The sequence below is a fragment of the Symphalangus syndactylus genome, chromosome 22 (genome assembly GCF_028878055.3).
Source record: "Symphalangus syndactylus isolate Jambi chromosome 22, NHGRI_mSymSyn1-v2.1_pri, whole genome shotgun sequence".
Classification (NCBI taxonomy): Eukaryota; Metazoa; Chordata; class Mammalia; order Primates; family Hylobatidae; genus Symphalangus; species Symphalangus syndactylus.
The window spans coordinates 51744506-51815182 of NC_072444.2; the positions used below are offsets into that span (position 1 = coordinate 51744506).

Genomic DNA, 70677 nt, shown 5'->3' on the forward strand with positions numbered 1-70677 from the left:
ATTGTAGGTCATCTATAATTTTTCTCTGACTGCTTTTAAGAGCTGCTTAGTGTGGCTAACTCTAGCTTTACTTTTAAAGTAAATTTTTTTTTTTTACTTTAAGTTTTTTTTTTACTTTAAGTTTTTTTTTTACTTTAAATTTTTTACTGAATTAAAAAAAATTTGCTTTGAAGTAAAGCAATTTTTAAATTTGCTTTCCTGCCTGATGGTATACATTGCACTTTCAGCATTTTTGGATACCAGTATTTCACTAGTTTTAGAAAATCCTTGGTCTTTATCTCTTTAAAATTTGCCTCTTCACCATTCTTTCCTTTTGGAACTCCAATTATTTGTATGTTATAGTTGTTCATTTTAACCTTTATCTCTGTTAATGACTCTTTTATATTTTCTATCCATTTGTCTCTCTTTTGCATTCTAGGTAATTTTTTTAGCTTTTAAAATTCACTAATTTTCTCCAATCTGCTGTTAAACTCACCAAATTAAGTTTGTTTCTGACAACTTTTTATTTCTGAAAATTCCATTTTTCATCATGCCTGTGCCTTTATAGTATATTATTGCTTATTTATCTTTTGCAACTCTATTTTTTAATTCTTCAGATACTTAATATATCATTATCCTATGTTTGACAATTCTGTTCTTCGAAGTCCTTCAGGTTTTGTTTCTACTGATTCTCACCTATGGTTTATTAATTGTAAATATTCAGCTTCTTATTTGGTTGATCTGAACTGAGGTTGCTTTTCTTCAGAAAGGACTTGCATTTGCTTCTGCCAGGAGCCAAGGAGAGCTTTTTGTTTGTTGGTTTGTTTGTTTGTTTTTGATTTTTGTGTGTGTTCCCATTTATTTTCTGTCCTGATGATTTCCCTTACTTCCTGCGAATTCAGTATTGCCTTAAAAAGTATGTCTTTTGTTTAGGAACTATTGTGTTTTAAGCAGGAAGACCCTTCAGGAAGTTAAAAGCCCGAATGAATTCTGTGGTTGCAGAAGTTTTAAATGTTGGCTAAAATTAGATTTTTAAGAATAGACTCTTCATATATGAGAATTATAGATATAAGTTAGGTTTCTGGTCCAATAAATGCAATCAACACTCAATAAGCAAGAGTGTTGATTATTCACTTTATGGGACGATTGGCAGTGGAGGTTTTTGGTTACCTAGTGCATCAAAGTTCCATTTGTGACTGTTCATTTCTGAACAGAGAAAACAAAAATGAAGCCAAGGCATTTTTGAGTGACTATTAGAGATGACACAACTAAGACAAACTACCTAGAATTATTCAAGAAACTGGTGAGGGAAAACGGGATTTAGCTAAACAAAAATCTACTTTGCACACTTCCCAGGAAACACAATTTGGTACATTTCACTCTGGATAAAAAATGGTTATAATCAAATTTTGATTTTGTTTTTTAAACTGTATCAGTTTTTCTGGTCTGCTCCCTTTACATTTTCTCCAACAATTATTTTCAACCGTTTTGTCCCTCTTCAACCCTCAGAGCCAAACCTTCCTCCTCCCCTGTTGTTCTTAGCAGAAGGGATTGACTGTTTTTTAAAAAGAACAGACAACATCAGAAGGGAACTGTCACATGCTGTGTCATCACAACTAGCCCCTCCCCTCAATACTCAGCCGCTTCTTTTCCCCTTCTCTCCTAGTTGTAAAGGACAAGCTCCTCTTCTAAAGCCACCTGTACTCTGCACTCCATCTCTTCCCATGTCCTCCAGGACATGTGATTCTCTATCATTCTCTCTCTCATCTTCCATCATTCCTTTTCACCTTGTTTATTCCCAAGAAGCATTTAAAACATGTTTAGGTCAGAACCATGGAAAAAAATAACCAGCCCTCCTTCAACCCCCGCATACCCCTCCCGTTACCCATCCTTTCTATTTCCCTTGCTTTACAGCCAAATCTCAGAAGAGTTGTCCAGAATTACTGTTTCCATTTCCTTCTTATTTATACTCAATCTGGATTTTACCCTCAACATCCCACTGAAATTCTCACCGTTAGGTTTCCATGTTTCCAAATCTAGTTGACATTTATTGGTCTTCACCCTATGTGATTTTTTCATAGCATTCAACACAATTTCAAACACAGTGCACACAGTACACACACATACACACACACACCTTTATCGTAAAATGTCAGCTACAAGTGAGCCAACAATGTTTAGTTGAATACACTGTATTTAAAAACCAATTTATTTATTGTAAGACTATTAATATAATAATTATTCATTATTACTGTTATATATGTGTTAGTATAAATTATTTCTACTTTATGTTTCAATTTAGACCTTACATTGATTTTTTAAATTATATGCATAGGTAGGTGATATTATTTCTGAATTTCATTTCAGAAATTAGTAAAGAGATTTTCAGAAGATTCGTTAGAAGAAGTCAGTGATTGTGGATGGGACTGAGAATTTCTGCTCTAGTGGAGCCAACTCTCTCTTGGTTGAGACCAGGGAAGTGGCCCAGCATAAGAGAGCTTCTGCACTCCAAGAGCCAGCTTCATTGCTTTTGGAAAAGATTCAATGTGTCAAACAGCTGAATGATAACTTTCTCTCCTGAACTGATGTGCGTGATTTTGGTGGTTCCTTAGTTCTTACCTGGGCTACCTTGGTAGTGGGTGTTTTTCATCTATTTGATTACTTCTTTGTAAAGTTAACTCTCCCAGCTTTATGCACGGGAGGACACAGAGGAGTAAAGTAAACCTCCAAGTGCAAGATGCTTTTCACCTTGAAAATTGTTTGTCATGAATTATTTCCTGGCCATGGTTCTTTCTTTGGAAAATCCTTATCATGAACTCAAAATGGCAGGGCTGTATTTTGGTTATTGTTCCCAGAAATGGTTTTTAGCCACTAGACCACTTTCTTCCCTGGGTTTCTTGTCCCCTCGCCCTGTACCGTAAGGCAGTCTGGTTGCTTCGGCAGGAAGGCTTGGCTGCATGATAGTTGGGTGGTCTCTGAAGAGAGCTCCTTTTGTTTTCCTGATGGACCTAGGGCCAACGTGCCGCAGCTCTTGTGAAGCACAAAGTGTGAGGCTGTGGCTCCAGGATGGAGTGTTTCTCCCTCTGCCTTTAAGAGAACACAAGGGTCATAGCATTGTGCAGACGTGTACCTTGCTGGGGCTGCCAGGGGAATGCAGGCTCATGGGGAGGATTGAGGGGACAGAGATGTGTGTGTACTGATTAGTGTGCCATAGACTACAGCATAGCAGAGGCAAAGAATGCCATCTAAGCTCTTGTTGCTCGGAGTGTCCGAGGATCATCACCATCCAGGTCACCCAGGAGCTTATTAGAAATGCACAACCTCATGCCTCACCCCAGACCACAAATCAGAACCTGCATTTGAACCACATTCCTAGGTGACTCCCAGGCACATTAGAATTCAAGAAGCTCTGCTGCTTTTACCTGCACTCGAGGCCTCAGCCTTCAGACCACTCCAGGAAAACTTCTTTTCACATCCTGACGCCCCCACCCGACACTCTGTCACCTGGATCTTGCCCATTTCCTCCCTGGCATGTCCCTTAGTCCCTTAGGTCTGCACATCTGCGCTTCCTCATTGGCCAGCTCTAGCACAGATCACTGTATTCATCTTGGCAGTCCCAAGTCCTTGCACACTGCCTCCCTGAGAGGAGGCTCCAAGCTGAAGGCTTCTTGAGTCAGTAGACGAATGGATACATGATCTACATGGCAGAAATAAAAGCCTGAAGTTTGCAGAAGGTTAGGTGTTTATTTGCACTACTTTTTAGACCATCTACCAGGTTAAAAAAAAATACACAGACTCTTTTGAAGGCATAGATTTTAGATATCAACCTCAGACTGTGGTATTTGGGATTTCCAGAGCATGTCGTTGAGGCACTTTTGTACCCAGAGGCACATGGAATTTACCAGGCTGTGGGGATGATGTGCTCTTGGGTTGCTGCTGCCAGTAGCCTGGTGAGGTAGGGAAGACAGCAGTGGATGCAGTCAGGGCCCAGTACACAGCCTGCCTGCCTTTCGTGTGCTGATTGTCCAGCAGGTGGCACCTGTTCCCTCCTGCCACCCACCTTAGAATTGCTTCCCTCTTGATAAGCACCTTCAGCCAGAGGTGGGTGGGAAGGGGAGGACGTGCACTGGGTTCTGCTCTGTGCCAGCATCTTTGGTATAAGGGGCCATTCCCTGGCCCAGGGCAGGCAGCCAGTACCCACTGGGGTTGGGGATCATTGGTGGGTCTCCATTGCCCATGCTTTCCCTGCCTCTCATTAGTAGGGAATCGATAGGTCCTTGTTATGCCAAGGCAATGCTAAAATATCTGCTTTACCTGCCTCCTTCTCAGCAAGGCTGTCTGTGGGCCACAGCTGATGCTCCATCAGTGCCAATTTATGAGACAAGTTTCTGCTGCTCAGCCTTGGCACGGCAGATGGAAAATACCTGCAGGAAGAGCTTCCCCGGCATGGCCTTCCCTGCATCAATCATGTGCCTAATGAGCTATCCTTGCAGTGGGCTTTTCTCCCTCTTTTCACTGAAGAACCCTCATGTGCTGCATAGACATGAGCTCATGAACCTCCCTGGGGGGCAGGGGCAGCCTCATCTGTGACACTCTCTCTGGGCAGCCTTCACCAGCCTACTCTCTTCCTTCCATCAGAAGATGCCTTCGGGCCTAGGAGACTCATCAAGACCTCACCCTCTTTGTCTTCAAAGATGCTTTTTTAGTAGCAGAACACCCTGGTTCTGCAGAGGGTTGGGGGCTCAGCCAAGAACACCTGTTTCTTCACAGGGGAAGTAAGCTAGAGTCAGGAGGAAGCAGCAAGGATGGTCTGTGACTGGAGGACAGATGTCCTGTGGCCCCGGCGGTGCTCTTCCCTCTTGTGCTTTGGGGCAGCAGCATTTTAGGTTTGTAGCTTTGGTGGAAAAGTCGCTCCCCACTGTTTTGAAGTGTAATGCTCCATGAGGAGGAAGTTGGAGCCGGTGTGATTTTCTGGGTCCTCTGCCAGAGGACATTTGGAGTCCCCAATATTTTTCCTCAGGACTGACTTAATGAAGACAGTCCTTCAGCCCAGGCAGGGCTCCACTCTGACGCCCACAGAGCTTTACTCCCTAGAGTGTTTTCTCTCGCCGTCCCCCTTGGGCTGATTTCTAAAGGGTCTGCTGTAGGCCTTCCTGGGAGTCGTTCAAGCTAAAGGTGGAAAGGGTGAGAAGGCACAGTGGTTTAAAGGATGCTCATCACCAGGTTAAAGGAGGGAAGGAAATTACACTTGTTCTCAAGCCAGGTTCACTAATGGCTCTGGTAAGGAGGTGACTTCACTCTCCCAGGAGGATCCATTTGCAGGCTCCATGGTGACTTCTGACTTTCAGGGAAAATGTCTCCCCAACTCAGCAAGGATGAGGTGGAGCAACTTCAGCCCAATCCCTCCATCCTCCCACCATCGGGCGAAGGACCAGGCACAGACTCCAGGCCAACTGCCTGATTCTGCTCCTCCCCAGGCCTCCTGCTGCTGCCCCAGGTGGAGGGAAGAGACCAGCCCCTGCTCACATGCTCCGGGGCTGGCTCTGGGCAGAGCTGTTGCCTTCCCTCCCCCTTAGAGCCCCAGCTCTGCAAGAGCCTTGGGGAAGTAGCAAAAGGGAAGTTGTGGGGATGGGGTGGGCAGGGATAAATCGAACCCACCACAGCACAAGCCTCTTCTGTACAAAAAGTGTGTGTATATCTCTGCAAATGTCACAATAGCATGATCTGCTCTTCTCTTAACATACGGCACTTGCTTTTAAATCTACAAGTTGAAATCTCAGAGACCCAACTTTTTAGCTAGCTATGTATAATTGCAAATCCTGTTATATATGTGGAATATATGTAAATACATATACACATATGTGTGTATATCATTCTGAATAGTACTGCATACATTTGAGTCCCAGGAATTTGGACTTCAAACCTCCTATTTGCACACAGTTATACCGCTCTGCACCACCAAGAAAAGAAAACCTAACAGGCTCAGGGCACCTTCCCTCGTGTGCCTGGTGTCCAGAGCCCAGGGCAGGCACCTCATACGTGGCTCGTCTTCTCGGCCAGGGAGTGGTCTGTGGGCAGCGTGAACCTGATGGCACCGTCCCTCTCCCAGCCTCTCCGGATCCTGGCGAGTCTGCGGCTGATGCAGGGCAGGAGAAACAGGGTTTTGGCCAGGATGACGACGCAGGGCACCAGCAGCGTGAGCGTGAAGGTGGGAGGCAGGTAGAACTTGTAGCGGCTCTCCTCGAAGGCGCGGGTCCAGCCATAGGTGAGCGTGTGCAGTGTGCTCAGCACCAGGGCCACAAAGCCCAGCGAGGACTGTGGAGGGAAAAAAAGGCTGGAGTGAGGGCGAGGGGATGACAGATGCAGTGATCCTGCCAACGACTCATCTGCTGGCCTGGGAGAGGGGAAGGAGGGAGGCTTTAGTACTCACCGCTATGGGTTGGAACCTCAGTCCTATCACTCTCTTAGTGTGATCTTAGGATAACTCTCAACTTTCTGTGCCTCAGCTTCCGCAACAGGAAAATGGGAATAATGCTTCTATGCTGAAGGTGTCTAAGGACTGACCAATTCACACGGATTCCGTACAGTAACTATATTACCATGCTTTTTCCTTAACTTTGTTATTTGTTATCTCTGGAGGCTGCTGGATGATTTCAGATGGAATTAAGTTCAAAGAAGTTTAAAAAGCATTTAAGGCCTGCTGCAGTGGCTCTTACCTGTAATCCCAACACTTTGGGAGGCCTAAGTGGGTGGACTGCTTGAGCCCAGGGGTTCGAGACCAGCCTGGGCAACATAGTGAGACCCTATTTCTACAAAAAATACAAAAAAATTAGCCAGGCTGTGGCAGTATGTGCTTGTTGTCCCAGCTACTTGGGAGGCTGAGATGGGAGGATCACTTGAGCCCAAGAGGTCAAGGCTGCAGTGAGCCAAGATTGTGCCACTGCACTACTGCACTCCAGCCTGGGTGACAGAGCAAGACCCTGTCTCTAAATATATATAAACATATACATGTATGTGTGTGTGTGTATATATATATATATATAAATTTTACTAGTTATGTGTGTATTTTAATGTATATTAGAGGAACAAGTGTCTGCTTGCATACCAAAATCATAATTTCACAGATAACATTTGGCCTAAGTTAAGACAAAAAGTGGATTGATTTTAAATTAGCTTGAAGATAAATGGAGAGTAAATAATTTACAGATGGCATGTGGATTTGGCACCAGTAGTGAAGGGGACTCATGGAGCCTGTGGTCTGGGTGACCTGGCACCATATAGAAAGCCCCAGAACACAACACAGATGCCCTGTGTGCATGCCAGACCTTCACCTCCCACCCCACACTGGGTTATAAACACCCCGGGTGGAAACCCCGCTGGGCCTACTCTTCCATCTGGAGGAGATTAGTGACTATGGGGAGAAGAGACCACCCAACTCCAAATGGAAATGGTCCCAGCCATTTTACAATGGAGCTTCGCACCCCTTGAACCATGTGTGGGCTTTTGTGGGTCACTTCCAGCCAAGAGTGGCTGATCCCCCACCCAAAGCATGACTTTCTGTAGGAGCTGCAATGTGAAAATGGCTGGGAAGTGCTGCTCTATGACTCCAGCCTCTTGGCATGTACGAGTTCTCATGGACACGAAGGAAGAGATCTACTGTTGGTGCTGGTTCAACTGATATGAACCCTGGGCAGGCCACTTAATCAACTTCAGTGGGAGATAAGTAATTTCCAAAGCCAAAGTCAGAGGGGGAAGCGCTGAGTAGGTGCAGTAGCCTCCATCTAGTCCCCTAGACAGGGCAGGCAGTGACACAGCAGAGGGCCCGAGAGCAAGGGAGTAGTGGCACAGGGGTGCTCTGACTGAATTCTGCGAGCACTGGGGAGCCACTGAGAGCTTTGGAGCAGGAGAGACCTCCCATGTCTATTACACAGGGATGGAAATGGCAGTGACCCATCAAGCAATGAACACATACGCATTTTCTCCAAGGAGACATTGCGAGGGTGTAATTTAAGAGTGGCGGCACACTCAGACCTCTGGGTGGTCTGCATGGACTAGGCCTCCTGGATTCCCTTCTAGCCCAGCTTGTTGGCTTCAATCCAGAGCCTCAGCTGACAGACGCTTCTCATTTGCACTCCCCTCAGAAGTGTTTCTAAGTGGGTCTGATTCCATATTGGGCCCCGTTCTTGCTACTCCCTGGTGTGTGTGTGTGTGTGTGTGTGTGTCCCTTCGTTTGCACCTGCTTCAGGACAGACACCAGGACAGTGAACATCAGTGAGTGAAAGAACATGGTGTGGGAGAATTGCTTGTAATGCTTTTGCTAAAGATAATAATAAACATTTTCCAGTGGCTGCACACTACAATTTCACACACAGGTTCTCACGTTCAACATTCTTGGGCCCAAGTAAAATAACCAAATAAAACCTTCTCTGCCCTTCCTTACCCTCTCTGGTTCTTCTTGGCTTTGTGTCCACTTCCGGAATCTTCTTGGCCCGGTCTTTAACAACTTCTGGCTCACCACGAAGAGTGAGGATGCCACGATTGGCTTTGTGCTGTCACCCACAGTGAATTCCTATCATTTTAATGTGGTCACCTCCCAAAGAGAAGCCTCCTTGACTGTCATGTCAGTTGCATGTAAGCAAATCCTTGCCGCTTCCAGAAGTGTCTGTCAAGAATTCCAAATTCCCTGCAACTTCTGAGCCACCCCAACTTTTCTAAATTCTAATCTCTTGGTGTGGAAGACTGTGGTTAAAAAGATCCCCAGCACTGACCATCAAGAATAAGTCTTGGCTGGGTGCGGTGGCTCATGCCTGTAATCCCAGCACTTTGGGAGGCTGAGGCGGGCGGATCACCTGAGATTGGGAGTTCAAGACCAGCCTGACCAACAGGGAGAAACCCTGTCTCTACTAAAAATACAAAATTAGCCAGGTGTGGTGGCGCATGCCTGTAATCCCAGCTACTCTCTTGAACCCAGGAGGTGGATGTTGCAGTGAGCCAAAATCACGCCGTTGGCACTCCAGCCTGGGCAACAAGAGTGAAATTCCGTCTCAAAAAAAAAAGAGTAAGTCTTGAAGTCAATCACCCTGATGTTCCCCAGCCAGGTGCCCAGCCCAAACTAACTGTGGGCCCTCCCACCCCTCCTCATTGTGGACTCATTGGTGTTGCCAAGATGGCTGGGTGATGCCCTTTATCCCCAAGAGTTTATCAGTCTGTGGCTATCAGACTGTGGTTTTCAAACCTTGCCACACATTAGAATCACCCGGGGAGCTGGGTAAAATACTAGTGCCCAAACACCACTTCCAGAAATTCAGATTAAATTGGTTTGGGGCGGGACGTGGGCATCTGTTGTTTTTTAAGGTTTGGCAGATGAGGCTGATCGGCAGCCAGGACTAAGCCACTCATTTAGGAGACGGTCATCACCACACCCTTCTAGCTTCAGGGTGAAAAGTCCACACGGGCCCCTCTGCTCAGGTCACTTGACTGGGAAAGACCTGGACCTATCTGTTCCTTAGACAAAGCCCCACTGAGAGCCTTTTGGCACCCACCTCTGTGTCGTGGGCTTTCCCAGAAGGTGCAGCAATGGGAGCCCATCCAGGCCTGGAAAGCCAGCCTTAGTAGCCCCAGTGAGGTCTTTGCATCTCCCTCAGGCGACATGCCCTGTAGCTCCAGTGTTTGGTTTCTGTGGGCCACTGTCCTCAGCCCCTGATTTGGAGAGTGATGAATTTTGCTGGGCATTCTGGGCTCTGCACAGGGACAGTGTGGAGACACTGCTCCCAGGCCCACCAGCGGCAGTCAGCTCCTCCTGTTCATATATCCTCATGCTTGTGCCATTCAAAATCCCATGGTGCAGACAGCAGGAAGCTGCAGCCTCAGGCTAGTGGTTCATACCAAGGGCTGACAGCCAAAGGCCAGCCAATAACAAAGGACCTTTGACTTTTCTGTCCCAGTGGGAAGCTTGCATGATTCCAGGGAGTTTGTTTCCCAAAAACTCTCCTTGGGAACAATTTAAAAATCCCAGAACCCAAAGAAGCCCAAAAGGAGAGGGATTGTCATGAAGCAATCAATAAGATCCCCAAGCTAGGGTCATTTTTATTATACATAAGCTTGTTAGCAAAAAAGAAACAGCCAGGTCGTTGCAGCTCCTGCTGGTACTCAATTACTATGGCACGAAGGGCCTTTGGACAATCGCTCACGAAGCTGGGGTCAGGCTGGTCTTGTCATTATTTCAGGCAGGTGGCTGGAGCGGGCAAGGTCACAGGCAGTTCCTCTAACTCTGGGAGAGAACTTAGGTTCTAAAAGCTGAACCCTCATTTTTCTGTGCAGGTGAGCTGCTCTGACTGGAGTATTTTGCAGTCTAATATCTAACAATGTTTAACTGGCTGAATTGAAACAGTTAGCACAACCCAAACCAAACCAAAACAATAACAAAAAAATACCCAAAGGAAGGCTGGGTGCAGTGGCTCAGGCCTGTAATCCCAGCACTTTGGAAGGCCAAGGTGGGCAGATCATGAGGTCAGGAGATCGAGGCCATCCTGCCTAACACAGTGAAACTCAGTCTCTACTAAAAATACATTAAAAAAAAAAATTAGCCAGGCATGGTGGTGGGCGCCTGTAGTCCCTCCCAGCTACTCGGGAGGCTGAGGCAGGAGAATGGCATGAACCCAGGAGGCAGAGCTTGCAGTGAGCCGAGATCGCGCCACTGCACTCCAGCCTGGGCGACAGAGCAAGATTCCGTCTCAAAAAAAAAAAAAAAAAAAAAAAAAAATTACCCAGAGGAACAGAAAACAAAATGTAAAACTTTGAAAACAGCTTTGGGAACAAAAGGATAAATGCGAGCACAAGTCACCTCTTTGTGGAATCAACACACTGTTTCAATGGTTTTTAGCTAAACAAAGTGTCTGAGGTGTTCAAATGAGAGCGACTTCACGTTGAATGGGGGGCTGGGTAAAATAAGGCTGAGACCTACTGGGCTGCATTCCCAGGAGGTTAAACGTTGCTAGTCATGGGATGACATAGGAGGTCGGCTCAAGATACAGGTCATAAATACCTTGCTGATAAAACAGGTTGTGGTAAAGAAGCCAGCCAAAAGCACCAAAACCAACATGGCAACGAGAGTGACCTCTGGTCATCCTCATTGCTCATTATACACTAATTATAATGCATTCGCATGTTAAAAGACACTCCCACTAGCGCCATGACAGTTTACAAATGCCATGGCAATGTCAGGAAGTTACCCTATATGGTCTAAAAAGGTAAGGAACCCTTAGTTCTGGGAATTGTCATCCCTTTCCTGGAAAACTCATGAATAATCCACCCCTCGTTCAGCATATAATCAAGAAGTAACAATAAGTATAAGCAGTTGAGTAGCCATGCCGCTGCTCTGACTATGGAATAGCCATTCTTTTATTCCTTTGCTTTCTTAATAAACTTGCTTTCACTTTATGGACAGGCCCTGAATTCTTTCTCGCATGAGGTCCAATAACCCTCTCTTGGGGTCTGGATCGGGACCCTTTTCTGGTAACAAAAGCATTACAGATCTAGGGGTCAGCCAAGGCCCCTCAAGAACCACGGCTGTCCCCATAGCCTGGTGTCTGCTGCCTAGGGGAGGGTGATGGGGCTCAGGTAACTTCTCACTAGCCGTGCTAACTTTAAAGGAGAAGATTGCAGCTGACCTCAAAAGCCAGCATGCCACTGTTGGCTGCACGCATCCTGCATTTAACATGACCAGCTCAAATCCTCTTGATGACCATATGGGGTGGACACAGGCACAAGTGAGCAGCAGAAGCTCTGAGAGCCTAGAAAACTTGTCTGATGATGCAGGGCAGGTAAGTGGGGGTCTTGGGACTGAAATTCATGTCTTCTGTTTCCACTGCCTGTGTTCCCTGCACTGGAAGTTGCCACACACTGCAGCGTGCACACCTATCAGTCACTCAGGGACCTGCAAAAATAGACTGCCAGAGCCATCCCTCTGCATCTGAGTCCATGGATGGGAGGCAGCCCTGGGTTATCTCTATTTCTCCAAGAGTGCTCTGGCTTCAACCTATTTGACAGGGACTCACAGTAAGAATCATGTTTTACTCTACTGTCCGGTAGACAACGAGGTATGCTACATCTGCAAATGTAACTAGCAAATCCATATAATTGAAAAAGTATCCCGACACCATGCAAAACACTCCACTGTTTTCTTTGTCATTCTATTTTATTTCATTTTTAAAATGCTGCTTGTGATCCGTGGAATCAATTGCGTGACCCACTGGTGAGTGTCCGCCAGTTTGCAAACACTGACTTGGACCACTTTTAGGTCCAGGGTTGGGGTTCCTTGGCCTCTATCTCACTGTCTCCTACTGAACTCAGAAATGGATGGTTGGTAGCTTAGTCAGGGATAATGGAAATGTGGCCAGATACCCTAAGAATAATAGCAAAATGCTTTTTATTTTTCTTTCACACATAGTCTCTTACTGTGGCTCATAAAATCCCTGTAGGGCATTAACTCCATTTTTCAGGGGTGTAAACTGAGGCTCTTGGAGCAGACATGCTCTGCCCACAGTTACAGAGCAGGGTTGTGGGGAGGGAAAGCTGGAACCCAGGCTTCCCTGGCGGCGCTGACATGTGCCTCGTCTATATTGACATCTGCTTTTTGTGGATGGAAGGCAGGCATTGATTTCCACAAGTAAAATCCTGCCTTTCTACCCACCTAACCCCCCCTGCTCTTGCAGTGGCAAAAGGACTGTCCTATTTGTATTTCCACTCTTTAATATGTAAAGTAGAACGCAGCTGCTAGGGTCTCAGTCAGCTCTTGCTAACAAAATCAAATCCACCGGCTTTCTCTGGCAGCCACAGCCAGGGCGTGTAATCTATGGCTGCTTAAGGGAGCAGCTTTCTGGTGAGGGGAGCAGCCTGCAGTCCGTTTTAATTGTGGATAAACCATGCACGCTGGATACTCCAGGTGGGAAGAGGAAAATCCTAGATTTGGGTATGAGACCCATGGGGATTAGTGGCAGATAAATAAAATTCTTCCCCTTCTCGTATGCTAACATGTGTCAGCCATGAGCCCTCCTCCAGGGACCTTCTGAGATGAGCAGAGCCAGGGAGATTCAGAGGCAGACACACTTTAAAAAACACACGGCTACAACTCTGTGTTGTTCCAATGGATGTGAAGCATCCCTGGTCAGGAGCAATTAATTTGGATTACATAAGAGCATTACGCTGTCACTGTCCCTGAGTCCTGTACCACATCCTCCCTGCACAGATTTCTGTTGATAGTGGGGGTGGATAGGATGGCTGTTCTCTGCCCTGATACAATGGCAGGATACAGCATTAGTCAGCTCCCACTCATGGGAGGGGAGGAGTTAATCCGCCAACACTGACCGCAGATTCTGTGTGGAGAACAGTGGGAGATGCCAAAGAAATGTAAACAATGTCCCTGCCTCCGTTTCCTTTATCACGGAAAGATGGCTCTGCCTGTCTTGTTCTCTATTGCATCACAGGCCTAGCAGGATGCCTGGCCTGCAGTAAGTGCTCAATAAATGTTTGTTGAATGAACAAATGCAAAAAGAAACTTTTGCCACTAGCAGCATTTCCCAGAGTATGTTCTGTGGAGTATTTTTTTTTTTTTTTAAAGAGACGAGGTCTTGCTATGATGTCCAGGCTGGGCACTTGAACTTCTAACTCCTGGAAGGATCACTCAAGCTCAAGTGATTCTCCCACCTCAGCCTCTGTTAGTAGCTGGGATCCCAGCCACATGCCACAGCGCCCAGCTTGTGGAGTGCTGATAGCTGTTATTTGGAATAAAGGAGGGGGAGGGTGCTAACGCTCCAATAAGTCTGATTGACAAAGGTTTGTTTGTTGTAGATGTTATTAGAATCTTTGATGTGCCAAAGCGCATTGTGATCTCTTGGGGGAAGTAAATCTTTACTCAAATTCATTTCATGACAGACCTCCTTTTTCTGGATTTTTTCATAGGAATGGCATCCTTGGGAAAAAGCTGTGTCCCATCCCCTATAAACTGGGGTCCTAATGCTTGTCTCCCATCCACGCTGCATGAATCAAGGGGTTAAAGGGTAACAACAGAGCCAGGCTGAGATGAGGGGTGGAGGGTGGTGGGCTAGGCTTGCTCACTCCCTAGCCCACTGACTCCTGCCTAGACCAGCAAAATGTCCAATGACTTCATGTCATTCAATTTTGTTTGGAAAGCTCAAGAATTCTAGAAGCTGAGAACGGTGGACCCAGGGCTCAGTGTCCTGGTCTGTAATTTTTTCACATGCCTGTGTCTGGCTTCCTCATGTGCTGGGAGGTTAAGCTTGCAGCAGGCAGCCCCTATCAAGAGGCTCGGATGGGCCCTCTGGGTCAGGAAGGCCTGGCATCTCACTGAGTGGTCCTGCTGTGCAGATGATCAGAGCCCAGGCAGTTCTCGAAGGGAGAGCACTTACTCATGAGAGGTGGGCCAGGGCCACGCTGAAGCTGGCTGGCAAACGAGAGACTACTTTACCTGAACGAAGCTGAACTCCCTCCAGTTGAGCGAGTTTGCAATGGATGGCAGTGAGGTCACGGCCAGCAGGGACAGCGTGCCGAGGGCCAGCACTCCCAGGGAGAGGTAGATCTCCATCCGCCAGACCTCCTCCTCCACCCAGAGGTGGCTCTTGTTGGCCAAGACCTGACATGGATGGAAGGAAAACCATGAACACTGTGGCAAAGGCTGGTGCCCTGGGAGGGCAATGATGAAGGACACAAGAAAGACATACGGCGGGCGCTCACACTGCACCTGACATTACCTGGTTCTGTGATAAGCGTTTCTCAGGCATTAATTCGTCGAATCCTCAAAACCACCCCACCAAGTAGAGATCACTATTATCCCATTTTAGGGATGGAGGAAATGAGGCGCAAAGATCAAATCACTTTCCCAAGGTCACATGTAGCTAACAGATGCAGAGCTGGGATCAGAACCCACACAGTCTGGTGCCAACGACCGGGGCTCCTGGGGCTTTCACACATCTGCCCTGGGGCAGCCAATCAGAACAGTCACATCAGCAGAGTAAGGAGTCAAACCAGAAATACAGCCCTTAAGCATGGCTCCGTCTCATGGTTTTCTGGCTCCAGAATCCCAGGACAGGAGAGAGGAGCTCTCCTGGCTCTGAATCCCCTCAGCCAATGAGCTCACACCTTACTGGCTGCTTCCCTTCCCAGCCTGTCTCACCCTGAGCCCTCTGTCTTCCTGGACCCCCACACTGCCCCCATCACTGGCTCACACTCGGGACATACAAAGACACATGCAGACACTGAGCCCCCAACACTTCCTGACCCAAAGCTCTCAGCCTCCCCTCTTCCTACCCAGTTCTCTACTTCTGCCTGAGGCACACAGCCTTGGCTCAACTTTGCCAGGCAAGAGAGACGGACGGCCATTCACCAAGCAGTTCAGTGACCACTTACGAAGCACCTACTGTGTGCCAGGCCCTGGGCTACAGAAAATAAAGATACCTGCCCTCACAGAGATCTGGCCCCCACCACCAAGTTCCAGGACATATAAATTGGGGAGCCCCTATGAACCTGGAGGTTTCTGACCCTTCTCTCCCCACCTTGCCACTGAGCCCCCTCCTAGCCCAGCCAACACTCACATAGTGCCCTCATGAGGAAGAACTTTTATCAAGGTGCAACTAGACCAGGTAGCAGAGTTCCTGGAAGTCAAGGTGCTCTCTGTGAAACACTGCGAAATGCCGGTACTTTTATTCTATAATATCAGCAGAACAAGGAACAGCATTTCTATTAGAAGATGTGACTACACTTTAATAGGCAGCCTCTCAAAACAGAATGACTCATACAGGTTTTTTGAGAAACAATTTCAGCAGAAAAAAAAATAACATGAGCTCAGTTACCAGATAAAATATTAAAAGTGAATCCACTGGGCTGAGCAAAATGGTTGTACAGCTTATAAGAGAAAGTTTAAAGAAACAGAGAAAGTGCCATCCATTGAGCACTTTTCCTGCAATTTGTGAAAAATGATCGCCTCTGTTCTATTTCAGGACAGGCCTGGTTCACTTTGGTGACTTTAAGCCACTAAGGGACCAGGAGTCTGGGGACTCAGCCTCTTGTCCTGACCACCAGTGGCATGTGACTCTGGCAAGTCTGTCTCTGGGCCTCAATTTCTCTACCTAGGAGGTTTGGATGAGGTCATATCTGCAATTCTCTTATTTTGCTTGTGTGCCTGCTGTGGTTCAAGTTGCCATTAGCTGGAAAGGCGTGCAGAGGGCAGAGAGGTCTCCTCCGTACCTCTGCCCAGAGAAGTCTTACTCACACCTCACAGCATGAATTGGGTAAGTCATCTCCTCGCTGGAAGTTGTTTGTTCTTTAACCCTGCTTCATTAGTCATTCCTCTCTGTGTCTCAGGAAGATCAGGCAGTTAATGTCACCAGTCAGAGTTTGGATGATTACACACACATATACCACATTGGCTTGCAAAATGTCTTGTTTTTTTCCTGTAACATTTCCAGTCTGCAGTGACGCTGGGAAGGGAGGGATGAGGTGGGTAAGGGAGCAGTGGATGGCGAAGACCCGCATGAGGACTGAACCTAAGCCAGCCTTAGGAGTCCGTGAGATTCTCAGCCAGCCTATTAAACCACAGTGCTGTGCTCAGAGCTGCCTGGTGACCAGTGGCACACATGGCTAACTGGAACACAGGTGTAACAGCTCCCCTAGTAAGTCTCTAGGTTTAGAGATGATCAAGTTCGCCACCTTGAGAAGGCCAAGGAGAGTGGTCATCAACAAGAGATGGAAAGACAGCATTCAGGTGTGGGATTTCCCTCTAGTCGCAGGTCAGATGCTGAAGGACCAGTGAGGCTGCAGCATTAGCCCCTCTCCATGTCTTCACAGTGATTGATGGATGGGAAGAGAGTGGTACCAACCCACTGCCTGCCAGACTCAGAGGAGGAGGGGGTGGCAGGGTGTGGAAGGGCAACCTTGGGGCATAGAGACCACAGGCTTGAATTCTGACGCCGACTCTGCCACTGGTGGGCAGTCATGAGACCCTGGACAGTCCTTTTCCTGGCTCATAGCATCATTGTATCTTGCTGTGTTACTGCAGGACTAAAAGCATTACGTTTGTGGAATGAGTAGCATGAGACAGGCACACAGTGGGCGCTTAATGTAATAAATGGCTGTTGTTCTTAGTGGCAACAAGGCAGTTAGACTAGTTCTTGCTCCAAGCTGTATGCGCACTCCTCTTAAGATGCCTGATACTTGCTTTGTGGTGGCCAATTTAAAAATCAGTCACTCAGTGAGCGTGCACTGTGAACCTGTGTTAGGAACCATGGACACCAAGGTGTGGAAGACCCAGTCATGGACTTCTAAGTCGGGTATGAAGTAGTGTGTAAGAAAAATAATAGAAGTATTTACAAAATACAACAGATTACAGAGGCAGGTATGGGGAAGTAAGGGGATAGTCTGGGGGAGCTTAACAGAGGTAGGGTTTTGAAGGAGGAATAGGAGTTTGCAAGCTGTCAAGGTGTCCCGGGGTAGGCATTCCAAGCCAAGTGGAATGAGCTCTGCCCATTTAGAGGACAGTGTGGGACCCAAGTGTTGACACGTCACAGGAGAAGGGGAGATGAGGCTGCGGAGGGAGTCTAGCTGCTTAGTGAGGGTTCTACCATTATCCCAAGGACATTGGAGTCACTGAACCTTTTCAGCAGTGACATGGTCAGATGAGAGTTTCAGACCATCCTATGCCAGCCATGTGCAGATGTAGCTTGGGGTGAAGGTAATAGGAGAACAGTGTGCAGGTTAAACATTTCTTTGATCTTGATCTTTGATTTTGATCTTGAAATGTGTATTTCCAGGGAAATACACAAGCAAATGCAAATGCCCTGTACTAATATCAGTTATTGTTGGTAATAATACTGTCTGTAAACATGGTCTCAAAGGTTTTCTCTACAGCTGGCATACACCTTTGCCTCCTAATCTGCAGACTCAGGGCTGTAAGGAAATCTTGGAGGAGTTTCTTGTGCCTAGACTAATGTGCTCTCTTGACCCAAGGGCCTAGTGGGCAGTTGGGGTGGTGAGTGGCCATGTGGGGACCCTGTGGTGAGGTGCCCATGGGTTGGCGGCAGAAGCCACACATCAGGCCTGACCCACCCAGGAGGCCCTGCTGTTTGGGGCTGAAGGCAGAACAGCCTCAGGTGCCCAGGCCCAGAACGGCGGGCATGGCTTACCGCGGACCATCCAGAATCTGCTTGGGCTGCTGTGTGTCAAGCCCCTGCCTCCCTCTGACCATCCACCCCGACATACCCACATCGGCCCTGGTTTTGCCCTTAAGAACTTTGCAGAACAAGTTTAAGCCCCTTTGCGTGAGAGGCCTTTGGTGTCTCTGACTGATCTCGTCCTGTGGGCGGGATGGTTGCCTGACAACCTCACCAGGGCCTGCAGCCCTAAAGATTTTTGGGATGTGGGGAAAATTACCTTGCATGAGCCCCTCTGTGCCCTGGTATTTGCATCAGGGCAGAATTGGGTTAACAGAATATCAGGGAGAGCCTTGGCAGGGCAGAGAATTTAGACAAAGGCAGTTGAAGGGTGGCAGAGGAGGGAGGGAGCAGTGGTGTGTTTTTTGCCCTGGGGGGTAGTAGGCACCGTCACCGTCTTTCCCACTGCTGCTGGAAACACCCGCCAGCTCAGGGGAGAGGGAGTGGGCTCCTCCACGCAGATCTGCCCCCTCCTGGGCAGCAACATTGTACTAGTCCCCAGGGAGCCCCGCAGAGCCTCCTGCCAAGGGGCTGGTGCTTTCTAGAAGTCAGTAAGAAAATATCATCAAAGAGCATCAAAAACATTAGCACTAGGAGAGAGCTTGATCTCCACATCAGGGCCTTGAGGACAAAGGAGGGGCAGTGACTCGCTCAAGGTCAGGACCTTTGTTCCAGTCAGCGATGCTGGAGAGCAGGAGTCCAGGCTCTGGCCTTCAGGCCTCCACACTGCCCCACACCAGCTGAGGCAAGGAGCCAGATGGTCTGTGTCTTTCTTACTCCTTTCTGTGGCCCCAGGGCCTGGCAGAGTAGGTGCTCAGTGAATGAGTGAATGAATGACCTAGTTCTGAAATCATTTACTCAATTGTGAATTTGGTTTGCTTGTAGAAAGCAGCGTGGGTATAAGCATGGATCTGGAAAACAGCTGGATCTGAATCCCAGCTCTGCTACTTACTGGCTGTGTGACTTTGGCCAAGTTACTTAACCCCTCTGTGCCTCAGATTTCTCATCTATGAAATAAGCATATAATAGCACCTGGCCTACAGGGATGAGATGGGGTTAAATGAATTCACAGTGGTGTACTCAGCTCTTAGAATGGTTCCTGGAACACAGCGAGCTCTTGTTAAGGGTTCATGACTGATTTCTTCCCTTCCTCTCATTTCCATCAAGCATCTTGCTTTTCTGCCTGAAGTCTGGGGTTCTTCCTTTGTCTTAGGAAAGTCTGAGCCCACAGATGCAATGATGCCGGTATCTGTGGGTGGCAAAGGACGAGGGCAGTCGAGTAGCTGCTGGCAGAGAAGCAGCAGCCCTGACAGTGAGTAGGGGCTGAGGTCTGTGGTTCTCAGGAGGTGCCCAGCCCTACTTCCCAGTCCTGCCAATCCCCCATCCTCGGAGGGGATGGTCCTGTGCTAGGTGTTTAGGGGAGGGCCCAGCCTCACCAAGGTCCCTGCGTCCTGAGCAGGAGCAGGAGCTGCAGGGGCTGCCAGGCTGGAATGAGGGGTGGATGAGAAGTGTTTCACCAGCACCTGGGCTGAACCCTGTTGGGTGACTAGCGTCCTGGAGTGGGCAGGACCTGTCCATCAACCAGCCCCGGGCTGGGCACTGGAGGTGGAATTAATTTGGAGAAAATAAAGAAAGACGGTGTTGCTTGAAGATGTGAGTTTGGGACTAAGAATCAAGCCCCATGAGCTTATGGATCAGGAGGGAGCATCAGGGGCCTGTTTCTGTGGGCACAGGTGCCGGCTGATGCCTGGGTCCCCACCTGGTGTGGCCTGAAGGCCCTTCACTTCCCAGGAATCCTGCTGGCAACCAAGCGCCATATGGATTTTCTAAATGAATGATTAATGCCACCCCCAGTAAAAAAAAAAAAAACAACAACAACAGCAACAAACCCAAAGCTGGAACGCTCACTCCTGCAGCCTTCCCCATCTCAGCTGATGGCAACTCTCTCTTTCTGGTGCTCAGACCCAAACCCCAGAGTCATCCTTCATCACCCACAAAACCCTGGGCCCATTCCAGCAGCAGTTCCATGCACTCCAGCTTCACATGTGCCTTCAGGATCTCCTTGCTCCTCCACTGCTCCCACTGCCTCCAGCCTCCACTGCCTCAAATCTGGGCATATGCATTGCTTCCTCGCTGGCCCCAGCAGCTAGCTGCCTTTGACCTCCTACAGTCTGTTCTCAGCCAAAAACCAGAGAGAACCACTTAAAATGTCAGGCAGATCAACACCTATATTCAAACCTTCACCAGCTCCCTATTTCACTCAGAGCCTAAGGCTGAAGCTCTTCCTCTCAGGCCTCGCCTGCCACCCCCTCCTTGTTCAGCTCCAGCCACATGGGCCTCCTGGCTGCTCCTCCAACGTACCAGGCACACTTCTGCCCAAGGACTATGCCCCGTGGCCTGTAACACCACCCCAGCAGGTCACCGGCCCCTCTCCCCTCCTTCCAGCTCTGCTCACATAGCACTCACTCTGCAAGGCCTCCCGGACCATCTTCAAAACTGCACCCCCACCGCCCACCCCTGCTTTCCTTTGCGCCTTAGCACTCCTGATCCTCTCAACGCCCACTATAACTCACTGCTGTATTTTGTTTAAGTCTGCCCCAACTGGGCTGTACCCATGGGGGCAGGAATTTTCATCTGCTTTGTTCACTGATACTCAAAGTCTTGGGCAGGAGGATGTGGGTGCTGCCCCATCAGAACAGAATCTGCAATTGGCACCCGGTAAGGCTGCACCTATGGGTATCGGCTGCACCTGGTTGGTGGAGGGCGCTGGACAAGCATGTGCTGAGTTGCCAGAGGGAGGAAGGGCATGGGGTGGGTACCTGCTTGACTGCCAGGTTGACCAGGTCGTAGCGGTGGGCGCGGCGCAGTGGCAAGCAGAAGCTGTAGAGGGCGTGCAGGGCGGCGCAGAAGAAGCTGAGCAGCCCGATCTGCTTGCGGTGCTGCAGCCAGTGGTCCAGCCAGTCGGGGAAGCGCTGGTACTTGGTGCCACGCCGCAGCTGCAGGGCAGCCGCCAGCACGCCGGGCAAGTACACTAGTGACAGCAGCACATAGGCCACGCACGGCAGTGTGGTGTTGACCACGGACACGGGGAGCTTGAAGAACTTGTTCTGGCTCTCCTGCACATAGGGCTGCAGAACGTCCCGGACGAAGTTGTAGGCATAGAAGCAGATGAAGAGCCCCAGGGCCAGCAGGGTGGGCACCTTCCAGGCCGGGAGGAGGCGCAGGGGCATGGCCTCCACCTCCCGGGCTGATGCCAGGGATCCCATGTCCACGGGCATGAAGCCCATGGCGAGCGCCATCTCCGAGACAGCACGCTTGGCTTCTGGCTGGTCACTGCAGATAGGCACCTGCAGGAGAAAAGTGGGGCAGTCAGACGGGGTCACAGGCCACAGGAGTGGGCAGGGCCTCACTGAGCAGCTGAGGGAACTGAGGGCCAGGGGGGCAGGGACTTGTCCAAGTGAGCTGCCAGTCAATGGTACAGGTGGGAGCCAGTGGGGTTCTAGCTCCCAGGCCAGGGGTCTTTTCTCTGCTGCCCAGGCCTCCCAGCCTCTGGCCCAGCTGCCCAGCCAGGCCAACTACTCAAGGAGGGAAGCTGCCAACAGTAAGCGTCTTGCTCAGCTCATGGACATCAGCAGCCACAAGCAAAATGCTCATCCAGGTAGTCCCCATGGGCCCCCGACATGGCTGTCTCCAAGCCTGTGGCCTGCCCTGGGAGACACTCAGCAAAAGAGTTTTGCATATGGTGCAGAATGGGCAACTGTGGCTGCAGCTCCATCCCTCAGTTCAGAATCGCCCCCCTTGATGATGTCCCTCGGCTCAGCAGAGCCCTCAGCCAGCACATAAGGCCTTCTACAAGCCAGCTGCAGCCTGCCCTCTCCGCCTTGAAGCCCACTGCTCTGACCCACGAGGTCCCCCTGCAGGCACATTGGAGTCCTCAGATCTCAAGGCACCCCGTGGGCCTTGTTGACACTGCATTGGTCAGTCTAGTCTCGAAACACAGACTGAACACCTACTCTATGCTGAGCTTTACATATATGATCTCTCAGCCTTGCCATGAGCCCGCAGGTAGGTACTATTGTCTTCATTTTTCAGGTGAGAAAACTGAGGTCTAGGAGCATTGTTTCCTATCTCTGTGCCTGTTCAGATTGTTCCCTCAGACTGGAATGCACTCCCTGCTCCCTGAGCCCGGCAGCATGAGGTGGGCCCAGGTCAAAGGCCTCCTCCAAGTCTTCTCCAGCCAGCTTGCTTGCTCTGTTCCCTCCAGGCCCTGCACCCAACTCTCCACTGTTCCTCCTGGTCCATACCTGGGAGTCCCATGATGCAGCCTGCATTTAAGGTGCTGTAGTCAGGTGTGGCTGGGCACCTTTAAACTGTCCTACAGAGCCTGGCACCTGGGCTCGACTCACTGGTGGAAGTTCTCACACATGGAGTCTGGCATTCTTTCGCCAAGAAAATGCATTAAAAACCAAGGTGGCATTAAAAACCACTTTGTCTTGGTAAGAGCGCCTCGTGGCAAGAAATGTACGCAGCTCTAGCTGTTCCGTGGAGCCATTATCTAGCCCCAGAAAAACCTGCTGTTGACTTTTCTGAGAAATCAGTTCTTGGAAGCCCTTAGAATAAACAAGATAAAATTTGAGACATGCCTGCCTTCCTCAGGGCCCGGTACATAAGTGCGTTACTTTCCTCCTTCTGAGTCCAATTCTAAAAGCCAAGTTTCTCTCCTTCTTGGCTCCAAATAGCAAAAAGCCATCAACCTTTTCCTCCTTGCCCTCTAGGAAACCCTGTTACCATAGCAGAAAGAACATGGGTTTCAGATCCACAGCAGCTGGGTTCAAATCCCAACTTACCAGCTGTGGGATTTTGAGTAAGATCATTAATATCTTTAAGCCTTAATTTCCTGTTCTGTAAAATGGAATTTTGCAGTGATGCAAGATTAGCTATGATAATATACCAAAAAAGCCTGGCATGCTGGCAGCACTCAATGAAAATTAGCCATTTATATTTATCGTTATGATGGATATTATTCCCCCAGAACCTACCTGCCTGTTACCATCCCTCGGGCCAGCCTGCAGGGTCCAGGCGGAGATGACATTGAAGGCCTTGACCACTGTGCAGGTGGGGAAGAGGGAGGCCAGGTACTCAGCATTGGATTCACGATGCTGAAGGTGCTCTTGCTCTGTAGGGTTGCTCACATCCACCAGGATCTTACCCGCCAGCTGGTCACTGAGACTGCACAGTGAAGAGTAGTGCTCCCGGAACACAGCCACAAAGATGACCTCCGGGGAGCTCGCTGCCTCCTCCTGGAAAGTCACTTGGGCCGCTGAGGGGAACAGCCCGGCTGTGCGTTTGGGGTTGCGGCTCCCCACCACCACTCTGAAGCCAGAGCCCACCAGGCGTGTGGCCAGGGAGCGGGCAAAGTCCCCGCTACCCAGGATGCCCACTTTGGGGGCCTCATCGGGGACCTTGGCAAGGCTGCTGTCGCTGTCCACCAGGTGGAGGCTGATCAGTGGCTTGTCCATCTCTTCTGGCATTTTGTTGGCTGCAAGAGAAGTCAGGAACCTGGTCAGTGGAGGGCTCCTGGACTGCCGCTTCTGCCACCTCCCTCCTCTTATACATCGTAACTACACGGCAGTCAGACATTCACCCAGCAGGTGTTCACCAAGTGCTACCACGTGTCAGCACCGGGGAAACAAGCTGAGCACAACACAGCCCCTTCCCTGGGGAGAGCTCAGACTCAGGAAGAACAGGGAGGACTTCTGCCTTCCACCCTTTTTCCCTCCTGCTGAATTATTTCCTTGGGAAAAACTGGCAGAGTGAGAGTGCTGGGAAAGGGGACTCTGGAATTTCCACGACCAATGTGATGCAGTGCCATACTTCTTTTCAAAAGGATTAGGCAATGGACAGTGTCACTAGGCAGGAGTGACCATCTAACCCCAACCTCACCATCGCTGGGTGTTTGATGACCAGGAAGGGTGAGCATGTCCCTATGCTTGTCTACATTTTGCATCTTGGAGCAGTTCTTCTTATGCTCTCCCTGAAGCATGGTGAACAGCTTGGGGGCAGGACCTCATCTCATCTGACCTTGGACCTCACTGTGTATCATAGCCTGGCACGGAGGCAGTGCTCAGTGTTTGCTGAATGAATGAATGAATGAATGAACACCAAACTCTGATCTCTGAGGGCAGGACTGAGAGACAAGTGAATGGGCCCCAAAGATAGAGTGGGTGCCCTGCGATCTTCTTTGCTGGGCCCAAGATGTGAGTGGATGTGGAGGAAACCCTGAACTCAGGCCAGCAGTCTACAGTAAACGTGGATGGAAAAATTATTATATATTAATTGTCACCAACTTCTAACTAAAATTTGCTATTTCCTTTAAGTATGAAGGTAGGCAACATAATTTTTCATTAATACTGACCAAGATCATATCATAAATTTACCTGTAAATAATTTATCCTAATACTATTTAAATTGAGCACAAATTTAAAACTATGCTAGCCAGGTGTAGTGGCTCACACCTTAATCTTAGCACTTTAGGAGGTCAAGGTATGAGAATCACTTGAGGTCAGGAGTTCAAGACCAGCCTGGGACACACAGGGAGGGCCCATCTCTTAAAAAAAAAAAAAAAAAAAAATTAGCCAGGCACAGTGGCACACGCCTGTCATCTCAGCTACTCAGGACGCTGAGGCAGGAGGATTGCTTGAGCCCAGAAGTTGAAGACTGAAGTGATCGCACCACTGAACTCCAGTTTGTGTGACAGAGCAAGACTGTCTCAAAATAATAATAATAATAAAGTAAAAATAAAATTATGGTAGACATTAGATCTGCCACTAGAGCTTGTCATTTAAAGTGCTAATAAAGAAGCATGCATACTGCTACTGTAGTCTTTTAAAAAATATTTTCACTGTGTTTCCATATAATATGTTTCATTTGTAACCCTAAACTATTTTATTTGGTGCATGTAAGAACATTATTCTGAGCAGAAGTCCACAAGCTTCACTAGCCTACAGTTCCACAGGGCTCAAGAACCCCTGCCCTGACGCAGCAGAGCAGCTGGAGTGGCTTTCAACACCCTGCCTGGGCGTCTGCCTCTTCCCACCTTTCCACGACACTCTCCTGGAACCTCTGGACACCTGACCAGGTGAGGGAGTGGGTCCGGGGACTGACACAAAGATGGGCCAGGGAGACCAGGAGGCTGGGCCTGGCTCTGCTATGAAGCAGCTGTGTGTCTTCAGACAAGTCTCTGTGCCTCCCTGGGCCCCAGCTTCCATCTTTGTCAATGGAGATCACAATCTTTGCTCTCAGATGACAAATAATGCAATCTCAAGAGGTTTTCAAAACTGTGATTGTTCCTTTTACAAGGCAGCAGCAGCAGCAGCAGCTCCTATTAATGGATGCCTACCATATACCCATTGCTGCTGTCAGGCCTCTCCTCGGGTGATGGGCCTGCGGTCCTCACAAGAACCCCAGGAAGTAGATTCAGTTATCATTCTCACTTTACAGAAGAGGGAACTGAGGCTCAGGGAGGCTCAGGAACTTGTTTCAGGCAGCACAAATAATTGACGGGAGGAAGAGCAGGAGGCAGGTCTGTCTGCCTTGGCAGTCAGAGCTTCACTCCGTCTTACTGCCCAGACAGAGAACAACGAGCTTTCCAGAGATGGCCCAGAGAGCTGCAGAGCTGGGACCACACTGGCTGGGCCGAGAGGCCAGGTGGGTGGAAGGGGGTGCATTCTCAATGTCAAGAGTCAGGGGACATGTGTTCCTGTCCTGCCTCTGCCAGAGTGGGAAACTCCCTTGGCCTCTTGCGCATCTTTAACGTGGTTTTGAAACATGGCCCTGCCTGTCACAGGATAGCAGGGATTGGCTGAGCTGAGACACTGACGGGTTGCTTTTGTGGGGATCATGCTTTCCGAGTCCACAGATGGGGGTGGCACACCTGCACAGACATGCAGGCACCTGCCAAGACACTCACGCTGGGCACAGCCACCCTGAGAATAGAAGACAGTATTTTCTGCCTGGTTCTGGGAGCGTTTCCTGGGTGGTGGGCTACATTTTGTAGGTGACAACGGGCCTCCTGACCCATCCTATAGTGAGTCCACGGCAGGCGGGTCTGCACCAGGCCCCTACTCAAGGCTGCTCGGTCCAGGAGCCAGGCTCTGGAGCCAGACCACCTGGATTCTGGTCCTGACTCTGCCTCATGTTAACTGTGTGACCATGGACCTATCTGTGTCTCAGTTTTCTCAGCTATAAAAGGGAGACCATCGCAGCACCTCCCTTATGGGCAGGTTGTAGGAGTAAATAAGTCAACAGTGCTGGGCACATCATAAGCACCCAGCAAATGGCATTCAGTAATCACTAAGCAAACAATGGCTGCCAACAGAAACGAAGCTCCGTGCCAGCAGCAGGGCCCAGGCGGAGGGAGGGCAGAAGACCCTGCGGGCACCCCTTCGGCGCCGGGGAAGGAGGATGAAGAGCTGGGTGACAGTTATGTCAGCCCAGGAGCCTTGCAGATGGCCTCAGGGCTCACAGGCCAACATCTGCAATTTGGGCTGAGGTGATTTCAAATCCCTCTTCTCCTGTGGTCAGGAGGGCCAACGCTCCTCTTGGGGTCAGTCAAGGCTGGGACAGATACACCCAGGCCTGTCCCCAACCACAGGGAGACACAAGCCCCGGGGAGTTATGCCCTGATGGGGAGGAAGAGTAGCCACCCTGAGGCCTCCAGACCATCTTTCCAACATTTGCTAATGATTTGGATGATCCTAAGTAGGACCCCTCTGGGCAGAAGCCTCTCCTCTGTCTCTGCCCTCTCTCTCCCCGCTCCCTCCCATCTCCTGAGTGACTTTGTGCTGAACATTCGTAAGCATATAAAGATGAGTGAGAAGCGGTCCCCACCCTGAGGGTTTACGATCTAGTGTGTGTTAGGGGAAAAGGGGCTTGAATAAGACCCGCCGCCAGTGACTGGACATGGGGCAGCTAGAGACAGAGCTCAGGAATGGCACAGGTGTGGCCCGGGCTCTTCTCCAGGGGGCAGCCGAAGGGGAAGCCAGGGCAGCTTCACGCAGACATGCATCTGAGGATCCCTGAAAAACCTCGAATGATTCACCTCAAAACAAAACTGAACCAGCCCAAAGTGAAGCAAGGCAAGAAGATCCAGATTTTGAGTCCTGTCTTTGTTGAACCCCAAACCTAATCACAGATGGGAAGGGATTGCTGGGGCTGGGCCTTGAGGGTGTTGCTCAGAGCCTGACTCGGTGTCTGCTCCCTTCCAGGGAGCTGATATGGAAGCCGCTGCAGCCGAGGGGAGCTGGTCCCACCTCTGCCCCTAACTGGTGCTGGGACATAGAAGGTCCCTGGGCCTCTCTGGGTGGTTTCTCTAACAGCAGCTGCTGTACCAACTCAGCTCCAAGCCCCTTTCAGCCCCAGCAGTCTAGGGAACTATGAAAAGTCCTAGACTTATGGTCCTAAGGGGCCCTGCTTTTCAGCCATAGGATAAATGCAAACTAAAAGTTAAGCACCTCTAAAGCTTCTCTTGCCACCAAAATGCAGTCTGCGACAGGAAACGCCAGGTTGTAATGCTGCCTTGTACTACTCCCTAGGCGGCCTCTTCCTTGACCTTTCTGATGCAGGGACAGAGCCACTTGGCTAGGAGGAGTCAGGCAGGTGGGCTGTGGGTGGGGCTGCTGGGGAGAAATCATGGCCTCGCACACCATTCAGTAGCTGGGTGCCTTTGGATGAGTTACATAGCTTCTCTGTGCCTTAGTTCCCTCACCTTTAAAACGGGAACACTAATTATACCTCTCTAAAAGCTGTTTGAGGATGAAATGAGTTAATATGTGTAAAAGCTCAGAGCTCATTTCTGACTGGTTTTATGTGCACTTGTGTTTCCTAACCTTGTATGCATGTGTGTGTTTGTGTGTGTGCACGTGTCCTATTTTTGTGTGCATGTGTGTTATGTGTACTCTTCTCTAACTTCTTCACTGACAGTGGCCATGTTCAACTCTTCTGCCCCCTCCTGATGCTCAGCATGAACCCTCCTGCTGAAGGCTGGCAGGGGTTGGGGGCAGGACAGGTGGTACATGTCCTGGAAGTCCCAGAGGCCTGTCCCTGTGGCCTGAGGTGAGGGTGTGACTAACCCTGTCTGGGCCCTGGTTCCCTGAGGGTTCTATTTATAGAACTGGAGAGGGAGCAGACGGGATCAGATTGCAGCTCTGTGGGCCAAGGCCTGTCTCCTGCACGTAGACCTGCCCACCTCTCCTCCCAAGCTGTGGACAGAACTGCCATGGAGGATCGGGTGTCCTGGTCCCCTCTGGGTCTCTGCCCAGGCTTGTCTGTCCCCTCCTTCTTCCCGGCAGGGCTACAGCCTGTGTTTATGGCTGGGAGCCACGCCTGGCCCATGGGCCTGCCTGCCAGCTCCTGTCTGCTCTTGCGCAGGCCACTAACGGTTGGCGGCATGACATCCACAGCCGCGTGGCCTCTTCTTCATGGACACCGATCACCTTTCAGACATGAGTGGCCAGGGCAGGCTGTGGCCACAGAGGGTTTGCTGTGAGGTCAGTAAGGATTGAGGTGCTGGGGCCACTGGCAATCAGAGGCTGGCTGTGGCACCCTGCAGCCAGATGGAGGAGGGGTGGCCTGCAGGCCAAGAACGGGGCGCCTCCCACGCCTCCCATGTGGGGACTGACTGAGCAAGGAGAGAGAAAATAACCCAGTTCTTGTCCTCAAGTAGCCCACAGTTATCTTCAATTTTTAAAAAATTTTTGTTTATTTATTATTTATTTATTCATTGAGACGGAGTCTCGCTCTGTCGCTAGGCTGGAGTGCAGTGGCGCGATCTCGACTCACTGCTACCTCTGCCTCCCAGGTTCCAGCAGTTCTCCTGTCTCAGACTTCTGAGTCTGAGTAGCTGGGACTACAGGCGCGTGCTACCACGTCCGGCTACTTATTTTCAATTAAAAAATTTTTTTGTATCTGGTCAGTAAAATTACATTTGGGGGCACATGTTCCTATCACATTTGGGGGCTCTATTTCTTTATAAGTAAAATACATTTAAAATGTACACTTATGCAGCAGTGCCCTATAATGTATGTGGTATAAGTAATATGTAAACAAATGTAGGTGCAAGGGAGGCTCTGTATGTCCTCCCTGCTCCCAGGGAATGAGCCTTAACAAGCCCTGAGGAAGTGCACACACACCCTGGAGACCTTTGCCCCATGGGAGAGCCAGGCAGTGGACTAAAGTGTTCAAGGTCTCCCGACATGGGCACTGACTTTGGACAGCAGGGACTGGGAGGATTCCTGCAGGAGGTGGGCCTGAGCTGAGCTTTGACGAATTGAGAGTGAGCCCAGGAAAAGCACTTCAGAAAGAGGGGCCTGCATTGAACAAAGGGGGCCCAAGATAGCCCAGAGTGCAAGGACCCATCAACAGTGCATGTCCCTGGGTGAACGAGTATGTGCCCACAGCCGGCACCAGGGCTCAGCAAAGCCACAAGTGAAAACATAAATTCTTGCACACAGCCTGGCCAACATGGTGATACTCCATCTCTACTAAAAATACAAAAATTACCCGGGTGTGGTGGCGGGCGCCTGTAATCCCAGCTACTCCGGAGGCTGAAGCAGGAGAATCGCTTGAACCTGGGAGGCGGAGGTTGCAGTGAGTGGAGATCAAGCCACTGCACTCCAGCCTGGGCGACAGAGTGAGACTCTGTCTCAAACAAAAAAACAAACAAACAAAAACAAAAAACAAATTCTTGCACAGAACTCTTTTCTAGACTGAAAACGTGTAGAGAGGGAAAGAGGAAGGACCTGGATCTGGGGTCTACCCTGAGTTATCTTCTCACTGGGAGGTACTGGACACGTCGGTCCTATCTCTAACCTGTTTCCTCATGTGTAAAATGAAAATACCGATTTTCCCTCAAGGGCATGAAGTAGCCAAGGGCCATATACACCTGGGGCATTGCTCTGTGGCTGGGATGTTTCTGGGAGTTCTTCCCCTGTGGTCTTTTTTTTCACGTGCTCATTGTCCACCCCCCGCCCCCACTTCCCTGAGCTTTGGGAGGGCAAGATTGCTGTGTTTTGTTCCACATGCACCCTGAACCCCGCACCATGCCTGGCACACTGTAGAGGTTCTGTGCCTCTCTCTGCCTGACTGCACACACCACTGGAGCCTACGTAGCCTCTGGGGGCAGAAATCCTTCCAAAATGCAGTACAAAATCAGATCCTCATCCAGCACCCCAGGGATCACCCCAGCATGCCTGGGGTTCATTTTCAGTTTTCACAGAGCCTTTGTATAAGCTCCGCCTCGTTTCTCATCCTCAGGACCTTGTGGGCACTGTCTGTCTCCTGCTTGCCTCTTAAAGCCCCCCAGGTCCTGCTAATTCGCTGCTGACGAAATCGAAAGAGCACAACATCGAGAAAGTGAAAAGCCAACTCAGAATGGAGAAAAGTTTGGCAAATCATATAACTGATAAGGGGACCTGTTTCTAAATATCTGAAGAACTCTTACACCTCGGTATTAAAAAGACAAACAACCTACATAAAGTGGGCAAAAGACTGGAAAAGACACTTCTCCAAGAAAGATACACAAATGCACATGAAAAGATGTTCAGCATCATTACCCCTCAGGGAAATGCAAATGAAAACCACAATGAGATACCACTTCACACCCACTAGGATAGCTACAATGATATATTTTTTTAAAAGACAGGGAGGATGTGGAGAAATCAGAACCCTCCTACACTTCTGCTGGGATTGTAAAATGCTGCAGGCACCGTGGAGAACAGCCTGGGAATTCTTCAAAATGTTAAACAGAGTTTCTATATGACCCAGCAACTCCACTCCTAGCTATGTATCCAAGAGAAGGAAAAACGTATGTCCACACAAAAGCATTTTCACCCATTATTCATAATACCCAAAAAGTGGAAACAATTCAAACGTCCATCAACTGAGGAATGGTTAAACAAAATGTGGCCTATCCATCCGGTGGGTTAATATTCAGCCATAAAGAAAAACTAAGTACGCATCCATGCTCCAACAGGGATGAACCTTGAAAGCATTATGCTAAGTGAAAGAAGCTAGTTGCAAAAGGCCAGACATTACCTAATTACACTTATATAAATGTCTAGAATAAGCAAATCAATAGAGACAGAAAGTAGATGAGTGGTTGCCAGAATGGGGGATTTGGAGAAAATGGGGAGTGACTGCTCACAGGTACACAGTTTCTTTTTGGGGTGATAGAAATATTCTACAATTGATTATAGTGATGATTACACAACTCTGAATACACTAAAATCATTGAATTGTTTTATTTACTTTTTAAATAACTTTAATGAGCTATACCTCACATTACCATGCAACTCACCATTTGAATGGGTGAATTGCATGGTAATGTGAGGTATAGCTCAATAAAGTTATTTAAAAAGTTGTTACTTAAAATAAAAAAGGAAGTTGAGATAAGGCAGACCGCTACTAGTGTGTGTAAACCAAGAGTAAACATGTTTTGGATGAGAGCTTAAGCACGCTCCATGAGCCTAAGTCATTGGATGGATTTTGTAACACCAATATTGGTGGCTGCTGTGGTTTGGAGGCTTGTCCCCCCAAAACCTCATGTTGAAATCTGATCTCCAATACTGGAGGTGCACCTAATAAGAGGTGTTTGGGTCATGGAGGTGGATTCCCTCCCTGGCTGGGGGGCGGGCAGAGGAGCAAGTAAGTTCCCTGTTAGTTCTCACTGTATTAGTTTCCTTGAGAGCAGCTTGTTAAAAAGAGCCTGACACCTCCCTCCCCTCTCTCTCTTACTTCCTTTCTCCCCAGGTGATCTCTGCACACATGTTGCAGATGAGGAAATGGGACTCAGGAAGGTGAAGTGACTTGCCCAGGCCACCAGCTAGCAAGTGGTCAGGTGGGATATGAATCCACTCCTCTGCTGGGCCCTTGCTGGCTGACCTTGCAGGTTACTAAAGTGACTGATACTAAATAAATCCAGAGCATTCAAATGTTTGTCTTCCTTTTGAAAAAAACCTTTTCTCTTTACAAATTCCCCAGCCTCAGGTATTCCTTTATAGCAACACAAAGACCACACTAACACAGTGGCTCTGCAACCTTCTGAAGTTATGTCCTATTTGTTTTCCACATAATTGAGGTTCCTAAGCCCCATGACCTCTGGACAAGTGAGGCTTATATAATCAGTACCATTACCTGTTGTTGTCGTAAAAATGGTGCCTTGGGCTAAACTGTCCTCTTGGCCTTTGCTCACACAGCTACTTCTCTGCCATCCATGCAAGCAGAGAGCCATTACAGGGCCCAGGGGATGATGTGTGTGTGCCAAGTGCTGGGGTCTGAGGTCCACCCCACCAGCTCCCAGGTCAGTGAACAGGGCAGATGTGTTCCAGGGGGAGTGGGGGAGGCACCGTCTGCTACTCACCCACATGGCTGAGGGTTTATAGAAGGATGTGCAGGTGGAAACATGCACACAGCTGCAAATCTGCTAAGTGGGGCATTAGATCCCTCTTCCTCCTAAAGTCATCCCTTCCTTAAGCAGGTAGAGGATCATTTCAGCCCCTGGGACTCTCTAAATAACACAGCTGAAGCCACAATTGGTCACTGAGAGCTTCCCTAGCCAGGCCAGGCCACTCCCCACGATGTAACCAACAGGGCTTGGGCTCGGGAAAACGTTAGAACACTCTGGATTTATTCAGGATCAGTCACCTTAGTAAACTGCAAGGTCAGCCAGCAAGGGCCCAGCAGAGGGATGGATTTTCATATCCCACCTGAGCACTTGCCAGCTGGTGGCCCGGCCAAGTCACTTCACCTTCCTGAGCCCATTTCCTCATCTGCACTATGGGGTGATGTTCCTCACTTTAATGAGGTGTAGTAAGGATTATATGAGACAAATAAAGTGCTATGCTCTGGGCCTGTTAAATTTACTCATTTTTTATTTTATTCCTCTCTAGGATATTTTGTAATTTTTTTTTGTCTGGGTAAAGCAGAAATAGATGCACCCAAATCAATACACGGTGTTCTCTGCCTAATGGAAAAATTTACTTTAAAATCTTCTTAAAATGTGCTCTAAGATAATGGCCTGGAGGTACATGCCCATTTCTCCCCAAGACAATTGGAGGAAAAGACCTGCTGCTATTTGGGACTCGGGAGTAGGAAGAAGAAGTGGGAAGAGCAGAGCAGGAGATCTGGGGTGGAGGGAAGAGTAGGAGGGCCTTCTGCTCAGGGCCACAGCCCTGGTGGCTGGGCACTGGGGCACTGGGGTCAGCACTGGCCTCCTTGAGCCCTCTAGGGGAATGCTGGTCCCAACATCTGGCTCCCTGCCAGAGAAAGTCATACCACTGGGGTCTCCAGGCCACTTACCCTTACAAAGATCAAGCCCACACCAACTGCTCCTCTGCCTCCATGGCCCTCCAGAGCAAGACGTCTCACTGGACAGTACTGTTTTCTTTCCTGTCTATCTTCTCCCCAACTCCAATCTCCTCAAGGTGAGAACTAAGTAAAACTCACTTTTGCAAACCCCAGCACTTAGGACACATCAGGTCAAACTTGAGCTGCATCAGGGTCACCCGGAGGACTGATGAAAACATATTGCTGGGCTCCACATCCAGAATTGCTGGTGCTGCTGGTGTGGGGACCACACCTTGAAAACTACTGCAGTAGGTGCTCAGGAAAGGGCTGTGGAAGGGGTGAATGAACTAACCACTCACTTGCATGCAAGAGCAACTCAGTTTTGACTTTTTTTCCCCTGGGTCTTTACAGTTGGCCCAGCTCCCAGCCCACTTGGTCCAGAAAGTCCTCCCTGCTCACAGGGTCTTCGAGTATCCATGCTGTCTCTGAGCTCCTCTAGGTCTTGAGGGTCACATGTATATGCCCTGTCCCTACACACCCCTTGGCTGCCCAGAGCTGGGTCTCTCAGGTGAGAAGAAGGCGATCAGAGTCATCGTGGCATTTTTAGCTGAGTCAATAAAACAAACCCCATGTGGACCACTCCCTGGCTACATGTGGGTCATTAGGCCCACTGCGGGCCTGGGAGAGGAGCAGTTCTAGGGGACCATAAAGATCTTGGGGATCCAGGAGCCCCCTAACACCCTGACTGGGAGGATATTCCCAGAGGACAGAGTTTCCTGGCTGACCAAGAATCCAGATGGCCTGCCTGCCATCCAGGAATCTCTCACTAGTGTGCTTTGACAGCCCAGCCTGGGAGAACTGCTCACTGGGACAGTTCATTACTACCCATTGCCAGCGTATGGGAAGGATGATGGTCAGTGCTGGTTGGGAAGGGGAAGAGGAAAGCCCGTCAGTCAGCACCAAGGCCAGGGGCTTGAAGCAGCGGAGTTGGGGGTGAGGCATGCTCAAGCCCTAGGGTCCCTATGCTGCACGACTTTAGGAGGTGCCATTTACATAGTAATCCCTGTGGAGAGCACCCTCTGGAGGTGTGCATTGCACAGCCTCTGCAGTTTTAGGCAATGGTTCATCCTGCCAAACCTCCTCTGAGAAATTCTCTTATTCGTTATTCCCAGAGTACCTGCTGTGTACCCAGCATGGAGCAAGGCACTGGGGCCATGCAGGTGGCCAAAGATGACCTGCCCTCTTAAGGCTTTTAGGAGAAAGGCCAGCTACACAATGCAGGAAGGAGCAAAGTGCTGGAATGAGGGGATGACCGGGCGCTACGGAGCCAGGGAGGAGGGCTTTACTTTGCACAGGGAGGCTGGAGAGCTGGCTTGTGGGGGCAGCCAGCTCCCTATGGGCCGGTTAATCCAGCCAGGTTGGAGGCCATCAGGCAGTGGCAGCTGAATCTGCAGCCTCAGCATCTGGAGCTGGGTGGTTTCTTGCTTTCCAGGGAGACCTGGAGCTGCACAAACCCTGGGACTGGTGGGTCTTGTGGGCTGTGGCTGTCCCCACCCCTCCCCTTGTTATGGCACAGGATTTGCTGAATCAGGGATGGGCCTCATCCCTGCTCCTGGGCAGGGCGAGCCGTTGGGGTAAGGAAAGGGCAGAGTTAGCCAAGACACACAGAGGCAGCTCAGCGTGTCTGCCATGGAGCTCGGCCTGCCTCACATCACCTGATTTTTCGGCTTAGGGATGCATGCCTTATCCTGGTTTGTCCAGCTGTTGCACTGCCTTTTTCTGGAAGCCTCTGAGGGGCCCCCCCCTGCCCCTCAGTGGCCTCTTTCTTTGGATTCCCAGGGATACTGGAAATCAGCCTCCACCCTCTAACCGCTCTGCATGGAAGAGTCATGCAACCACTTCCCAACCACCTGCCATGGGCCAGCTCTAACTTTTGCAAGAGCTCTGACTTTTGCAACAGCTTTGATGTTCGCCGGAGTCCCAAGAGCTCAAAAGGCTGGTCCAGGCAGCCCGGGAGCAGCTCCTGGCTTCCACCTGGGCCTAGGACAGGGAGGACTTCATGCTCTGAGACTAACTCTGCACCTTTTGTCACATTAACATTGGAGGCACACACTGGTTCTCTTGTCTGTCACCTCATTGGATGGGGGCCAATAAAACTCATTTCTGTGCCTCTGACACCTACCGGGGCCTGGCACATAGTAAGTACTCAATACATTTTTGTGGTTTGAATGATTTAAGGACTAGATTCTGAGGGGAGTATTTGTGAGTTGGGAGGGGAGTATCTGTGAGTCATAGCTGTTCTCCCCAGAACCTAGCTGGGGCTCTCTTGTACTCAGTGGTGATGAAATAATAATACTATGAGTTTCTAATCCCTTCTGCAGCTTGGTGACACTGTTAGACCTGGCCAAGCATTTTGCTATTTGATAAACTTAGTAACACTGAGGACTTATGCAAAGATGAATTTAAACACTGGAAATAAATATTAACAAAGAGACTGCCGCAGATCTGGTCAAAGTGAAAATCAAACACCAGATCTAAGGTGCATTGAGGTGCAGCCTGGTATGGGGGTACTCATGGAAGAAGTCTTCAGAGATGCCAAGTCAATGGCTTCAGGGTTTTTGGAGGCTTCTGGGCCAGGGCATGGCAACCACTTGGAGGGGTCTGCCCAGTCTCCGTTAGGTGGGGGTGTCAGGGCAGGTGAGGCCCAGCTGCTGCCATTGGCAGATGTGCTGTCTCCTTGGCCCTTCCGAACCTGGGTCTGCCTGGTCTATGCCTCTGGCCACTTCCCACTCAGAGCTCTTGCTTGCTTTCTGCTCAGGTTATAGGCTTAATCTTTTTGCCTGGGAAGTGCCTTCCTCCCAACCAGCGAAATTCAACAGGAAGGCCCAATGCCTCTAGAAGGCAGAATTAATTTCCCTGCCTCTGACCCCTTGGCTCTGCAGTACAGGTAACAGAATGCAATTAGCATACGGTGGTGTGTACTTTCCCTTAGAGGTCCCAGGGTAGGTGGTGGGGGGCCCTACTCCCCATCATCTAGATCATCCCTCCTCACATGCTGATGTTAGTATTAAAACTAACACCCTTGGATATGAACAATCTACGTCTCCCAGTCAGGTAAAGTGAATAACAGCTTCTGCAAAGTCCTTCCCATTTTATGGATCTGAAATTTGCAATAAAAGTAAAAAGCAGGGCACATTTTACGCAAATAAGTTTTCAGGGAAGTCCCCCACCCTGTGACTGCCCCATGTAGAAACTCCGGACCTCCCCTACAGCATGAATTCTGTCTTCCGCAACAGAGAGGAGCTGGGCAGGCACATCCCAGCACCTAACAAATGCCTGGCATGGCTGCAATAACCAGGAGTCAAATGCAGAGAAATGGCAGCGAGGCGAAGTCGGGGATTGTGCCTGCGGATGTGGGCACAGGGTTTGACCTGTGGAAGGCTATCATTCCTTCTACTTTGCAGAAGAGAAAACTGAGGCCCCGGACAGGTTAAAGGACCTCCTCGGGGCCCCAAGTTGGCTCTTGCCTGCCCTGGATCCACTGTGCCCTGGGCCCATCCAGTCCCTGCATTCAAGCTGCCTCTGGGGTGGGGAGGGTCTGCGGCTCATTGCTCAGGATATGAGTAACAGCCAGTCACCCAGTCAGCACCAGACTCTGGTGTCTTCTGCTGTCTTCCTCTTGGGTTTTCTGTCTCCTCACTGAGCTGCTCCAACTCATACTTTCCAGCCCCTCGTTCTCAGGCTGTTTCTGCAAATCCAGGGCTGCCCCCTATCCCAGAACCCCCAGGCTTCATTCTCACTGGGCCTGGGGTCCAGGAGGCCCCACCTGATCCCAGGTCCGTTTTGCTATCCCACCCCTAGCCTCCCACAGCTGACCTGAGGGGTGAGAGGCCAGAGGATGCCAGTCTCAAATCATGGTTTAAAAGCTCGGTTATAGCCACACACATCTAATTGGTATGTTTCTATTTTCTCTGTGGGCATTTTCCCTTTCTGATGGACTCCTACAAACATTTTACTGTTATATTTCTTGTAATACTGCCTGGAATCATTATTTAGACATCATTAAAAAAATTATTATATTTTTAAAAGGAAGGCTGAGAAGTTCCTACAAAAGAGAATACAGAAAGCTCAAGCACGCTTGAACCAATCCCCACAGAAATACACATGCGCACAAGTTTGGTCTGATGGAAAAGAGTTTATCATCACACCACTTTGCAAAATAAAAGTGAATGAATAATTTAGAGAGCTTTTTACAAACATCTAGATTTTCGAATTATTCTAGAAAAATCCGGTTCAATTACTTGCAGCAGCAGTTCCATGCTAAACCAATGCAGAAATGTTACCAATAAGAAAAATTTACAATTCCCAATGGGCCTGCATTCCACAGAAATGCATCATAAACATTAACATCCTTAAACACACACACACACACACACACACACACACACACAACTGTGTGTGATAAATCCTTGAACCCTTGAATTTTAAAAGCCTCCTGACTTAATAACCTGGACTCCCTTTCCTCAAAAGGGGACCATGAAAACGTGCAGATGATACATATTTCCCATTTTATGCTGCACTTTTTGCAGCCTGTTCCAAGGCAGTACAGATCTCTGGGAGGTGTCGAGTTCCTCAGACCTCCTGGAGATTCAAGGGGCACCCTCCAGCAGGCCAGGGTTCAGGGGGTTGGGGAGCTGGTGGGAGGGGTTTGCACAGGACCCATGCCACCTTGGATCTGTGTCCTAGCCAGACTTACCAACAGCAGGCTGGTGCGACATCTGGCTGACGTGAGGGTCTGAGGCTCTCAGGTCACTCGACAGCCTCACTGTGAGGTGAGCCACCCTTTCTGGCTCAGTCTCCAACCAGGACAGCCTGGCTTTGCTTCTGACTCTTGGTTTCTCAGGAGGTGAGGGGCCTGCCAGGGGCTTGCACAGCCAGCTGCCTCCCCCAGCCTGCACACCAGCTCTTGGCCACAGGGACTGGACTGGGAGTGGTGACTGATGCTTGGTTGGAGAGTGCACTGAGAGAGCGCAGCTCTGGCCTGCTGCTTCCTGCTTGGGGAGGAAACCTCACTGGTGATAATTAGTGGCTCAGACTCAAGTCTCTTTGCTACAGGAACTGAGGCGGGACGACCAGTAGAACCCAGGATGCATAAAATGAATAAATGTCATCTAATGCGCGCACACACACGTGAGAGAGAGAAAGAAAGGGAGAGAGACGTTTACTCTTTGGGATACAAAGGCAAACATAATGGCTGCAGAAAGTGGCAATTTATCAATTTCTGTGGGGGAAATTTATTGCAGTCACCATGGCTGCCACTGGCTTAGTGATAATGCTGTCAGCATTTGGTGCCCACAAAGGCTTCATTGTCATCTTTACTTGCTTGTCAGTGCTCACAGTGGGGAGAAAGACAGACAGACAGACAGACAGACCCACAAACAGATGACAGCACTTGTCTCCAGGGCAAAGCATGGACAGGAGCTGAAGAAGACACAGGCATGTTTCTGCTGGCTGGGGATGGCTTTTCAGTGGACCTTGGAGGCACATCAGCAGCCCAAAGGAGGCTGCAGGTTTGGAAGCTTTTGCATTGTTGAAGTGAATTATGTGCAAGTCCATTCTTAGGGATAAGTGTATTCTATTGTTTTCAACTTGTTTGGAACCTAACCATCTTGGAATAGGGCACATCTAAGTATCCCTGGCATCTTTATCTCAAGCCCGCGTGCAGAACCTGTTTATCAGATCCCTGAGCATCTGATAAACAGGTTCTAGGCAGGTTTCCTCTATCATCACCAAACACCAAGCCAAGGCCTCATTGTTCTCTGACTGCTGTGGCCCCCTGGGTCTCCTCTCTCTTGGGCACTTAAGGCACCTGCCATCTTCCCCAACCCCCACCCCTGACAATCTCTCTCTGCTCTGAATTCAGAGTGGCAGCTGTGTTAGCTGGTGGACCGAGCTGGACAGAGCTGTGTGCGAATTCCGGTCCAGCCACGTGCTAGCTGTGTGACGTTGGGCAGGTTGCTTTCCCTCTCTTTCCTGATGATTAAACAGTGAATGTGAAACCCCTAAACACATGTCTTCCTTAGGACTGCTTTTGTGTGTGAATTCCGGTCCAGCCACGTGCTAGCTGTGTGACGTTGGGCAGGTTGCTTTCCCTCTCTTTCCTGATGATTAAACAGTGAATGTGAAACCCCTAAACACATGTCTTCCTTAGGACTGCTTTTGTGTGCACCTTTCCTTGCTCGGCTGTGGCCACCCACTGCATGTGGCCCCTCTGCCTCTCTGGGTGCTCTATGGTCAGCTGAGGGAGAGACCGATGTGCCCTCCACCCCTGCACATCCTCACAGCTCCTCACATCACACTCTGCTTAGTGAACCAATAATACAAAAATTAGCCAGGTGTGGTGGAGCACACTTGTAATCCCAGCTGCTCGGGAGACTGAGGCAGGAGAATTGCTTGAAATCGGCAGGCAGAGGTTGCAGTGAGCCGAGATGGCACCACTGCACTCCAGCCTAGGTGGACACCTGTTGAACCAGCAGGTGTCAGGCAGTGCTTTCAAATATTCATGAACACTAGAATCGCCTGGGCAGTTTAAGCGGGTGGGTTTCTGGGCAGCCCCAGGCCCAGAGTCTCTAGTTCAGTGTGTTGGTGTGGGGTGGATAGGACTCTATTTTCCTATCAAAGCTGCCGGGGCGGGGTGGTGGTCTCCAGATCTCTTTGGAGAAGCTGCAATTTGAGGAAATCGCACCTCAGGAAAGCAAATCTTTTTGTTGCTTTTGAGAGTACAGGAGCTGGAGAGTATGCGTTCCTGGAGGGCTCCAGGTCAGCTGTGACAGCTGCCCCCTGGGGTTCTCACTGAGATCTTGGCTCTACCCTGAGCTCCCTCAACCTTGGGACTTCCCCTCCTCTCAGCACCCCCCACACAGCCACGCCAGATGTTAAAGGTCACGGGAGGGTAAGCAGCAGCCCTACTGGAACTCACACCAGCACGGGTGATGCAAGGTTTCTAACCTCCAGCCTTCAGATCTGGGAACACACCAAGGGCAGGGCTTTCCCAGATGCCCTCCCCTCCACCCGCCCATCACCCTGATTTCTGGCTGCTGAGCCCAGCACTGTCTTGCTTCCTTCCCTTCCAGTTCCAGGCACCACCTTCTTTCTGGCCAGTCCAGAGACATCTTCAAGGGCCAGAGGGTCATCTCCAGAGGGCCTGGTGTCACTTCCCACAGCTGCTCTGGCCTTACACCCAGGTTGGGGCGATTTGATGGACAGTGGTGGGTCCCCTCAAGCTCCACTGCATTCAGTGTGCTACTGACCCATGTGCAGGCCTAGGCAGTCACCCAGAAAGCCCTCTTGGATGCCAGCAAGCCCACTGTGGCAATGTGCAGGCCAGACCTCACCTGGAGGGCCCAGCTCACAGCCACTGTATCCTCTAGCTGTGCACCCAGAGTTCACCTTCAGAGAGACCCTCGCCCTGACTGGGAGTATACTGTTACCCTCTCAAGCCCACTAGGAAAATCACGCACCACTCCCCACAGCCTACTGGCCACCCCACCAGTTGGATGCTTATAGAAATGGGAAGCAGCTGGGTGTGGTGGCTCACATCTGTAATCCCAGCACTTTGGGAGGCCGAGGCAGGTGGATCACCTGAGGTCAGGAGTTCAAAACCAGCCTGGCCAACGTGGCAAAACCCCGTCTCTACTAATAATACAAAAATTAGCTGGGTGTGGTGGAGCACACCTGTAATCCAGCTGCTTGGGAGGCTGAGGCAGGAGAATTGCTTGAAATCGGTAGGCAGAGGTTGCAGTGAGCCAAGATGGCACCACTGCACCCCAGCCTAGGTGACAGAGCAAGATTCTGTCTCCAATAAATAAATAAATACATACATATAGGAAATGGGAAGCTCGTTCCCTTACAGACCCCAGCATGCTGGCTTTGGGAGCCCTGCTGTCTACACATGAACCAAGACAGCTGACACCACCAAATAGAGCTTAGTGGGCCCATTCACCAACCCCAAATCTCTTTACATGTACCGAAGTCGGCTTTATAATCTTGGGGCAGTATTTTTTTTTTACATGTTTAATAAGAAGGCTTAAACATGAGATCTTTGCTGAACTCCCACCTGGCTCTCATTAAGCAGAAGGCGGAGATGGAGTAAGTCACAGCCCAATTGAGGAACAATCAGTGCTCACTTGTTGCCCACGCTGCCTGGTAACTGTGGGCATGCAGAAGACAGACTGACTGGGAAGACTTGAGTATCCAACAATTCTCCAGTGAGTGTTCTTATGGTGCTGAAGCAATGAACGCCTGGCCCATTCAGTGCAGTGCTCATGAGACCAGGCCACACCCGAAGAGGAACACACTCTGCCCCCGGGTTGAAGTGACAATGCAAGAGTTTCTAATCCACAAGCAGTCGCCTATCAGCCCCGATGGCAGGCACAGTGGTTGATCCCTCCAGCTCAGTAGGTGAGGGGAGGGGGTGTCTCTGGTATTGCATCCTTGCTCACTCACGTGAGCTATAGGTCGAGCCTCACCGCCACCGTGTCTCCTCACTCAGATTCACAAGTACGCAGAGGGCATGGGTGTTTGTGGGGTGGTTAATGACAACAACACTCATCCTGCCAGAAGTGGGGCTCAGCTGGTCTTAGAGTGCCTGGCTCAAAGTTAGTGCTCAGTAAGTGTTTGTTGAATGAATAACCGAAGAGGCAGAATTTGGACAGGAGAATGTGGCAGTTAGTTAGTGGCTAGGAGTCTCAGGTTAGGGGTGGAAAAAAAGAGGTTGGGGTCCACATGTAGTTGGAAAGTCACATGGTTGGGAGAATAACATTATCGACCTCCTAAGAGTCTCCAGGTACAAATGAGCTCCTGTAGGTAAAGTGTTTGGCCTGGGAGCCGGCACATGGGAGGCTGAATGTCAGTGATGAGGACTGGCATTTCAGGCAGGATAGTGGTGGTGTGTGGCATGCCAAGGATGTGACGGTTGGAGCACACAGAGGCCCGGGACCCGTGGGAGGCTGTGTTGGACAGGCGGGTGGACCAGCTGCAGGAGACAGATGGGAGGAAGCGGGACTTCTGTAGCCCAATGTTTGAAGACCACCTAGTCTCCCACCCCAACACCTGCCCCTCTCCTCTCCAAGTTCTGTAATCTCCACAGCCTCTCAAATTGCGATGGGTTGGCAGGGGTGCGGTAGGAGCAGAAAAAAGCATACACCCTTCCAACTCCTAGAGGGAGGAAAGGCGCCAACTTGGCCTTAGGTTTTAATAACTACTTAAACTGGTAAACATCCTCATTTTAAATCAAGAGGCACCTCCCTGGTCTAGATGCTAGAAAGCAGTTTCATAGTGCTCAACCTGCTCAGCTCAGGCCTGCCCAGCCCAGGAAGACCTGGCCACTATGCACCGTGGGTGGACAGGAAAGAGAGGATCCAGCATCAGCTGGAAGACCAGGGAGCCTGACTCCCCAAATGACCTGCTTCCTTCCCCTGCCCCAGCCTGCCTGAATCTCATCCCAGCCCTCTCAGTTGTTCATTTGCTGGACAGGGAATGCAGCAGGCGGCGCAGACTGCCAGGCTGGGAGGCATCAGCTGAGACTGAGCTGGGAACCCTGAGGCTTGGAGCCAAGGCCAGCTCTGCCACACAGCACGGAACGTGGACGCCACTCTCTGGGCCTCAGTTACCTTTTCTAGGAAAGCTAGTGGTTCGGTCTAGAAGAGCACTGGGCCGGAAGGCCCCTCACTGGTTAACTCGCAAACCTGAGGTGAAGAAGGAGGGATCCGATATTTACTGCACTCCTAAAACTCAGCACTTTACACAGTCCCCCAGATAGGCATCCTTGTTTTATGAGGATATCCTGTTTGAAGCCCTTGGCAAGGTTTTGCAAATGAACAGAGGTTCAGAGAGCTGAGGGCTTCATGTCACGGGGTAAGGAGCTGAGATTTGGACTCGTCCATCTGACTCCAAAGCCAGACTCTCTCCCCAGCACTCAGTTAGCGAACTTTTCCCCACCCAGCTCTCAGGTGTGTGCCTTTGGACTTCGCTTAAGAACTTTCACTTTTTAACCACCTGAAGCCCTGCCCAGCACCATGGTCTCTGATAAGTCCAAGGAGGGGAGGACTGTGGGCCAAGGATAGGAGATATGAATGGGAGAGGAATCTACCTGTTTGACATCTCTAGGCTGGAGAGGGAACATGTGTGATCCCAGCTTGACCTGGCCTGGTCCTGGGGACCTCAGCAAACCTGGGGCAGGTTGTTCAACCCCCAGGTGGACAAGTGGCCCAGCCTGAGCTCCCTGCTGGCTCTGAGGCCAGCATTAGACTGTGTCAGTTCCACACATGCTGCCAGATTGCCTGACTGAGGCCACCTGCTCCACTTAAGCCCCCTTCAGGACACTAGTGACACCATCTACCCCACCCCGCCCACTTACCCATCAGACATTGACTAAGCACCTGCTCCCTGCCAGTCCCTCTGCAGGCCACCAGGGACAGAGATGAGTAAGACACAGTCTGGGTCCTCCAGGTGCTCCTAGCTGATTCACTCATCTTCAGATGGGACTTGGGGATCTATATTTTTAACAAGCCTTGCAGGTGACTGAGAGGACACACACAGGTGAGACCCTTTGGTTTTGTGGACCTTCTGGCTCTCAGCACTGTATTCTTGGGGCTGCCAGAATCCTCTTGAGGACACAGCCTGTTTCACCCCAGTGGTAGGTTCCTCTGGGCTCCAAGTCACATAACTCTGGGTTCAAACTCTACTTCTGCAACTGGCTAGCTGTGTATTCTTGCAAAATATGTGGACTCTCTGAGGCTGTTTCCCCATTTTTAACAAGAGATAATGGTGCCTTCCTGTTGTGAGGATTAACTGGGATATTATGCACAAATCCCTTAGCAAGATGCCTGGCACACATAAATGGGAATATCTGCTGTTAATTATATTATGGCTGCACTCTGATGGACAGAAATACCTTCCTGGGGGTATTTCCAGAATCCCCGCTTCTGGAGCCCATCTCTGAGGTGGCCCTGGATACCTGGGAGGCCTCTCCGTGCCCTCCGCCAGGGCTCCAGCAGGACCTTCCTGCTTCTCCCCACGGATCCGGCTTTCTGGTCCCCAAACGGCATATTATCTGGGCCCACTCTCCCCTTCATTTACCCAGAGTGACCAAAGTTCCAACCACACCTCTCCGGGCAGCCTGTCCCCAAATTTCGGGGAAGTGGGCAGGAGGGGGAACTTTGCCGGGCAAGGGCTCCGTGGGCAGAGGCGGGCACTGGTCAGGCCAGCTTCCTCCTGGGCACCAAGGTCGGGCGCCCCTGCCCAGCCCCTGCCCCTGCCCTGTTCGGCTGCGAAGGGACTGGGAGGTCTGGCGAGGAAGAGCCTGGAAGATCCCGCCCACAGCTACCAGCCCTCCTTTGGGACCGCTGGCCAGAGCCCCAACCGTGGGGCACACGGGACCTGTGGACTCAGCCGGGGTCACCCGGAGGGGCGCCCACATCTGCACCCGGGGCTCCAGAGCCTGCTCCCCGCCACTGTCGCCGCCGGCCCTGCTAACCCGCGCGGCGCAAGCGGCTTCCACGCCTAGGGAAGGAAGGCACACGGGGTGGGGGCCCCGGAACCCGGTTTCTTTGCCGCCGGGCGCACGTGGCTCGGTCCCAGGGGACAGAGGTCGCCTCCAGACGTGTGGCGGCACCCGAGGTCCGCGCGGCGATGGCGCGGGGTGCAACCGGGCGGGCGTCTCGGGGACTGGGCGCAGCACGCAGCCCCGTGGAGACCGGGGGAGGGTTCACTCACCTCTGCGGCCCGCCGCTCGGAGCAACCGCGGCAGCTGAAGGTCCGCGGCGAAGGCGGTGGCTCGGCCCCGAGGCTCCTCCTCTCCCGCGCCCCACCCGCCCGGGAGGGCTGGACCTGCAGGGGAGGTGGCCGCCCGCCAGCCCGCCGCAGCTTATCCGGCTCGGCCACCTCCCCCGGGGCCGAAATCAGGAGCCGCCGGGTCCTCGCTCCCCGCCCAGCCCTGCAGCTCCGGCAGCGGTGGCAGCGTCCAACCACCCTCCTCCCCTGGCCCCAGGCGGGAGGTCGCCAGCCGGCTCCAACACTTCCTGATTTGCAGTGCCCGGCACACGGCTGAAGTGAGCAGAACTCCGGGACCGACTCTTAACCCCGCCACGGAGGGCACCGAGGCCAGGGTGATCTCTGGGCCCCCCTCTCTTAACCTGAGGAGCACCTCGAATCCTTGTCCATTTTATAACCGAGGCCAAGTGGCAGCCATGGTTGCAGGTGGGAAGAGACCAGGGCGCCAGATTGGGTCCGGATCCCTTACCTCTCAACAAGGTTGCACCCAGGCCTTTGCGGTTCCCCGCAATCTCTGCCCCTTGTCCACCCTTAGGGCAGACTTTTGACCCTTCCCAGCAGTCCTTAGGTTCCAAGACCGATGGGATGGCGGATACCTTTCTCCCCGAGCTGCCTCCCTGTCTACGCCTTCTGGGCTACCCGTCCCCCCTTCCCCCTGGGGCACTGCCCGCTGCCCTCCGCACTTCCAATGCCAATGGCTTCACAGCACTGCAGTGAAGCAGGGAGTAAGTAAGGTGAGGCTGTCTGCGGGCACCTTTCTAGAGGTGTGCGCCCTGGTCCGAAGCCCTTTCTCACCTGTGGCCACGGTTGCCGGCTGCAGTTATTCTCTTTACAGGTGAGGAGAGGCTTTTCCTCTCAGATTTGTGGAGGCTAAGTGGGGGTTCCTGACCCCTGGCACTCTTTCTAGAGTAATCCTGGGAGGCATGTACTATTAGCCTCTGATAAGGAGTTTCAGGTTATTTTTTGGAAGTCTAAGAATCCTGTTTTCTGGGGAGCCAGCCTCTGTCGGGGAGATAAGCCTCCCTCCACAGCTTCCCCCTCCACAGCTTCCCCCTCCACAGCTTCCCCCTCCAGAGCTTTCCTCCTGCCCGAATACCCACCTCCCAGCTCTCTGCTCAGCCAGGGCCCAAGGCCAGAGCCTCTCCTTTCTCTTCCAAGAACTTTCCTGTCCCACCTTGCCCCAGGGCAACACCTCTTGTGGCAATTCTCACAGGTCCTTTATCCATTCAACACTCACAGTGCCCCAGGTGCCAGACAGCACTCCCAGTGCTGGAGACACAGGTGCCCAATGGAGGTTCCTACCCTTAGAGTGCCCGGGCTGGTGAGTGGCCCCTGCAGTGGGTTGTAAACTTTGAGAAGACAAGACCCAGTTCCTAGCCCCCTCTGGTGCCCCTAGTATGCTCCCCCCGCAGTAGCTGTTCTTTTGATGTCTGCTCCTGCTGATGGGGACGGCTGAATATCCTTCCTTTAATGCCCAGGCACAGCACAAGGAAACCAAGCTGGGGAAATGCAAACACTGAGAGGCCTTCCAGCATCTTTGGAAGAATCCCTGGGAACCAGTGTCTTTTTGTGGGGCTCTCCAGGCATGAGTAAGAGAGAGGGAGACTTTTTTTGAGAAAGGGGAGCGGGGCTCTCCATGAGTAAGAGAGAGAGAGAGGGAGACATTCTGAAGGCTGGGCTGGCAGTGGTCTATAGAGGATTATCTTAAAAGGAACATGAACTCCTGTTGGAAAAAACAGAGGGGTCTGAAATTTCTCACAGAGAGGGAGGAGGTGAATACCCTACTTGGGCCCACACACCTTGGCAGAGAAGCCACCACCCACACTGTTGACCTTTGGTGCTTGTTCTGTCCACTGACCCTTGGACTAGGGGGGCCTTGAGTGTGAGCTTACCTCACCTGGCATGGAGTCAGGTGTTTCCAGAAGCTTGAGGGCCAAATTTCCCAAAGCAGATGAGCCCTTTCCTACTCCAGGGAGGAGTGCAATTGTGCTGAGCGTTGTTGAACACCTTCTATGGGCCAGACTCTGGTGTCCTCTGCCAAGGACAGAGCAGTCAGAGCCATCCTTGCAAGATGTTTGCCAGATCGCATTTCTCCTCTGCTCAAAACTCTCCCCCCTCCCCCAGCAAAAGTAAAGTCTTTGCAATAGCTGTGGCCCAGCGTGATTGGCCTTCTCTCCGCCCCCATCCTTTGTCTCCCTCTCTGCCCTCATCCTCTGTCTCCCTATCTCTGCTCACACTCAGTCCCACCTCAGATAGATCTGACAGGATCCTGACCCTTGCTGTTCCCCTTGCCTGGACCCTAGGCATCCCCAGGGTCCCTCTCTACTTCCTTCAAGTCTTTGCTGAAAGGTCATCATTTCTGTGAGGCCCCACCCTGATCACCCCCATTCCTCATCCATGTACCTGCTTGCTTTCTTTTTGTTCCCATAGCCTGTATTACCTTTGAACACACTATAAAGTAGAGTTTTTTGGACTGTTTTTCAGTAACAGTCTACTCCCATAGAAATGTGAGCTCCTCCTGGGCAGGGATTTTTATGTTTTATTCCGTTCTGTATCTCTAATGGCTACAGCACTCCCTGGCTCATAGTAGGTGCTCAGTTAAATACCTGCTGCATGAACGCACACCCGTCCTCAACCTTCCTTACCTCTTTTAGCATCTCGGTAATGTCCCCACAGCTCCTGCCCACTCTGATCTCCTCCTTTTTATGCCCCCCAGCTGGTGTGATGCTGATTCAGAGGGGCGCTCCACTTATGCACTTAGGGATGTCTGCCCCTGGCGTTGCTGAATATTCAATTTACAGAGCCCCTGGGATTGCCCTTTTCCTTGAGGACAAGGCTAGCCATTTGGCTAAGAAGAGAATAGTGTCCAGGAGAAAATCTAGATTTATTTCTTATTTGATCAGGAAAGAGAGGGATGTTGTTCACCCTCAGCTTCTTGGATTAATCCAGCATTTATAGGCTGGGACAGAGCAGATCCACTTCACAAAATAAATCCTCCATGAAAACGAGATGGCCACGGGAAGCTGTGTGCCCCAATGTACTCTGACACCCCAGCCAGGAGCCAGGCCACTTGGATCTGGTCCTGCCCAGGCCATGGTGGGCCATGGTCCCAGGAAAGGTGCCGCTCCCCACTGATGCTCTCCCCACTAGACTGGGCGCCGCAGGCCTCCTCCAAGTTCTGGAGCACAGCGGAGGCATTGTCTTTGCCATCACAATGACCTGATGGGTGGAGGCACATCAGCAGCACTCAGAGCTGAGGCAGGGCAGGTAGTGGGAGAGGGCACTGAGTGGGGAGGCCAGCTGACAAAGGGCTGCTGGAGCCTGGGACTGAACTTCACAGATTCCGCTTTCCATGGCCCATGATGGTGAGCCAATATTGTACAGCATTATAAAGTGTAGCTTACGGGGCATTAGGACACCCCTCCCCCCACATAGACACACCAAATGTCCCTGCACCCCAGAATTTGGAATTCTACTGGAGCATAAGGTTGTCCTCCTTCCAGTCTTCTCTCAAAACATGAGCACTCCAGAGAGGAAGCACTGTCTGAACTCTGTGTCGTGAGAATCTGTGTATCTGCAGGGAGATGTAACTGTGGCCAGCACAAGAGTATGGAGTAGGTTCCAAAGGAAGTCGCTTTTTATTTGCTTATTTTGGCTTCTGGGAGCGTTGATAAAGGCAATTGCTGAAGGAAGAGTGGATAAAAGACGCCAGGGTGGAGGGTGAGTGGGGGAGCAGGACCAACCATCTTTCTGAGGTAGCTTCCTGGCACATAGTAGGTACTTAAACTTTTGTGTATGATCAACAGTCTTGGCTTGTGACTAGACCAAGATCGCCAACCAGAAGGGAGGGAGGCTGACCCAGCACATCCCAGAAGCATTTACAGAGCCAAGGAAGAGATTCTTCTTGCCCGTCTATGATAACATTGCATTGCCTTTCAGCTGGGGGAGATTAGAAAGGCACTCATTACTAGATCATGGGAGATGCCTGGGTTTTAGCCTCTTGCTGCTCGGAAGGTGGTGATCGTGATGGCCTGGGAGGGTTTCTAGAATGGCAGAGTGTCAGGCCCACCCCAAAGCTCCCAAATTAGAATGGCATTTTAACAAGACCCCCTAGGAGATTGTATACATGTTTAAGTTTGAGAAGCGCTGGTCTGCATTACAACCGAGGAAACTCACTACTCCCTGAGCACCTGCATCAAGGTAGATTCATAGAAACCTAGAACTAGATGACACTTCCCCTCACCAGGGTGCATGACAGTATCATACTCTTTGCTTGCTTAAAAGTCCTTGTGAGGCAAATAATCTGATAACCTTCTGAATTTCTACAAATATGGATAAATAACTCTACCCTTTTCAACACTCAGTGCCTATTACACAAAGCTCCACGAAAAAAAATCACGATTAGTATTTTTACTCTTTTCCCATAACTGATCGTATTTCCCCTTTTACTGTGGTAGCCAGGATACTCAGGCACATGTTCACGACTATATCATCCTTATTAAATATATTTAAATGCTACTTTCTTTCCCCCAGTCCATGATTTTTTTTTTTTTTTTGTCTGATTTACTACTAGTCTTATTGCTAAGCTTTTCGATGTAAGCCGTCCCAAGCAGCCTTTGGAAAAAGTCAACCGCGTAAGCAAAATAAATAGGAAACTTCTGTGCACTCCAGTAAGGGAGCCCTCTTTCCCCTTGACTGCTGTCACCTTTCGTGGTCGTGGCACGTCCTCTGCTGGATTTCTGAGCCAAGGACAGAGGGTTTGGGGGAGAAGGAGGCCTCCTTGGACTTCTGCCAGGAGTTACTGAGAAACGAAAACCCAACCAGCTGGGGGGCCAGTTGGGGGGAAATCTGCACAGGATGTTCGCACTGTGCCCCTCCCTGCTTCTTTCCTGACCCCCAGAGCCCACCTCAACACATCTGGAGTGTAGGGTGCTGTCTGCCCTGTCAGACCACTCTCCACACACAGCCTGGGGCAGCAACAATGGGACAGTTGACTGGTGCTCACTCAGCACAGCAGGGGTGGTGGAAAGACACGTGTCAGCTGAGGCTTGGCTTCAGGGCAGGCAAGTCACAGCCAAGTCACAGCCCAGCCCAGCATAGGCAAGGTGTAAAAGTCACTGGCCTCAAGGTCATACGCAAACACACTGTGATCAGAAGTGGAGATAAATCCGCCCCGCGGGGCTGGGATATGTTTCCGCATGCCCGATTCTGTTTCCTTGGTCTTGGCCCTCAAGGGGAGGGAAGGGAAAGGAAAGGGAATTTGCTGAAGTCCCACCTGGGGCAGGCATCGTGCTACATTGAGGTCAGCCCCCTTCATTCCCCACTGAGACCCTGCAGAATGGGTGGGATCAGCCCCATTTTTCAGATGAAGAAGTGACTTTTTTAGCATCATGCAGTGAGGAAATGGCAGATACGGGATTTGGACCAGGTCTGCCTGACTCTGAGATCTTCCACTACCTTTGACCCGCTAGGTGGAGGGCTCCTGTGAGCTGTGGCCTACACACCTGTGGTGATCCCTCAGTACTGAGGACTAGGATCAGCTTAGTGTGAGGGCCCAGCAGGGGCAGTCCATGCAGAGAGATGAACCTGGGGGATTTTCTCCCAAACACTCCTCACAGAGCTCCCTGGCCTGCCTAGGCAAGATTCTACCAGCTATCCCCAACCACTGGTTGTGTCTACCTGAGATCTGCACAGCCCGGATGCAGGTCTGTGGAATATCAGGCATGTCACCGAGAGTCTGGTTCTATGTGATGTGCTACCTGATTTCATGGACACACGCACAGAGGGCCATCTTCTCAGAGCCATCTTTAGGCGTTTGCTGGTTACGGCAGCCTGGGAGAAGCCAAGTCACTGCAAGAAAAGATAAGGGAGATAATGGCTCAAGACCCTCCCTCAAAGGTCTTGGGCCACAGCTACCCAGGTTTGGGGCCTCCAGGGAAGAGGAGAGATGAGACTTTGGCTTCTGGAGGCTTCCATAGGGTAAAGGAACATGCACAGGCTTTGAAACCACATGGACCTCGTTCAAATTTCACATCTCTGCTAAGTCTCCATTTCCTCCACTGTCAAATGAGTGTATAGACCTCTCATCAGGTTGTAAGAATTAAGTTCCCAGGAAAGTGCTGGGCACTTAGTAGGTGTTCATTAAAAGGCTGTCAGATAATCTGAAAGGAAAAGAAAGGGTGTTCAGAGAGGAAGGGAAATACTGAAGAAGCCAGTTCCCAAAGGAAATTTACCTCCAGGCAGGCTCTGCTCTTCCCCCTTGGGAAAGGTCTTCTTCCTTATCCTGTGTGATGATCTAAACCCTCCTCTTCTCTGAGAAGCTCTCAGGGAACTTGCTGTCCTCTGGCCTCCCCCTCTCCCACAGCGAGGAACCCCAAGTGGGCAAAAGATGCCAGCGGCCCCTCCTCCTCTTTTTCCTCTTCTCATAAGAACATAGGTGTTGTTGGCACCCTGGTCTGGGAATCGGGAAACCTGGCCATGTCCCACCCCTATGGCTGGCTGATTCATAAAATCTCTTCTTGTTGGACCTCGCACTCCTGCCAGCTTGAGGTGTCTGAGATCTTGGTGTTGGAAACTTCCCCTGCTACTTTGAGAGTTGCTAGGAACAGGCCCTGCCTTGTGCAAGGGCGGAGGTGCCCTGAGAGGTGCTTTGGGAGATGGGGGTGGGGAGGGAGGAGGCAGATGATGAGAGGCCTGGTTTGCCTTTGGTGAGAAGTGAGGCTTTATCATGCTGGCAGTGGGAGCCCAGGAAGATTTTAGGAGGTATGCGTCTCTGTGTGATCACAATAGCTAATATGCTTTTGAGTGCTTGCTACATCTCAGATGCTGTTCTAAGCATTTTGACTGTATTAACTCATCTGATCGTCATAATACATTTTCCGTTTTTGAATTTGGAAACTGAGACGCAGGAGGTTAAGTCACCTGTCTGATGTGACATAGCTCAGAAAGTGGCAGAGCCAGGATTCAGACCCCTGGTTCTGTTTTGGTTCCACCACTTACTACTACATCTCTGTTGTCTGGACACCCTTATTCATCTCTGAAAAGACTTTCTCCCTGGTAGCCATAGGGAGAGTGGACCAACAAAGGAAGATGCCAGGCTGGGATGAGCTTAATGGGCGACTGGCAGGCGGAGTCTCAGGACTGTGTTTTGGAGTCTATTTGGGGGACTCAGGAAGTCTTGTGTGTCGGGAGCCTGCCGCCCAGGCCAGGGGCTGAACGTTTAATCAAGGAGTTCAAACAACTGCCTGCAGCAGGCCTCTGGTTGGGGCTGAAAAGCCTGCAGAAAGGCAGTTTAGTTCAGGTCCTATCCCTTGACTGCCAAGTCCAGGAAGAGAAGTGACTGCTAGCCCCGTGGCCCATCTATTGACTTTCACACCTAGAAAGAACAAGGTTTTTGAAGTTACAAGGACCTGGGTTTGAATCTTGAGCCTCAGTTTTCTTACCGGTCAAATGGGAACATTAGGTAGAGTAAACCAAGGGCAGATGGTGCAATGTAGGCCTTGAACACATTGAATTCCCCGCCTCCCCTCGCCTATGAGCCCTTGGCTCCTTGTCCTTCCCCACAATTCTGTGGATTTCAGAAGCTCCAGGGGGATGAAAGGAGAATGGCAGAAGCCAGGCTGCACTCTCTCTTGGCCCGGAACCCAGCTGGAGGGCCTGATTTGGGTGGTTGCAAGGCCCAGTCTTCCCTTAGCTCTGCCATTCAGTTCCACACTCTTTCCTGAAGCCCCAGAAATCCTCATTCTCGGGGCCCCTTCTCTTCCCTTTTCTGCTCCAGGCCCATGTGATTACTCTTATTGCTTGGGGAGCACCAGCTTGGGTGAGACCCCAGACCTTCTCCCTCCTTGGGCCTCCATCCCAAACAATCCAAGAGGCCTGAGGTCCCTGCAGATGCCTGGCCCCACCCACCTGGACATGAGGGCCGCTCACACCTGGTATAGGTGGAGTTGCATTGAAGCCTGGAGAAGATCTTTTTTTTTAAAAAAATTGATATATCAGCCAGAGTCGGTGGCTCACACTTGTAATCTCATCATTTTGGGAGGCTGAGGCAAGAGAATCCCTTGAGCCCAGGAGTTACAGGCCAGCTGGGTAACAAAATGAGACCCCCATCTCTACAAAAGCACACAAAAAATTAGCTGGGCGTGGTGGTGAGGGCCTATAGTCCCAGCTACTCAGGAGGTTGAGTTGAGAGGATTGTTTGAACCCCCAGCGGTTGAGGCTGCAGTGAGCTGTGATTCTGCCACTACACAGGAAAATAAGAAAAAAAAAATCAATTAAAAAAATTAATTGATATATCATAGTTGTATATATTTTTGGGTGCATGTGATCTTTTGGTACTTGCATACGATATGTAATGATCAAATCAGGATAATTGGAGCATCACTTCAATGCTTCACTTCAAACATTTATCTTTTTTGTGTGTGTTGGGAACATTACAGTTCTTCTTTTCTGGCTATTTTGACTGATATAATAAATTATTGTTAACTATAATTTCCCTACCAGACTACCAAGTGGGAAGATTCTAACCTGGTTTAAATTAGAACTGCTGAGAAGTGGGAGAGGAGTAGAGATGTCGTGACCCTGCCGTCCCCAATTAACAGGAACTTCTGATGGTAGCCACTACAGGCGGCGGGCAGGAGCCCCAGAGCAGGGCTCAAACACAACACAGGACAGCCCCAGGGGAGACATTTACTGTGGAAGGTGGGAAAGGTTCTTCGAGTACCTTCTTGTCATGAAGTTCAGGAGGTCACATCTCTGCTTGTGCCCCTTCCTGGAATGCAGAGCTGCCTAAATGCAATAATTGCCTACAAGACAGAGTGGGAATACAGTGTATATGCAGATTTATGTAAATAGCATGCAAATGCAGTGGCCTTAGGCTGAGTGCCCTGGGATGGCAGCTGGTTGGGGATGGGGGGCCCCCCTCTTTTTTTACTTCTGACTTTGCCTTCAGCCCCCTGAGGATCCTCACAGGGAGAGGCCCACTGCCTTGCCTCCACACAGTCCCTCTTCACAGCAGGCTTCAGCAGGAGACAGCAAGCAACTATGGTACACCCTGTGCAGGAAGCACCATGGGCATTGAGGGGACACCAGAGGGGAAGATTCCAGGCACATGCACGGGCATTGTGCAGACCATGTGATTCAGTACAATGTCCTCATTTGATAAAACAGGACAGCAAGGCTTGGAGAGATGTGGTAGATTTCCATCACACAGCCAGCGGTGGCAGAACCGGAATCCCATCCAAGGCTGCCCGACTCTGATTCCACACTGTCTTTGCCATGCTGCTGCCTACAATGCTGTGCCACCTGATCAATAAATAATGTACCAAGGTGTGCATATAAATGTGAGCATGAGGTCACCTAGAGCTTCCAGATCCTTTATTTATTTTTTTTTTTTTTGAGATGAACTCTTACTCTGTTATCCGCACTGGAGTGCAGTGGCGCATTCTTGGCTCACTGCAACCTCTGCCTCCCAGGTTCAGGCAATTCTCCTGCCTCAGCCTCCTGAGTAGCTGGGATTACAAGTGCCCATCACTATGCCCAACTAATTTTTTTTTTTTTATTATTATTATTATTTTTTTTATTATACTTTAGGGTTTTAGGGTACATGTGCACAATGTGCAGGTTTGTTACATATGTATCCATGTGCCATGTTGATTTCCTGCACCCATTAACTCGTCATTTAGCATTAGGTGTATCTCCTAATGCTGTCCCTCCCCACTCCCCCCACCCCACAACAGTCCCCGGAGTGTGATGTTCCCCTTCCTGTGTCCATGAGTTCTCATTGTTCAATTCCCACCTATGAGTGAGAACATGCGGTGTTTGGTTTTTTGTCCTTGCGATAGTTTACTGAGAATGATGTTTTCCAGTTTCATCCATGTCCCTACAAAGGACACGAACTCATCATTTTTTATGGCTGCATAGTATTCCATGGTGTATATGTGCCACAGAGGATGTGGAGAAATAGGAACACTTTTACACTGTTAGTGGGACTGTAAACTAGTTCAACCATTGTGGAAGTCAGTGTGGCGATTCCTCAGGGATCTCGAACTAGAAATACCATTTGACCCAGCCATCCCATTACTGGGTATATACCCAAAGGACTATAAATCATGCTGCCCAACTAATTTTTATATTTTTAGTAGAGACAGGGTTTCACCATATTGGCCAGGCTGGTCTCGAGCTGCAGACCTCAGGTGATCTGCCTGCCTCGGCCTCCCTAAGTGCTGGGATTACAGGTGTGAACCACCGTGCCCAGCAGACTAGATCCTTTCTAATACCTCCTGACCCCAATAGTGGGGCCCAGGCCTACCTAACATGGCAGCCTGGATGCACCTCTCTGTTCCTAGGCCTGGTGCCTGGTTCAGTAAACTTTTTTTTTTTTTTAATGCTTGAAAGCTCATCTTTATGGTACTTAAAGTCTATTTCAATTACTAAGGGTCTTTGTCGCTTTTTTCTTAGGGCAGACTTGTCCAGGCCAGACCACACTCTGTGGGGAGTTGGGAGTTGGGTTTTCTTGCTGCAAGGAATATATGTTCTTTAAGGCAGTCATCTGCCTTAAAGATCCTAAGGTGAGGAATTAGGGGAGCCTTATACTTGAAAGGGAGGTCCCCTTTGGGCCGGGGGAGCATTGGTCTGAAGGCTCAGGTATGGAGGATGCAAGAATATCTCCTGGCGAGGATTGAGCTGGAACCTCCCTCCTTCCCGCTCCCATCCTAGTCCCCCCGGCCTTTAAAAAAATTTTATTTTATTTTGATTTTTTAAGATAGAGTTTCGCTCTTGTCACCTAAGCTGGAGTGCAATGGCTCAATATCGGCTCACTGCAACTTCCACCTCCCGGGTTCAAGTGATTCTCCTCCCTTGGCCTCCCAAGTAGCTGGGATTACAGGTGCCTGCCACCACACCCGGCTAATTTTGTATCTTTAGTAAAGATGGGGTTTCACCATGTTGGCCAGGCTGGTCTTGAACTCCTGACCTTAGATGATCCACTTGCCTTGGCCTCCCAAATTGCTAGGATTACAGGCTTGAGTCATGGCGCCTGGCCCTATTCCCCATTTTAGTTCCAGAGAATTAAGTATACATAGACATGGATTGAGTGGAGCACTAAGGTTGGGCTGCCACCTGTGTAAGCTGAGAGTGCTGGACTTGGGTTAACGCTGAGCTTTGACTGTATTTGCTCAACCTCACAGCTGGGCCTAGCTGTTCTGTGGGGAGTCAGGGATCCCATTCTCCCTTCGTGATCCCACTGGAGAGACCCCATCCATGAAGTCATTAGCATCCATGCACCATCAACATGGTGGACATTCCAGAGGCTGGAGGAAGTGCTCTGCCCTTGGGAGACAGTGGAGACAGTTTTCTGGAAAGTACTCAGAAATCACAATGGTAGGATTTGGATAGGGTGGGAACGTATACTTTGTGAGGGGATACATTTCTGGGTAGAAGATAGTAGGGGACTATGTTATAATGATTTCAGCTTAGAAAGCAAGAGTGCTGGCTAGGCATGGTGGCAAGCCTCCCAAATAGCAAAGGTGCTCTCTTTTTGGGAGTCACAGGCTGGTGGGCTCAGAGACCCACATATCCCAGCCTGGCTCTGACTCAGGGATCAGCCAGGCAGAGTGTGGTGGATTAATACCCAACAAAGCCAGGGTGGTGACCAATGGCCAGAGCTGGTCAGAGGCTGGAGAGGCCTGGTGTCCAGGCCCAGCAGCCAGACTCCTACTGCTAGCCTCTGAGCACTGAGATTCCTGCTCAGTTGCAGCATTTGGGAATTTAACTGGATCCCAAATGAAATGAGACACAACTTTTCACGTCCCCGGACATCACACAGGGGCCACGTACAATTATGGACAAAATGAGGCACTGCATCCCACTGCAGAGGGCCAAGTCCTTGGCAGAGGGCCACTGGGAGCTGAAGCTGCACGGAGAGCTGGGCTGTGGGGCAGTGCTGGGCTTCTTGCCCAGGCAGGACAGAGGTGGGGAGGCCTGAGCACTTAGTTGGGGATGGAGGCTCAGTCTATTTCCCGGGACCATTAGTGAGACAAGAGGCTGCTGAAAAATTTAGTACAGGCCCCGGTAATGCACTCTGGAGAGGAGCCTCCCCTCAGGTGCTCATGTAGCATGGTGTGGACTGAGCCCTGGGCATAAGGCGGCCAGAGCTTGTCTGCCTTTTGGAAAATGACAGTGAGGAGCAAAACAAGGAGTTGCCCCCACAGACTTCCTCAAGTGCATGTTTGGGCAGTGAACCTGAAGACTGGGGTGACTCTAGCATGAACCCCACTGGAGTCTCAGGTCCAGGAAACCATCTTTGACTCTCACCCTGGGGTTCTGCCCTGCTGCCTTGAGGTCCTCCCCCATGCTCTGAAGACAGACCCCATTCCCCTGTGGGGTCACTGAGAATGATACCCCAAAGTAGGAAGCGTTGGCAGGCTGAGCACTTTGAATTAAAGGAAAATGCAAGTCCTTAGAAGCTGCCTCAGAACGAGGAATTTTCTAATCTTCTCTTGTTTCTCCTCTACCCCCTCCCCAAGTGCAGGAAAAAGGGGCTCTCTAGAATTTCCTTATCTGACTAAGGACACTTCTTTCCAAAAGAAATGCAACTGTCTTAAGGCCCCCTCCCTAGAAATCTCATCAAATAACCAGGAAAGATTAACCACCCACCTGCAAGGAGAAAAGACTAAAAGCTGTCACCAAGCCCAGACTTTTCATCTATTCTTCTGAGGGCAGCTTTGAGGGATTACTAGGCAGATTTACCTACATTATAAGACAACCTTTGTTCACAGTGCAGTTTTGCCCCTCACTTTCCCTGAAATTGCAGTCCCATTCAGCTTCCTAAGAGGACATTTACAGGAAAATATCTGCCTTCCGGGTCCATTTGATTTCCCTCAAAATTATTTACTAACCTTGAAAAGTACCTACCCCCATTTCCCTCTCTCCTACGAAGAGGGTGCTATTTAAACTTCAGTCATCTGGCTCTTCTTTGAGCCTCATATTTTGCATGGCTCCTGTGTTTATGTATGTTAACACATTTGTATGCCTTCTTCTCCTATTAATCTCCTATTGTCCCTTCATTTCCAGTGAACAATCAGGGGGGCCTAGTGGAAGATTTCCTTTTACCCTTACACTCCCAGTCAGCCCCAAAAGCCCTGTTTTTGAGGCAGAAGCCTTGCCGTAAGCACACCTGGACAGAGGTCCTGTGCGAGCAGAGGCGGGAGAGTGTGCTGGGGGAGGAGCTGCAAGACGGGATGCTCCCTCAGCTGATGCCAGGGCTCGCCCCTGTGAACTGGCTGTGCTGCAGTCTGCAGGGCAGCTCCTGCGTGCCAGGTGCTCCACAGGCATCATCTCTGACATCTTCAGTGCCCTTGCAGGAAGCCCCTCCATATGCCTGTTTCTCAGTTGAGAACACGAATCCTTTAGTGGTAAGAACTGAAGGCAGGCTGGGCACAGTGGCTCATGCCTGTAATCCCAGCACTTTGGGAGGCCAAAGCAGGTGGATTACCTGAGGTCAGGAGTTTGAGACCAGCCTGGCCAACATGGCGAAACCCCGTCTCTACTAAAAATACAAAAATTAGCCAGGCTTGGTGGCAGGCACCTGCAATCCCAGCTACTCGGGAGGCTAAGGCAGCAGAATCGCTTGAACCTGGGAGGCAGAGATGGCAGTGAGCTGAGATTGTGCCATTGCACTCCAGCCTGGGTGACAAGAGCAAAACACCGTCTCAAAAAAAAAAAAAAAAAAAAAAAGAAAAAGAAAAAGAAAAGAAAAGAAAAAGAAAAAGAAAAGAAAAGAAAAAGAAAAAGAACTGAAGGCAGTTGCATGGGGCACGGCGCTTTACAAACAGTCAAGCTGAATGCAAATCCAGCCTCAACTTCTTTCGTGCTGCAGCACTTGAATCGTGATGTTTCTTCCAGGCCCAAGAGTTCTCCTTTTGGTTGGCAAATATTCATGTTTTCAAGCCTTTGTTGGGTGGTTCATTTGTCAAATGGGTATAAGGCAATGGTTTTCAAGCTTTTCCACATTGCAAACCTAACCCCATAGACACATAATCAAATACAAATTATACACTCATAATTGAAGCAAAAGTGTTATGAGACAAAAGTTACCCTTAGGGCATGTAGTAAGATCTGATATTTTACAATTTCATTCTTTTTCATTAAAGAAAGAGCTTGTTGATCCTACCCTCTCATAAAGCTGAAAACCAACATTTGTGAACACTGGCAGGTAGCTGTGTGTCAAGGTGTGGTGACACCAAGTACATTGTGGTCACTGTGGTGGTGGGTTGGTTGTAGCCTTTTGGGTTTCCTAAACTGGAGCTGGTGTAAGTGAGAAACATAGATGGAGGATTGTCCCAGCCACACACCTGCTCTGACATGTACCCTGAGGGTGTGGCAGGGTTCAGAAACATCCATTCTGCATCCTGCAGGGACACAAGATTCCCTACAAGGTCTGGGTGCCTTTGATTTAGTCACCCTCTCTGCTCCTAGTTCCTCCTCTGAGCGCTGAGAGGGTTATAGCCTATAACATCCATGGGCCTTTCCTGCTGGACATTCTGGGATGGTTCCAAGTTGAACTTGACTTCCGTCTCCCTTAACCTTCCCCACTTTTCTTCCTAGCCTATAAAATCCTGCCCAGTTAGAGGTCAGAGCCATGGGTGGACAAGCCACTGGAGGGTGATGGGGGTTGGTGCCTTGGCAAAAATTATGACATGTGAGCCAATGTGAGCCCAGCGATGGCTGGGAGCACCTCTAAAGCAATCTGAGAGAAATCCCCTCTCTTGGTTATTTCTACCCTTGTGTTATCTCCTCCTTATTCGATGTTAGTTGCCCTCTCCCCTACTTGGGATCCCACTCAGCATCTGGAAAGTACTTCTTGGCTGGCGCCCTAAACCCTCCTGCCTCCTCTGGCTTAGGCTCCAATCCCGAGGGCAGGTGTCTTTGCCTGGCGTTCTACTAAGAGCAGAGCCACAGCCTGGTCATGTGTGCCTGCATGCATGCAGTTTATTTGGGAGGAGAGCTCAGGGAGCAGGGTGAAGGGCTGGGGCAGTGAAGTGGAGAAGGAGGGGAAGTCAAGTCAAAGGTGTGTTGTTGAGCTGATCTTCATCCCACTGGAAGCTTCTGCGGAGTGTGTATGCCGCTGCCTCCCCACCCTGCACCCCACATACCTACCACATGGCTGAGGGTTGCTGCAAGAGTCCTTGACAGTCCTGCACTCCTGAGCTGTGCACGCCTGTGGGACTGGGCTTCTCAGGTGACTGACATCACAGTGTCGAAGAGGCCCTAGGGCTGCAGGAGAATAAAAGCCTGCAGGGGGCACGCCGGGCAATGCTGTGGTCAGAGGGTGGCTGAGGGGTATGAGATGGGCACAAGAGGCATGTGATATAGCCAGGGCAGCCCCAGCGGGGCCACACAATCCAAACGCTGACTCACATGCACCTGGTGAGTGTGGGCACAGTCCCTGCCCTCAGCCACATCATTATCTAGCTAGGGAAAAAGACTGGATGTGCCAAACAATTGGTGAGGCCACAGGACCTTACATAATCCAGTTTCACAGCCTCTTTGCAATGGATGAGGATGTCAGAGCTCAAAAGAACTTCAAGGATCCTCTTGTTAATTCTAGTCCAACCTTCTCACTTAGAGGTGAGAAAACTGAGGTTGATTTATGCATTTGTGTAATGACTATGCCCATTTTATAACGTGAAAAGGGAGAGCGGTTAAGCGACTTCCCAAGGTGGCCCATGTGTTGAATGATTCACCATTACATCCTAGAGGGGTGGGTGACTGTGGGTGAGGCAGGGACAGGTGGGGAAGGTCAGCTTCCAACACCTCCTCTGACTTTTGGTGCCGCCTGCCGGGGGAGTCCTTGTTATTTTGCGCACATCTAGGAAGACCTCAGGACCTTTGCTAGAATATTTGCCCATGTCCTGTAATTATTAATGGTTATTGATCGGCAAATAATGCTTAAAGCGTGGGCTCCCTTTAAAGAACAAGCGTATGTTCTTGTAGAATTTGGATTCCTGCAGTAATATGAATACTCCTTCTCTTACCTGCGCTTCTGCTTTTATTTCCTTAACTTTGGGCACTTCATCTTTCCTCTCTCTGGGCCTCAGTTTCCCATTGTATGTAACCCTCCTAGTGCCTTGCATAGATGCATGTTTGATGGCCAACTGACTGGCTGAATGCATGAGCCAGCTCACAGAACCACTGATGGAAGCAGCCTCAGAAACAATCTTATCCAGTCTCCACTAATAAAGGTGGAGAAATTGAGGCATACAGAGAGGAAATATGGATTGCTTTCTAAATACCCACAGCAAATGAAGGAGGCAGATGCTTAACTAATACCAGGTGATAAGTGTCATAGCAGAGATGTGTACCAGGAACACAAGCATCCACACGACAGGCATGGTGAAAACTGTTCATGCTGCTTTGGACGGTGAGAACTGAGCAGAAAACAGCCTTCAATTACCCAGATGCCATGGAGGTTCCGCCAGCATCATGCTTCCTCTATCCCTCCTCCCACCCCTGCAATGATCATCAGAGTTCTGCCTACAACAGACTTGGACTCTGCCTGCCTGGAGCAGGACCTGTCTCTTTCCAGAATCTAGGGAGGCTGAAGGGAAACAGGCAGAAACCAAAGGCAGCTGGAAAGGCAACTGAGGTCATAGGGCAGAGATTGCCTGGACATGACACTGTGGCCATTGGTGTGGACACCAGGTGCCACCACTGGCCCTGCTGACTTTGCTGCTGGGGATGGGGATGCCACCTTGGCCAGCAGGATATTTTATTATTCTACTTAATTATAGTGTATTATATTTATCATATTATATTATTTATTTTAGAGACAAGATGTTGCTTTTTCACCCTGTTCAGTGACACCTCACCCTGACACGCGGCCACCTGCCAGTGTTTGCAAATGCTGGCTTTCAGCTTTATTAGAGGGTTGGATCAACAAGCTCTTTCTTTAACAAAAAAGAATAAAAATTTAAAATATCAGATCTTATGACATGTCCTAAGGGTAAGTTTTGTGTCATAACACTTTTGCTTCAATCGTGAATGTATAATATCTATTTGATTATGTGTATATGGGGTTAGGTGTGCAATTGCTGGGCTGCAGGAGTGCAGTCATAGCTCACTGCAGCCTTGACCTCATGGGCTCCAGTGATCCTCCCACCTCAGCCTCTTGAGTTGCCGGAGCTATAGGCGTGCTCTAATCTGGCTGGTTATTATTATTATTATGATGATTATTTTTACTTTTGTGGAGATGAGGGTCTTGCTATGTTGTCCAGGCTGGTCTCAAACTCCTAGCTTCAAGCAATCCTCCTGCCTTAGCCCCTCAAAGTGCTGGGATTACAGGCACAAGTCACTGTGCCCAGCCCCCAGCAGGACTTCTGGCTGGCTCTGCTTCTAGATGTCACTCCCCATAGACCCGAATCCCTGGTGGGAGTATCTGACTGTCTGAACTTGGGACATCTGCCTGCCTCCAGCTGACCAGGCCAAGAAGAGTAGGTTGGAGCCTTTTAAGCCTTCCTCGAAGAGGCAGGGCCTAGCCCTCCCTAAGACTCACCCACTGGCCCATTCCTGAAACATGGGGAGGTGGATCAGATGCTAGATCCAACCTAATGTGTATTCTATACCTTCTTGGCCCCCCTGTACCTACCCTGTGTAGGATGTGGACCTGACTTCAAAGAGCTCACTGACACCAGAAAGTGGCTTGAGACTGAGGACCCAGGAGACACCAGCCCAGCTCAGGGCAGCCTCTTCCATTCCAAGGGTGCTGGAGAGGCAAGGACAGCTGCTCATTTCACCTATAAACTCTGCAGTGAGCAACCAAGAACCCCAAGACCACAAGGGGATTTGAACAATAAGTTCAGTCCCGTCCCTCCCCCTCCTTCCATAAGCTGCACTCAAGAAGGAAGCATACACTGCGGAATGTCTACCACTGCTAAATGGAGCTGCGTTAAGGTGCCGGAGTGTGGTGTAGACCAGTGCTTCTCAAATTACAAAGTTTGCAGAACTCACCTGGGACTTTTATCCAAATACAAATTCTAATTCAGTGGTTCTGAGGTGGGGCCAGAGGGTCTGCATTTCCAGTTTCCCAGGCCATGCTGCTGATCTTAGATCACCCTTTAAAAAATTTTTATTATTGGCTGGGTGAGGTGGCTCACGCCTGTAATCCCAGCACTTTGGGAGACCGAGGTGGGCGAATCGCTTGGCATCAGGAGTTGGAGACCAGCCTGGGCAACATGGTGAAACCCTGTCGCCACTAAAAATACAAAAATTAGCTGGGCATGATGGCGGGCGCCTGTAATCCCAGCTACTTGGGAGGCTGAGGCAGGGGAATAGCTTGAACTGGGGAAGGGGGCGTTACAGTGAGCCGAGATCACGCCACTGCACTCCAGCCTGGGTGACAGAGCAAGACTCTGTCTCAAAAAAAAAATTATTATTATTTTTAATAGAGACAGTCTCACCCTGTTGCCTAGGGTGGTCTCAAACTCCTGGCCTCAAGACATCTTCCCACCTTTGCAAGAGCCACTGTGCTTGGCTAGTGTAGACCCTTTGAGCAGCAAAGGTGTACACAGTGAGCGCTGTGGGAGATCTGCAAGGGGCGTGAGCAGGACTGATGCTGAAGTAGGGAGGCAGGAAGAGGAATTGGGTTACCAGCTCCCTGTCTCCCTTCTCCCCTTTGCCTTCCACACACAGCCTCTTGTCCAGCCACTCCCTCTTCCTGGAAGGGCCTTACTGACAGAGTGCTGGGAAGCCCTCTCAGCCGGCCACAGGTCTTAGCAAAGGCCGCCCCCTCCTTCAGGCCTTCACTGTGTCTTGGAATCTCCCACTGCCAAAGCCTCAGCGACACTGTCCTTAGATCCAGGCAAGCGGGCTGTGACCTGGGACTGCACTTTGGAAGACCTTGCCATTCTCCTCTGGCCATCACTTTCTCCAGGGCCCGAGGGATCTGCAGAACCCGAGGAACATGCCAACCTGAAACCTGGGCTCTCCCTTCTAGGTCTTTATCCGGCTGTACTCCACCTGGGATTTTCTGCCCAGGTGGCATCGAGATCACTTCCAGGCCCTATTGGAACACTTGGCTGGGTCCTTCCTCCTGCAGGCGAGCAGAGACACAGGTTTGTGTGCACCTGGAGGCTTGAGAGGAGCTAAGGGCGCTGACTGTGGAAAGAGTCTGCCTGCAAGGAGCTTGGCTATGAGGGCTGAAGTGTCTCTGTGTGTGTGCGAGCCCCCTGATGGGGTGGGACAGGGCAGGAGGTGGGAAGAGGAGGGAGCTGGGCCGCAGACCAAGGCCTGGATCTCTCATGCCGGCATGTTCCAGCATGAAACCCAAGGAGACTGAGAATTCTAAATTCTAACTCTCTCCCACTTATATTCTTGCCTCAGTCTCCTCAAATGTCAGGGTATATCTGTCCCGTCCCTGTGCAGGGCCACCACTCCTTATGCAAGGCCACAACTCCCTGTGCAAGGCCATAAGTCCCTATGCAGGGCTGCCACTCCTTGTGCAGGGCCACACTCTCTGTGCAGTGCCACCAGTCCCGTGCAGGGGTGCCACCAGTCCCGTGCAGGGCTGCCACCAGCCTCATGCAAGGCCACAACTGCCTGTGCAGGGCCACAGGTCCCTATGCAGGGCTGCCACTCCTTGTACAGGGCCATCACTCTGTACGCAGTGCCACCAGTCCCATGCAGGGCCCACAGTCCATGTGCAGAGCCACCACTCCCTGTGCACTGCCACTACTCTGTGCGTGCAGCTGTCCACCTGGCTGACTGTGAGGTCAGCCCTGTTCTCCCTGTCTCTCCAGTGCCTGTGCAAGTGTGTAGGACAAAGTCAATGCCCAGTGAAGTTTTTTGTATGCCTGAAGGAGAAAAGTTGGTCTGATAGGTAGGATCACACTTAAACCAGTTCTAGTAAGGCTTGCATTATAAAGAGCTTCCAGTGAGAAACAATGTTGAAACAATGTTCAATCTAAGACTTTAACCTTGTGACTCCCTATTGGCAGAATGTCAGATACTATGGCACCTGGCTGGGTGGATGGGGATATTATTATTTTTTAAAATTAATATTAAAATTGAGTATTTGATTAAGCATAAGTAATACATACACATGATACAAAAAACATTCAAAATTGTGCAATACGAGAAGCATTTCTCTACTCTTGTCTCCTAGTTCCCAGTCCCTATGGTCCCTTTCTTGGAGGCAACTCCTGGGACCCATTCTTCTTCTTCTTCTTCCGCTTCTTCCGCTTCTTCTTCTTCTTCTTCTTCCACTTCTTCCGCTTCTTCTTCTTCTTCTTCTTCTTCCACTTCTTCCGCTTCTTCTTCTTCTTCTTCTTCTTCTTCTTCTTCTTCTTCTTCCGCTTCTTCTTCTTCTTCTTCTTCTTCTTCTTCTTCTTCTTCTTCTTCTTCTTCTTCTTCTTCTTCTTCTTCTTCTTCTTCTTCTTCTTCTTCTTCTTCTTCTTCTTCTTCTTCTTCTTCTTCTTCTTCTTCTTCTTCTTCTTCTTCTTCTTCTTCTTCTTCTTCTTCTTCTTCTTCTTCTTCTTCTTCTTCTTCTTCTTCTTCTTCTTCTTCTTCTTCTTCTTCTTCTTCTTCTTCTTCTTCTTCTTCTTCTTCTTCTTCTTCTTCTTCTTCTTCTTCTTCTTCTTCTTCTTCTTTCTTCTTCTCCTTCTCCTTCTCCTTCTCCTTCTTCTCCTTCTCCTTCTCCTTCTCCTCCTTCTCCTTCTCCTTCTCCCTCTCCTTCTCCTTCTTCTTCTTCTTCTTTTTTTGAGACCGAGCTTCACTCTTGTTGCCCAGGCTGGAGTGCAATGGCTCGATCTTGGCTCACCGCAACCTCTGCCTCCCAGGTTCAAGCAATTCTCCTGCCTCAGCCTCCCGAGTAGCTGGGACTACAGGCATGTGCCACCACGCCTAGCTAATTTTGTATTTTTAGTAGAGATGGAGTATCTCCATGTTGGTCAGGCTGGTCTCAAACTCCCGACCTCAGGTGATCTGCCTGCCACGGCCTCTCAAAGTGCTGAGATTACAGGCATGAGCCACCGTACCCGGCCCCTGGGACCCATTCTTATGGATCCTTCCAGAGCTGGTCTGTGCTATATAAGACCATCACAAATGGTAGTAAATGATGCACACTGATCTGCACCTTGTTTTTTCCTTCTTAGCAATATATTTTGGGGATTGTTCCATATCAGAACATGTAGAATTTTCATTCTTTTTGATGGCTGCAGAACATCCTTTATTTACCCAGCCCCTCTGATGAAGAGTTAGATGGCTTTCACGCCATACAAACATTGCATATGGGGGTTTTGTACATATACGTGAGTGTATGTGCAGGATTAATTCCTAGGAGTAGAATTCCTGGGTCAAACGGCGTGCACATTTGTTAATAAAATGTCTATAGGTATTCCCAAATTGCTCTTGAGTAGAGGCTGTATCAAAGTGCACTCCCAATAGCAACATGTGAGGATGAGGGCGTTTGTTCCAAGCAGGGGCCTGTGTAATAGGGTTAGGGGCTGAAAAGGTGCAAGTAAGTTTCCCAGGGCTCATCAGAACCCACCAACATGGCATTGTCCAATGCTTGGCCTGGAAGATATTTCATAGTTCTCTGACTGTGTTATAAATGCTAATTTTCTCAATGCAAATGTTTTGGCAGGGCTTTTCCTTCCTGATGGCAGAATTGGTCTCAAGGGCCTCTGTTAGCCCTTGGGTCCGTGGCTGTCAGGGTGAAGGAGAGACAGCAGGAACTTTCCTCTGGCCATGCACCGCCTTGCATTTAGAGCTGATTGACCCTGTGGCATGCTCATTGCTCAGCCAACAGGAAATGGCAGTGGCCTAAATAGCTTATTCTAAAACAAGAACTCCTTCACTTGCTCACCAGCCTCATCCATCAGGCCGTCCGTCTGTCCATCCATCCATCCATCCATCCATCCATCCATCCATCCATCCGCCCCTTCTTTCACGCAACATTTATGAGCAGTGGCTCACGTGTGCTTGGAGAGCTTTGAGGTGATGGGAAAGGGGAGGGGGTAGAGAAGTACAAACAACATGTAATACTTTGATGAATCATGTGCTGAGGTAGGGGAATGTTAATTATGATAGGTCTCATTTATTGAGACCCACTGGATGCTGGGGCCTTGATAGGCACCTGGGCTACAGAAATGGTTTAAAAAGCACCACCTCTTCCCTAAGGAGATCAGGGTCTCCTAGGGAGGAAGGACAGTCATGAAAAATCAATATCAGGGAAATGTCCTCCCCACTGTAGGAGCACTGGAGAAAGGGATTAGTTCTTGCTGGAGGTGAAGGAATGTCACATTATTTTATTTTCTTTAAGTCAAATTAAACTGGCTGCAAGTTCCCATTTGTCAAGATAGATGAGAAATCGGTATCTGTCAGGTTTGGGGCAGGACTCATCCACGGTGAACATTCAGGGTAGAGCCCTCTGGACTTCTCCTGTCATTGGATACTCTGATAAATTCCTATTCTAGTAGGTGTGTCACTCTGCTTCCAGGCGAGGCTGCAGCTTGGGGTCTTCACTATGGAGCCTCAGGATTTGATGTCAGCCCCTTTAGGAACCTCTTATATGAGGTTGGAGATCTGCTTAGGAAGCTGTTCAGGTGAAGGCCTGCGCTCCTGCCCTTCTAGAGACCCTCCCAAATCTCTAAACTTTAATTTCTAGGCCCTGGGGAAGACTTCAAATGCTTCTGTCTCTGGATCCTAACCTTCCCAAACATTGGTATCCTCTCCTTCTGGGGAAATCCAGCTCCATCAGCTTTAATTAGCTCAAACTTTTGAAAACAAGAGTTTCGGTGGGTGCCTTGTTTCCCTGGGTGCCTTGGCAACTTCTGACTTTGGCTGGCTGAGCAACATGGAATGAGGAACAACCTGAGGGAACAACGGCTTGGTACCTTCTTGGTAACAGAAGGCAAAAACACTTCCAGTAGCACAAGGGACGCTGCTCTGATCCTCTCATATCCCTTTTTTTGTTTTGTTTTCTTTTCTTTTCTTTTCTTTTCTTTTCTTTTGAGACGGAGTCTCACTCTGTTGCCCAGGCTGGAGTGCAGTGGTGCAGTCTCAGCTCACTACAACCTCTGCCTCCTGGGTTCAAGTGATTCTCCTGCCTCAGCCTCCCGAGTAGCTGGGACTACAAGCGTGTGCCACCACACCCAGCTAATTTTTTGTATTTTTAGTAGAGACAGGCTTTCACCGTGTTAACCAGGATGGTCTTAATCTCCTGACCTAGTGATCTGCCGGCCTCAGCCTCCCAAAGTGCTGGGATTACAGGCATGAGCCACTGCACCTGGCCCTCATATCCCTTTTACAGGGCCTGTGCACCCATCGCTGAGCTCTGGGTGCTTTGTGGCCCCAGCACCTGTGCCCCTCTTAAATGGCTGGCCTTTGAGGGGGTGCCAGTGTGCTGAATGCATGCACAGATGGCAAGAGTCCTGGGAGCTGGTGTTCTCCTGGGGCAGCCCTGAAACAGTGGCTGACTGGAGCCGGGATGTGAAAGCCCAGCGCCCTTGCCTCAAGTCAGTGTAATTTATATCAAGCCAAGGCTGGGACTTTGCCTGGAGCATGATTTTCTTAGTTTCTTCCCTTCCACTCTGGGTCCTTTATCCAGTTCTCCTGGGCACATCCTTAATCAGTCGCATAAATACCCATCTCAGGGTCTGCTTTGGGGGAACCTACCCTAGGGCATCCAGTGAAGAAAAAACACAAATTACTGTCTACTTCCAATGCTCCTCCAGTGAATGCAATGAATATGTTGTTTCAAAGCAGGTTCCCAGCAGAAGGGGCCCCTGAACCCACCCAGGATCCATTGTCTCAGCTGTGTAGACCAAGCAGAGGCAGCTTCCCAGAGCACAGCTGAGAAAGATGTGATGGCTTGAGCTGACCACAAGCTCAGGGAGCCCCTGATGGGGCTCAGCTGCCTTAAGCGAATGCCATCATAGTGGGAAAGCCCAGGTCCAGAATCAGGGAAATGAAATCCCACTTAACCCTCCAAGGTCATATGTCCCTGAGGTTGTGGGTTCACTGGAGACTGTAGTTAAAGAGGGACATTCACAGTCTGGATGGAACCTTCTAGGTGACCTTGTCTAGGATGGTGAAGGGGCTGGAAGCCAAGGTGTGTGGTCCAGGGCAGCTTGTTCTCTAGAGACCAGGAGGGGGACTTGGTCTTTCTGAGGGAAATGGGGAAGGCTTGATAGAGCAAGTAAGGTAGGCACTGAGCTTTGCAGGGTGAAAGGTGTACACCAGGAAGAAGAAAGGGCAGAGATAGCTTAGCCTTGGACTTACTGTGTGACCTTGAGTCATTTTACCTCTCTAAGCCTCATATTCCATTTATGTAAGATATGGGCAATAGTTTATTTATTTATTTACTTATTTATTTAGATGGAGTCTTGCTCTGTTGTCCAGGCTGGAGTGCAGTGGCATGATCTCAGCTCACTGCAACCTCCGCCTCCCAGGTTCAAGCGATTCTCCTGTTTCAGCCTCCCAAGTAGTTGGGATTACAGGAGCGTGACATCATGCCCGGCTAATTTTTGTCTTTTTAGTTGAGATGGGGTTTCACCATGTTGGCCAGGCTGGCCTTGAACTCCTGACCTCAAGTGATCCACCTGCCTTGGCCTCCCAAAGTGCTGGGATTATAGGCATGAGCCACCGTGCCTGGCCCACTTATTTATTTATTATTATGAGACAGGGTCTCATTCTGTCACCCAGGCTGGAGTGCAGTGGTACGATCCTGGCTCACTGCAGCCTCTGCCTGCCAGGCTCAAGTGATCTTCCCATCTCAGGGTCCTGAGTAGCAGGTACTATAGGTGTCTGCCATCATCCTCAGCTAATTTTTTGTATTTTTTGTAGAGATGAGGTTTCATCATGTTGCCCAGGCTGGTCTTGAACTCCTGGGCTCTAGCAATTCTACACACTTGGCCTTCCAAAGTGCTGGGATTACAGGCATGACCCACTGTGCCTGGCCAGTATTACTTAATTCATAGGGTTCTTGTGAATATTAAATAAGCTATGCATATGAAGAGCTAAGATGGCTCAGCATGCAGCAAGTTCAAAGATAACATCAGCCATTGCTGGTATATTTGTATGATGAGGAGCTGAGGGAACTAAAGATTGTCCACTTGAAAAACACCTACATGTAGGTCAATGCCCAGGTGAAATGGGAAGATCTGATGATCACCTCATTACTTCTCCCATCTTTGATTTGGCCAGCCCCCACTTTGGGCATCCCTGTCTGTGCCGTGTCATGGGTTGCCGTAGCATGTTGCCCAGGTTCCCATCTGCACACAGGTACTCATATCCCTGGCTGCTGGAG

General features: G+C 50.1%; 1 protein-coding gene across 3 annotated transcripts; it reads right to left on the bottom strand.

The window, feature by feature from the left end:
* Nucleotides 1-3703: 3703 nt before the first annotated feature.
* Nucleotides 3704-45420, bottom strand: STEAP3 (STEAP3 metalloreductase). 3 transcript variants are annotated; one of them, XM_063631306.1, is made up of 6 exons: nt 45318-45412; nt 23240-23739; nt 21020-21547; nt 14465-14629; nt 6012-6294; nt 3704-5148 (listed from the first exon to the last, which is right to left on the bottom strand). In XM_063631306.1, exons 2-5 carry the CDS (start codon nt 23729-23731, stop codon nt 6013-6015), a joined length of 1467 nt encoding a protein of 488 aa, XP_063487376.1. In that variant the 5' UTR covers nt 23732-23739; nt 45318-45412; the 3' UTR covers nt 3704-5148; nt 6012. The 3 variants fall into 3 exon arrangements, with proteins under 3 accessions (XP_063487376.1, XP_055117134.1, XP_063487377.1); XM_055261159.2 differs by lacking the exons at nt 3704-5148; nt 6012-6294 and adding an exon at nt 11585-11880 and having other exon boundaries at nt 45318-45420; XM_063631307.1 differs by lacking the exons at nt 3704-5148; nt 6012-6294; nt 14465-14629 and adding an exon at nt 15777-17052 and having other exon boundaries at nt 45318-45417.
* Nucleotides 45421-70677: the final 25257 nt, after the last annotated feature.

Coding starts and splice junctions, on each gene's coding strand:
- STEAP3 (XM_063631306.1), bottom strand. CDS start 23,731: ATGCCAGAAGAGATGGACAAGCCACTGATCAGCCTCCACCTGGTGGAC. Junction 14,630..21,019: donor TCAACCTGGCAGTCAAGCAG/GTACCCACCCCA, acceptor CATCCATGTCAG/GTCTTGGCCAACAAGAGCCA. Junction 6,295..14,464: donor GGGAGTTCAGCTTCGTTCAG/GTAAAGTAGTCT, acceptor TTCCCTCCACAG/TCCTCGCTGGGCTTTGTGGC.